Genomic DNA, 71,907 nt, shown 5'->3' with positions numbered 1-71,907 from the left:
CACATGAGCGAAGAATGGCCTCTTGGAAAGGCTTGATAGAGTTTTGGTTAGCGAAGCTTGGCCACAGATCTTTGAGGCGACGCGAGTCACCAACCTTCCATGGATTGCGTCGGATCATGGCTCGGTTCTGGCTAGGGGCTGCGGGACACAACGATATACCGGAGGGAAGGCCTTTAGATTCCAAAATATGTGGATCAGTCATGAGGGCTTCTTGGATCTTGTACGAGAAGCTTGGACGCAAACCACTGAGGTCGTGGGGCTGCTCAACCTCCAGCTTAAGCTTGCGAGAACCAAGAAAATACTCAAGCAGTGGAATAAGGAAGTATTCGGGAACATACATTCCAATCTAAGGGAAATGGAGGACAATGTGGCCGCGGCCCAGTGTGAGTTTGAGGCGAACCCCTCGCCCACGAATAGAGCCTTGGTGAACAAGCATATTGCTCAATATATCCTTCTCCTCCAAATGGAGGAGGACTACTGGCGCCAGAAAGCGACTCTTCGATGGATCGCGGATGGGGACAAGAACACGAGATTCTACCAGAGCAGGGTCAAACAGAAGAGGATACGGTTACGCATACATAAGGTCTCGGTGAATGGGCACGATGTCACGGGGGAAGAAGAGATCAAGAACACGGCGATTGAATTCTTTAAAAACCTTCTTGCCCCCACGCCCCCGATCCTAGGTGAGCCGGATCTTGACTTGATCCACCAACTCCCATCCTCGGATCTACTTCGGGATCTCCCTAAGCCACCCGAAGGGGACGAAATTAAGCGAGTTGTGTTTGATATATCCGAAAACAGTGCGCCAAGGCCTCGGTGCACGGCCACCTTCTACCAATCGTGTTGGGATATCGTGGGACACGATGTGGTGAATGCGGTTAGACAATTCTGTCCACGGAGGACTAACACTGAGAGAAGCTCTCCCTTCTCTCTAGAATTCGCCCACTCTCCCTCCCCTCCCCTTTGAGGGAGGTGAAATGTGATTGTTGCATCCAACACATGGTGAAGTCCGGTGGTGAGCTGCCGGAGGGGGAGGCCGCGGCCTTGATACACACGATGCAGCCCCCTTCCTCACCGGAGTGGAAGTTTCGTTCGATTGCCCGGCCCAAAACCAAAAGGGTTGGCACGCCCCACCCGGAGAAAGCTCGACATCCCCTCAAACGAGCCGGTCTTGAATCTGGTTCGGAGGTGAGTCGGGCTAAGAAGAAGATGGTAGTCGAAATGGCTGATGGACTCGTCGGCAAACTCCATGGTGAAGGGAGGGGGTCGCCGGATGTTAAGCAAGCTCTTATTGGGGAGATGTTGAGCTCCTTAGCTCAAATGGATAAAGGATGAGAAAGCTTCGACTAAATATTTGGAAGGTCTTGATGGCGGCGCCGGCTGGCCGGGATCTTAATGTCTCATGCTTGGAGTATGAGATGGTCAACAAGGAGACCAATACAAGTACACCCCTCCATGTGACGCCTAGGCTAGAGGATGGGTTGGCATGTGACTCACAAAAGAAGGAAAAGACAAAGCTTACTTTGCTTGGGCAAGAGAATGATGGTCCATTTGAGGTAAATGCCATTTTGAATTCAAAATCAGCACCATGTGCTATCCACACCCAAATCGGCATTGATGGAGACAAGAGGGACCATGGCACCGATGGCCGGCCGCCGGAGTACCCACCGGAAAACCTGGTCCCGCCGGAGAATGCATGGAAGGAGGCTAAAAACTTGTTCGCACATGGGGGGACGGGGTGCATTGTGGGAGCCTCAACACCGCTCAAAACCCATAAGGACGAGCCAATCCCACTCGACGCCGGCAAGGTCACACTTTTGGGGACAGCCGGAGACTTTGAAGGTACCCCTTATCTCTCCTTTACCGATGTTGAAACGGAATATCTCTCGGAGAAACTAGGACTAGCCATTGTTGGGAAGTTTTCCCACTCACTCCCTTCTTCTTTCCAAATTCAAAAAAGCTTAGGGGGTATGGGGCTAGTTGGTTCTTTCACTTGGAAATACTTGAATGCCAAGCACATCCTACTTCAATTCCAAGATATGGCTGATTATGCTAAGGTCTTAAGTGGCCCTAATGGGAGTCCGGTTTGGTTTGTTGACATTCACCCAATGAGGGTGTTTAAATGGGCGCCGGACTTTGATACGTGCTTTGAGTCGCCCATCGTTGCCGTGTGGTGCAATATCATGGGACTACCGGCCCATCTTTTTGAGGAATCGGCCCTCATGGCAATCGGCAAGCTACTAGGCAAGCCGTTACAAGCGGACCATGCCACAATCAATCAAACCCGGCTCTCTTTTGCTAGGATATGTGTTGAGATTGATATCTCCAACCCCCTGACGGAGGAGATCATGCTAAACATCCTAGGCAAAAATTCAAGACACAAAGTAGCATGGGACCGTATTCCATTGTTTTGCGATAATTGTAAGCATGTTGGGCATGTCATTGATGAGTGTCATGCGTTGGAAAGGAAGGGTCGTGTTGGTGGCAAGGATTACCGAACACCAACCAAGGCGTTCTACCCTAGCCACGATCACAAGATCATCCGTTGAGAATGGCGTCCAAAGGCGGCGATTAGGGTTGGCACCTCACTGAACATTGATCACACGAACAAGGAAAAAGATAGTGGCAACCAAGAGAAGAACAAGGAGGGTACAATGAACGTCGATCCGTTGGCTCCTCGACCGCCCCTTGGGAGTCAACCAAGCATGGACGAGGATGGATTCCAATTGGTGTCGAGGAAGAGGTCCTTGGCACATAAGGGAGACATGCACTCCAAAGCTCAACACATCGACAATTTGCATTAGAAAGAAAATTTCGCCACGGTGTCATTCGATCGGGATGACTCTAGTGCGAACGAGCCGAGCACGTGCTCAATGAATGTCTCACGTGGGCTCCCTAACCGGGAGAGGGAAGGCTTCATCGAGGAACTTGATCCGGGAGGGATCGTTCATCGCTGTGGTGTCCCTATTGCGGGCCTCATTTAAGTGACGGACCTTGGATTTTGTTATGTGAAGGTTGCACCATGTTAATTGTAATAGAATAGTGAAGAGTACATTGATGACCACTCTAGTTGGTAGGGAGGCCCTCGTTGTACTCTAATTGGTTTTGGCGAGCCGTCACTTTTGGGCGGTTCGGTGTTCCTGGTTGTTCGTTACAAAAAAAACAGTGAGTCCCTTCAACATCTCTTCATCCGGGGTGTATGGAGGGAGTTCGACGGTTGGTTCGAATTCTGCCACATCCCTTAGGGCGAACGACACCATTCCGGACAGATTGCAAGTGTGGTCGTTAAGGACCCAACAACATGATAGGAGACACCTTAGTCGAGTCATGCCATACCTCATTCTATGGTTTCTTTGGGCAGAGAGGAACAGGAGCCGACATGAGCAAACTTAGTTCAAACCGTACAACGTTGTTTGGCGGTCCAAATGTTCATCCACAACAACATGGCCAATGGACACATCAAGCCGAAGCATTGGAAGGGAGTGAAACTCGGAATGAGTCCCCCGAATCACCCCGAGACAAGGGGGCCGAGACCGCTAGTCATGCCGGTTAAGTGGCACCCCCCGGAACGCATGTGGATCAAGCTTAACACGGATGGTGCGTTTTTCGAGGCAACAAACAGGGGAGGCGGAAGGGGTCTAGTTCGTGATCACGCTGGGAAGTTGCTAGCAGCCTTTGCAATCCCCCTCGTCGTCCAATCGGCTCTAGAGGCCGAGCTCATGGCCATACACCATGGGTTGGAGGTAGCGAAGGCGTTCAACCGACCCATATGGATTGAATCGGATGCGGAATAAGCTATGAAATTGCTCAATGGTACTACTTGGGGGCCGGCACAAGTTCGCCGCATCATGGCCCGTTTGCATGGCTTCAAAAGTATACATATATTCCGTGCCACCTTCATACATAGGGAGGGCAACAAAGCGGAGTGGCACAAGATTCTTTCCAACATATGTCTCCACATAATGTTCCAAGAATGATCAGAGCCATCATCCGAATGGATGAATTAGGAGTCCCCAACCTTTGGGTGAGAGATGATGACCGTGAGTAGCTCGAGGCTCAGAATGGGCCCCACCGATCTTGCTTCGTACCGGACGCCGTAGAGTATGTGGGTGTCGGACCACCCTAGGCTTGACCCCTATCTACTCTTGTGGTGTAATTGTCATAGGGTGTGATGTAAATTGTTTTTTGTTCCCCCTAGCTTTAGAAAGATTGGTCTACTTGTAATCATTCGCTTGTAAAAGCCTTTTGTTGATATATAAGGATGAGGGACCCACAAACTCTCCACTGTGAAGGTGTTTGAATAAAAAAAAGAGAAGGGAGTATGGTGAGGTCCGGTCCATTTGGGATCGGACCGCATACTACTCTTGTTTCTTTGCCTAGGCGCCACTTTCGGGTGTGGCCATGTTATGTACCTACCTGTTTCATAAATACAGGGATGAGGGACCCACGAACCCTCCACCGTGAAGGTGTTTGATAAAAAAAAAGGTTTCGTACCCGGCGCAACACATTCTTGGTTCGAGATTTAATCGTGTGTAGAGAGAGAAGCTCTCCATTCTCTCTAGAATTCGCCCTCTCTCCCTCCCTCCCTCCCCTTTGAGGGAGGTGAAATGTGATTGTTGCATCCGACACATGGTGAAGTCTGGTGATAAGTCGTCGGAGGGGGATGCCGCGGCATTGATTGACCCGGTGCAGCCCCTCTCCTAGCTGGAATGGAAATTCCACTCAATAGCACGGGCAAAAACGAAAAGGGTTGGCACGCCGCACCCGGAGAAATCACGACGTGCCCTCAAACGCGCCGGCCTCAAAACTGGTTCGGAGGTTAGTAGGGCTAAGAAGAAGATGGTGTTTGAAATGGCTAATTGCATCTTCGCCAAACACCATGGAGAAGAAAATGAGTCGCCGGAAAATAAGAGAGTCCTTATTGTGGAAATGTTGAGCACTTTAGCTCAAATGGCAAAGGATGGGAATGCTCCAAAACGTGAAATGATTGGGCACAACCACGAGGTGGTGGCCGGAACGTCGCCGGCGCCCGATGGCCGGAATCTTGGTGAAGCACGAAAGGAGTTGGAGTTGGTCTACCATCCACATGATGCAAGTACCACAGCCCACGTGAATCCTATGCTAGTTGTTGGGGTGGCATGTGAGGGTGTAGTTGCATGTGACTCACAAAAGGAGGATAGGCCAAACTCCAGTTTGCATGGGCAAGGATTTGTTGGTCCATTTTTAGAAAATGCCAATTTGAATTCAAATGCAACAACATGTGCGACACATCCTCCCTCACCTCATCTCGTCTTGGATGAATGCAAGGGGAATGAGTTCCTGGTGCTCAGCCGCCGGAATCCTCGCCGAAAAAGCTGGCGTCGCTGGCGAAAACTTGGAAGGCGGCAAAAGAACCCCTCGTCCACGTGGGGATGGGGCCCGTGGAGGGAGAATCAGCCGCGCACGACCCACAAAAGGCCGAGCCAATCGTCTTGGACGCCGACAAGATCAAATCCTTGGGGATAGCAGGATGTTTTGAAGGTACACCATCCCTTTCCTTGTCCGATTTAGAAACAGATTACCTCTCGGAGAAGCTAGGGCTAGCCATTGTTGGAAAGTTCTCCCATTCGCTCCCATCCACTTATCAAATTAAAAAAACCCTAGGAGGTTGGGATTAGTTGGCTCATTTTCTTGGAAATACTTGAATGCAAAGCACATTTTACTCCAATTCCAAGAGGTGGCCCACTATGCTAAGGTTTTAAATAGTCCTAATGGGAGTCCGAATTGGTATGTTGGTATCCACCCGGTGCTCTAAAACAGATTGACCAACAACTGGCTAGGTTCTTCTGGGGAGCCACAACTGAAAGGAAGAAGACACATTGGATCGGGTGGGATCAAATCTGCCTGCCTACCGCCGAGGGAGGCCTTGGCATTCGTAAATCAAAGGAGGTCCTCCGAGCCTTCAATGTCAAATTATGGTGGCGGTTTAGGGAGCAAAACTCCGTTTGGGCGAACTATATGATGGCCAAGTATTGCAGCATGGCCTCACCGCTCATGACTAGGTCGTACAAGATCAAAACAAGATCAGAGAGAGAAGCTCTCCCTTCTCTCTAGAATTTGTCCACTCTCCCTCCCTCCCCTTTGAGGGAGGTGAAACGTGATTGTTGCATCCGACACATGGTGAAGTCCGGTGGTGAGCTACCGGAGGGGGAGGCCGCGGCTTTGGTTCACACGATGCAGCCCCTCTCTTCACCGGAGTGGAAGTTCCCCTCGATTGCACGGCCCAAAACAAAAAGGGCTGGCACGCCCCACCCGGAGAAGGCACGACAAGCCCTTAAACGAGCCGGTCTTGAATCTGGTTCGGAGGTTAGTCGGGCGAAGAAGAAGATGGTTTTTGATATGGTTGATGAACTCGCCGAAATCCATGGTGTAAGGGAGAAACCGGTGGTAAGCGAGCATGTCCCTATTGGGGAGATGTTGCTTTCTCTTGCTCAAATGGCCAAAGAAGGGGGCAGCCCTACGACAATAGGATCGGCCGGAGCGTCGCCGGCGCCGGTGCCGGTTGGCCGGATTCTTGAAGCTCCAAGCTTGGAGTGTGATTTGGTCAACAAGATGGATGTTGCAAGTACACCCTCTGACGTGCAGCCTAGGGGTGAGGATGGGGTGGCATGTGATGGTGTGGGTGCATGTGACTCACCAAAGGAGGAAAAGACAAGGGACACTTTACATGGGGTAGAAATTATTGCTCCATTTGTGGATAATAACGTTTGGAATTCAAATGAAGCACCATGTGCCATCCATATCCATCTCGACAATGATGGAGGCAAATATGAACGCGGCCCCGATGCTCGGCCACCGGAATCTCCACCGGAAAAGGTGGCGTCGCCGGCCTTTTTGTTTTGGGGCGTACCAGCACTTGGAAGGAGGCTAAAGACCTCTTCTCACATGGGGGGACGGGGCCCATGGTGGGAGCTCCAACTCCACACACGACCCATAAGGCCGAGCCATTCCCACTTGACGCCGGCAAGGCCACACCTATGGGGGCGGCCGGAAGCGTCGAAGGTACCCCATATCTTTCCTTTACCGATCTTGAAACGGAACACCTCTCGAAGAAACTAGGGCTAGCCATTGTGGGGAAGAACTCCCACTCGCTCCCATCCTCATTCCAAATTCAAAAAAGTTTAGGGTGCGTGGGGCTAGTTGGAGATTACACTTGGAAATACTTGAATGCTAAGCACATACTACTCCAATTCCAAGAAGTGGCTGATTATGCCAAGGTGATAAACGGTCCGAATGGTAATCCGATTTGGTATTTGAATAATCATCCGATGAGGGTGTTCAAGTGGGTGCCGGATTTTGATACTTTCTTCGAGTCGTCGATCGTCGCCGTGTGGTGTAATATCATGGGAATCCCAGCCCACCTTTTTGAGGAATCGGCCCTCATGGCGATCGGCAAGCTCCTAGGCAAGCCGCTACAAGCGGATCATGCCACAATCAATCAAACCCGACTCTCTTTTGCTAGGTTATGCGTAGAGATTGATATCTCAAAGGCCCCGACGGAAGAGATCATCCTAAACATCCTAGGCAAAGATTCAAGACACAAAGTAGCATGGGATCGTATCCCATTGTTTTGCGAGAATTGTAAGCATGTTGGGCACGCCATCGATGATTGTCATGCGTTGGGAAGGAAGGGACGAGTTGGAGGCAAGGACCACCGAGCATCAACCAAGGTGTTTGATCCTAGCCATGTCCCCAAGACCATCCGCCGAGAGTGGCGCCCGAAGGTGGCGACTACGGATGGCACTCCCCCAAACAATGATCACACTTGCAAGGAGAACGAAAGAGACAACCACGAGGAGATCAAGAAGGGCAAAATGGAGGCCAATCCGTTGGGTTCAAGAGAGTCCTTTCGGAGTCAACCAAGTGTGGATGAAGATGGGTTTCAATTGGTGTCACGGAAACGGAAAGGAAAGGCTCGTAACGGAGGAACGCACTCCAAGGCTCCACACATAGATCATTGGCGTTCAAAGGACAATGTGGCTACGGTTTCATTTGTTTGAGATGAACCTAGAGCGAGCAAGACGAGCACTTGTTCAATGAGTGTCCCATGCGGGCTCCCCGACCGGGAGAAGGAAGGCTTCATCGAGGAACTTGATCCGGAAGGGATTACCCATCAAGGGGGTATACCTATTGCGGGTCTCAATTGAGGGACGGAGGTATTTTTTGTGATGGCAAGGTACCGTCATGTTAATTGTAATAGGATTGCTAAGAGTGCATTGATGACCACTCTAGTAGGTAGGGAGGTCCTCGTTGTACTCTAATTGGTTGTTGTGAATCGTCACTTTCGGGTGATTCAGTGTTTTGATTGTTCGTTGCAATTGACTCGGGTAATGCACAGGTGTGGGTCTGCCTTAACCCTCCACCCTCGTGGTGTTTTTTTAAAAAAAAAAAAAAAAACCGCTCATGACTAGGTTGTCGGGAAGAAGTAGCCCAACTTGGAAACGACTCATGAAAGTCCGGGCACAAGCACAGCCGCATATTCGGTGGGCGGTGGGGCAAGGCAAGATCTACTTCTAGGATGACATTTGGCTCGGCAATTGTACCTTGAGGGAGTTAGCGCTTGATGATAGAAGATGCGCGAAGGACATGGTTGGAGACTACATCCGGAATGGACAATGGGATGAACCCAAACTCCAACTCCTCCATGCCCAAGCCGGTCTCCCGCAACATGTAATCCAACAAATTCTCGGCACTCCAATTGTATCCGGAGAACCGGACATCCCAAGATGGAGCCTCTCTCGGCTCGGGGACTTCTCCCTTGCCACGACATGGGAGACCATCCGTAATCGGAGACCTATCATCCCGGATGGCTTGGATGATATATGGAAGGCTGGCCTCACCATGTCAATCTCCATTTTTATTTGGAGGCTGCTTTCTAATCGTATCCCGGTCGACACAAAACTTCAATGGAGGAAGATTGAGATGGCATCCAAATGCCAATGTTGCCCATTCAGGCCAAACATCGAGTCTCTCCAACACCTTTTCATTCAAGGTTCCAGGGCAGCCAGAGTGTGGAGAGAATTTGATGCCTGGTTTGAAGGACCCTCACCCGCAATCATGATCAATGCCACTATAGCGGAGCGCCTGGAGTCTGGTCGCGAAGAACCCGACAAGAGAGCAAGAGGCACCTTAGCCATGCCATGCCTTACCTTATCATGTGGTTCCTTTGGGCCGAGCGAAATCGGAGCCTGCACCAAATGTCCCAATTCAAGGCGTACAACGTGGTTTGGCAGGTTCAAACCTATATCCGAAACAGCATGGCTAACGGGAGCATAAAGCAAAAACATTGGAAGGGAGTGAAACTCAACTTGAACATACCGGCTGAAGCCGAGACAAGGACGCCAAGGCCAATCGCCATGGCGATCAAGTGGCAACCCCCGGATGGGGTTTGGGTAAAGATCAACACGGATGGTGCGTTTTCACACACCCTTGGTAAAGCCGGAGGGGGAGGAATTGTCCGTGACTTCGCGGGAAAGATGTTAGTCGCCTTCGCTACACCACTCCAAGCACATTCGGCCCTTGAGGCCGAGCCCAAGGCAATATTCACCACGGCCTAATCTTGGCAAAGGAGTTCAACCGTCCAATATGGCTCGAGGTGGATTGCGAACAAGCGCTCAACCTTCTAAATGGTGTAAGTTGGGGGCCGCCTCAAGTAAGACACGATGTAGCTCGACTAATCGTCCTCAAACGCCAAATAACCTTACGCGCATCCTTTATCCATCGGGAAGGTAACAAGGTGGCTGATTCCCTCGCAAAAATGGGCGCCGAAAAAATAGATTACCAACGCATGACCGCTAGCTCAGCCCCTCGGCTAGTGAGGGCCATGGTACGCATGGAGGAGATGGGAATGCCTAATATCCGAATCCGTGGAGAAGACCCGACCTAGCTTGATGTTTTGTTTGTTTTTGCTTTTGGATGGAGTAGGATGAGGTCCGCACCTTGTTGGCACGGACCGCCTAGTACTCTAGTTGTATCTTCTGTTGGAACACCACTTTGGGGTGTGGCCATGAATTGTAATTTTTCTTGATGCAATATAGGGATGAGGGACCCACGAACCCTCCACCGTGACGGTGTTTGAATAAAATAAAAATAAAAATAATAAAAAAAACTCACAAGACATGCTTACAAGCCTATTTATATGCTAGAATGGACTCTTGAAAGTCTCACATCATTAGTACAACTTAAGACACTTAAAATGACTCATAATAAAAGAAAAGTAACTCCTAAACCTTTGGTGTAACTCTAGGACATCTAAAGTCACTTATTTATTTATTTATTTTTTTTATTCAAACACCTTTACGGTGGAGTGGGTCCCTCATCCCTATATTTCAGAATAACTGAATTACAAGCGAGGCCCCACCCAATAGTGGTGTACCTAGACCAAGGCATAGGAGTAGTAGGCGGTCCGATCTAAAGTTGTTCGGACCACATCATACTCCCTTCCGTATTACAAAAGACAAAAAAATACAAGTCATAATCTAGCTCTGTTACACATTTCCATCCTCTAGTCTTCATCCCCATCCCGGTGCCGAATATTAGGAACTCCCATCGAGTCAAGGTGCGCCATAGCTTGGAGGAGCCTTGGGGCCGTGAGAGCATTCATACGTCTATATTCCGATTCCTCCACTCCCATCTTGGCAAGGAGATCCGCGGCTTTGTTCCCCTCCCCGAGAAATGAAAGAAAACCGCATCATTTGTTGTCGTTTATGAATAGCAAGGCGAGCCATGACATGACTTAAATTGGCCGGCCCCCATCTCAAACCATTCAGAAGATGAACCTCTTGTTCAGAATCCGACTCAATCCAAATGGGTCGGCCAAATTCACGAGCAAGAACTAGACCGTGGTGTATGGCAAGTAGTTCCGCCTCGAGGGCCGAGTGCGTGACAACCGGGCATGCAATGGCGGCGAGGATGTGTCCCATCTGGTCTCGGATGATGCCGCCTCCTCCAGCTTTTCCGGTTGATTCAATGTAGGCACCATCAGAATTGAGTTTGATCAAGGGCCAATCTGGGGGGATCCATTTGATTACCATCGCAGGGGTTCTCGGGTGCCGGGCACAGGGCCAGCAATCTAAAGTCACTTATTTAACATAAAAAGTAACTAAAAAAGACCCTTCATTTTGGCTGCTCCAACTTGGACGAAAGTGCATCAGGTATCATCAATTTGGGCCTCCAAAATGTGATATTTAGTGACTCCAAACTTCATGCCTTGGGCTTCCCACTAACTTGAATAATATTCACCACTTGGCCCAATGTAGAATGGTCTTGGAATTGGGCTTTTATTTCAGCAACTAAAAGCAATATGGACTCATTTATCTTCTTAGCTCTAGCTCTTGTAATTGGCCCACTTTGAATGATCAATGGATCTATCTTCTTGTCCTTGTAGATCAGCTTGGGTGTGTCTCCATCATTCCCTTCTTCTTCAAGAGGGTTCGTCCTCGAATCTAATTCACCAACATAAGGAGATAAATCAGAAACATTGAAAGGGAGTATGATGAGGTCCGGATTAGCACCAAGACACCTCGCAGCAATCGTACGGATGGATGCAATCGGAACCCCAAACATCAGGGTTCAAAATGAGGAGGAAGATTGGGGATGACTGGCGGTCGAGAGGATTGTAGTTTGTTTGGTTTGGGCTATTTGTATTTTGCTTTTGGAAGGGAGTATGATGAGGTCCGGACCTGTTGTCATGGACCGCATACTACTCCTGCCTTAGATTTCGGGACACCACTTCTGGGTGTAGCCATGCATTGTACTACTCTCCTTGTGAAATATAGGGATGAGGGACCCACGAACCCTCCACCGTGAAGGTGTTTGAATAAAAAAAAATCAGAAACATTGAAAGTAGCACTTACATTAAACTCACCAGGTAAGTCTAGTTTGTAAGCATTATCATTGACTTTTTCAATCACATGGAATGGTCCATCTCCTCTTGGCTGCAACTTGGACTTTCTTTTCGAAGGAAATCTCTCCTTTCTCATATGCAACCAAACCCAATCTCCCGGCTCAAAGATGACTTGTTTCCGGCCCTTGTTGGCTTGCTTTGCATATTGTCCCCTTATTGTCCCACGCCAATCATCATCTCCGACCCCCTCCTCCACGGCGACCCACCCAACTCCCTCATTAACTCACTCAATCACTCCACCACCACCCCCGCCTGCCACCCTCTCCCCACGCACCACCCCACATCAACGTTCCGATTCCAAGTTCCCCCTCCCGAGCAACCTTATTGCTCTCCCGGCCATGCCGGACGACCCGCCGAGCGAGTCACCACCTCTCGAGGGAGAGCGAACCCTCGCGGACCAGCAAATGAAGGTTAGCTCGAAGGAATCAAAATCTCTGAAGCAACCTTCTAAGAAATTGGCGTTGAAGGTTGCCAAAGCAAAGATCAAGGCCCGAAAGAGCACTCCGACCCCGCCTACTAAAGGGAACGGTCGGAAGAGATTCGTCCCTTCTCCACTTCCTGAAGACAAACAACTAAGGAAGAGAATCGATTTTGGAGAGGAAGATGGCTCCCCGGTTGTGAGCCGTAAATGTAAAAGCTCCATCTTCCCGGCGCTCTTGAGCCTCAACAAGGAGGACGCATCTCATGTTGAGGAAAATGCACATGATGGAAATGGAAAGGAGATTGAAATGGTGAGCCCGCATGTGATCCAAGATGCATCCTCCAACTTGGTGCCTTTCTCCGGTCAAGTTTCCGTCCAAGCTGCCGGCGAGGAGACGGCCGACCCCGACATGGAGTCCTCTCAACCGAGCCATGACAAATCTATCGTACTTGGTGCTGCAAAAGTACAAGGAGCCTTGGATGTAGAGAGAGTCAACTTGCCCAATATGGATATGGGAACAAAAATGCTTTCGGAAAGTAGTTTGATTCCTTGCCACAATGGAGAGTCACATGATGCACTAGCCGTTGGAGACTATTTGCAGCCGGTTTCTACCAATCTTCTCCAAGTTGCCTCCTTGGAATCGGCGGACAGGCTAGACACCCTGGCGGCGCAACCACTCCTCAACGCCGGCACGGCGGAGTCAGGCCGGCTGGCGGCCGAGCCAAATTATGCACCTCAATCAGGTAAGACCCGTTCCTTGCCATCTCCCTCGTCCGCCTTCAAGGCATATCAAATGGAGTTCCCACCCTTGGAGAAAGGCCGGACTCTAAAGATCCGTGATTCCTTCGAGAGCGGCTGGCCGTAAAGTGCGGGGATGGCGCCGAGCTCACGTTCGAGTCAGCACGCACTCCCTAACACCCACTTCAAGCTAGGTGCAGGAGAAGCCACCACGGCCTCGGCCAGCATGCCCGAGGTCCCGAAGAATGGGGTGAGTCCGTCGGCCCCTAAATCCGGGGTAATGGCCGACCTCTTTAAGGCCAATCCATCAGCCCCAACGAATGGGCCACAACGTAGTAGAGAAGAGGGAGCCGGGGCCGGGTCAAACGGCAATTTGTCGGCCAATGGTGCCAAGACGGGCACGGAAACCACAAATGCGTGGCGTTCAATGGCGGTCATGATCAAGGGGGCTCCCGACCCGAATGGACTGCAAGTGTTCGTGCCCGACAAGATCCAATCTATTGGATTTGCATCAGTCTCAAATGGAATACCATCAGGGCACGCCATCGTAGGTAAATTCTCACAATCTATCCCGACAGCCGGACAAATTCAAAAGGCTCTCAATAACATGAAATTTCAATGTGGTTTTACTTGGAAACACATTAACGCCAAACACATTCTCATTCAATGCGAGGAATTGACGGATTATGCTAGGCTCCTTACTGGCCCGAAGGGCACGCCGGTGTGGCTCATTGATCGGCATCCAATGAGGGTTTTGAAATGGTCTCCGGAGTTTGATGCTTGTTGTGAGTCCCCGATTGTAGCGATATGGTGTAACTTAGTTGGCCTCCCAATCCATTTATTTGATCACTCAGCCCTCTTCGCCATCGGCAAGCTCCTAGGGACGCCAATTCAAGTTGACCGAGCCACCGCGAACAAAACAAGGCTTTCCTTTGCGCGCATTTGTGTCGAGATTGACATCACGAAACCACCCCCCGTAGAAATCATACTCGATATTTGTGGAAGAGAAACGGTTCAACAAGTGCGGTGGGACAAAATTCCAGCCTATTGTCGGGAGTGTAAGCATGTCGGACACTCAAGTAATGTTTGCTATGCTGTGCGGAAGACCGAAAGGCCACCGAAGAGAAATTGCAACAATGTAACCCCTCAAAAAGCAAATCAAGACAGAAATGGCCCAACCGAAAAGCAAGTCAATTTTGAGGCCAGGCCAAACGACTACAATGAGTGGAGACGGCAAGGAAAAAACAAAGGAAAGGGAACTCCCCTGAAAGCTAGGCCGAATGAGGAAAAAAGGGGGGAACCGGTTTGGGAGGGCCCGGACATCGTGGGGGACCTCCATGAAGATTACGGGCTAGGAAAAGGCCAACTTAGCACTAGTTCGGTTCGAGGTGAGGAAGCCGCCACTAATTTTTCAATGGGGCCGAGCCGATCCAGATCGAAAGATGAGGTATCAATGGACGTGCCGTGGGAACATGGAGACACGACTCGTCGGCTGGCTTCGAGCTCCCGAGGAGGGTCACGAGGGGGATCGAGAGGGAGATGGCGATATCCCACATCAAACCATGGAAGGAGTGGAGACGAGTGGATGGGCAATGTTATGAGCACAAACAAGTATTACTCGCTCATGGCCAATGGGGAATTTGATGTCGAAGGATGTGGCGAGATGGAGGCGGTGGAAATGGATATTCAAACCGTTGGTGCACAACCCAAGGACACCCTGTTACAAATTGATGCCGGCACGCACACGAGGGAGGATGACCATCAGACCGTCATATTCCAAGGAGGGCCTTCAAACCTTCCGGGTACGACCCTTCCTTGTTAATCATGTCTTACAACCTCATGTTTTGGAACGCTAGGGGAGTCAATAATGCGCCGACCCAAAACGTCCTAAAAAGACTAATTGAGTGTTATGTCATGTTTCTTGCAATAATGGAGCCATTTACTAATCCTAACCCGGATCGGTACTCTAAGGCGCTGGGACTACAATTCAAAGGATCAAATATGTCCGGCAAGATATGGGTATTTGCCGAGGAGGGAGCCAACTTCATCATTGAGGAGGATTTGGACCAAGTCCTACATGGAAGGCTAACTTTTTTTTTTTAAATCAAAAGCACCACGAGGGTGGAGGGTTCAGGCGGACCCACACCTGTGCATTACTATGGACAATTGCAACGGAAAACTAGGAACACCGAGCCGCCCAAAAGTGACGGCTCGCCAAAACCAATTAGAGTACAACGAGGGCCTCCCTACCAACTAGAGTGGTCATCAATGTACTCTTCACTATTCTATTACAATTAACATGGTGTAACCTTCACATCACAAAATCCAAGATCCGTCACTTAATTGAGGCCCACAATAGGGATACCCCCGCGATGAACGATCCCTCCCGGATCAAGTTCCTCGATGAAGCCTTCCTTCTCCCGGTTGGGGAGCCCACATGACACATTCATTGAGCAGGTGCTCGGCTCGTTCGCTCTAGAGTCATCCCGATCGAATGACACCGTGGCGACATTGTTTTTCAAACGCAAATTGTCGATGTGTTGAGCTTGGAGTGCATGTCTCCCTTATGTGCCTTGCCTTTCCTCTTCCTCGACACCAATTGGAATCCATCCTCGTCCATGCTTGGTTGACTCCCAAGGGGCGCTCGAGGAGCCAACGGATCGACGTTCATTGTACCCTCCTTGTTCTTCTCTTGGTTGCCACTATCTTTTTTCTTGTTCGTGTGATCAATGTTCGGTGAGGTGCCAACCCTAATCGCAGCCTTTGGACGCCATTCTCGACGGATGATCTTGTGATCGTGGCTAGGGTAGAACGGAATCCATTGAGTCCACTAGATTTGATTCCAATACCTATTGAAGAACGTGCAAGTCTTGATGGAAAAGCTAAGGCTGGGTCTCCTATCATAACTTCTCTAGAGAGAGATGCTCTCCCTTCTCTCTAGCAATTCTCCCTTTTGAACGATAATCCACCTTTCGACCACCCCCCCACGCCGACCTTCCGTTCATCTCCGACCACCACCCTCGTTCGTCCAAGGCCACAACCACAACCCCAGCTCGCTGCACCAGTCTCGAGCCACACCTCACCAACCTCCGCTCAACTCCCCGGTGCGGCTGGTGTCTTGACTCTCCTTCAGCCATGCCGGAACACCCGCCGGATCCTCCACCGGGGTCCGAGGAACCCCGCACCGTCTCGGATCAGCAAATGGTCCTCCGGGCGGCCGAGGACCCTCCCTTGGTCCAACAAATGACGTTCACGTCGGAAGAGGCTTCCTCCACAAGCCTTCCCTCCAAGAAAATGGCGAGGAAATCCTTGAAAACAAACGTGAAAGAGAGGAAAAGTACCCCGGCCCCTTCCACCAAAGGCGATGGTCGGAAAAGGTTTGTACTCTCACCTATGCCGGAAGACAAGCAACTCCGGAAGAAGATTGATTTCGGGGCCGAAGGTGGCTCACCGGGTGGAAGTCCCAAATGCAAAACAACCATCTTTCCGGCGCCTCCCGGCCGCGATATGAAGGTGGCTCCACCCGGGAATGAGGCTGAAATCGTCACCTATGATGAAGGGGATGAGAAAATCGCCATTGTTCTTGACTCTTACGACTATGCCGGCGAGATTCCGTCCTCCGGCCAAGACTCCGGCGACGGCCGGTCGACCGTCGAAGCAAGTGTCGAGCCAGCCGCGCACGCTCCCCCACCACCTCATGTTGGACCACGTGATGCACAACTCTCCAAGATGGTTGGTGAAGTCATCTTGCCAAATATGGATAAAGGAACAAAACCACCTTTGAAAAGCTCCTTTGTCCCTTACCCTCCCAATAAAGGTGTCACATGTGCTGCAAAGAATACCTTGAAAGAAGGAGTAGTCAACTTGCCCAAAATGGAGTTAGGAACAAAATCACCTTTTGAAAGTGCCTTGGTGCCTTACCACAATGGGGGCTCACGTGAGTTGCTAGCCGTTGAGGCTCCAATACAGCCACAAACCCATGAACTCATCCACCTCGCCACCTTAGACTCGGCGGAGACCCTCGACACAATGGCCGCCCAACCCCTCATCATTGCCGGACCACCGGAGACCGGAAGTAAGCCCTACGTGGCGCGCGCCAGCCGGGTGCCGAGACTTGAACCTCCGGGGTCCTCACCCTCGACAGACCTTATCGTCTCACTTGAGGAGTTTCCACCACTTGAGAAAGGTAGAACACTCAAAATTCGGGACACTTTTGAGAAGGGATCACCGAGTCGGAAGGAGGAGATGGCCGCGACAAATCCAAAACTAAGATGGGGCAGCTCCGTGCCACAAGGAACGCAACCGAATGCGCCTCTTCGATTAGGATATGGAGTCCCAAGCACTGAAACGTCCATCCCGATGGTAATTGGAGATAGTGACCCGGAGACGAGCAACAACTATACACCTCCGGATTTGCATGGGCCGAACCAATAAACTTCCGGAACAGGGATGGGGCCGAGCACCGGATTGAACCATGCGAACCTGCCCAAGACACACGAGCCACACTCGGCGACCGCCGGGAAGCCGATAACATTGGCTGAAGTGCTAAAAGGCTCCTCCGACCCAACCGGCCTGCAAGTGTTCGAACCGGAGAAGATTCAAAACATTGGCTTTGCCTCAGCATCAAACGGCATCCCGACCATTTACTTTTCCGGGGCGGAGACACGAAAGTTGGCTGAAGGCATTGGGCACGCAATCGTGGGTAAGTTTTCTCATTCTATCCCCACGGGGCATCAAATTCAAAAGGCCCTTGACAACATCAAATTGAGTCGTGGCTTTAATTGGAAATATATTAATGCTAAACACATTCTTATTCAATGCGAGGACATTGGGGATTATGCTCGCCTTCTTGGTGGCCCGAGGGGCTCCCCCGTATGGTTCATTGACCGACACCCGATGAGGGTATTCAAATGGTCCCCGGAATTTGATGCGTATTGTGAGTCCCCGATCGCGGCAATTTGGTGCAACTTAATAGGCCTCCCAATTCACCTCTATGATCAATCGGCCCTATTCGCCATCGGCAAGCTCCTCGGTACCCCAATTCAAATCGACCGTGCCACGGCCAACAAGTCTCGGCTATCCTTCGCACGCATTTGCATCGAGATTGATATTACAAAGCCACCTCCCGAGGAGATCATTCTTGATCTTTGTGGGCGGGAGACGGTGCCACAAGTCCGATGGGATAAAATTCCTTCCTATTGTCAAGATTGCAAACATGTTGGACACACGAGGGAGGTTTGTTATGCAACGGGCAAGAAGGAACGACCGGCCAAGAGAAACTATAATGTCGGCCCACTCAAACAGCCACATTCGGACGACCGAGGTGTTAAACACATGCAAGACACCGGGGGGAATGATGCTAATCCTAATGATGCTAATCCTAATGAATGGAAACGCCAAGGGAAGAAAAAGAATAGTGGTGCTGATCGAGCAAACTACACGGAACCAAAGGTGCGGACACACATTGGCAAGGCCCGGACATCTTAGGAGATTTCAATGACAACAAGGAAGCTTCGTCGGAATCACATCGTGCGAGTGGAACTCGGAATGGTCGAGAGGCCTCAAGCCATCTTAAAGGCTTCAAGCCTTTTGCCTATCCACTCGAGGAAGCGACACCGGGTGTCGTTAACCGGGGCTCGGCCGTCCGGGGTGGGAATCCCGTCTCGGCACCCATCGGCCCAAGCGGCTCAACAACAAAGACCACCGTGGCCAAGAGTAGAGAACAAGAGAAGGCAAACTGTTTGAGCACTAATCAATACTTCTCCCTCATGGAAGATGAAGAATATGAGGATGGTGATCATGATGCCAATGAGAGCTTCGAGAGGGGTGCGCACAATAGTGATGATGCTGGTGGTGCGAGCAACCCAATCTTGGAGGCCGAGAAATATCACGAATGGCACGACCAACAAATGACCGATTACCGAGGGGGGCCTTCACACCCGCCGGGTACGGAACCTCACTGTTAATTATGTCCTTAAACTATATGTTTTGGAACGTTAGGGGTATTGCGAATGCTCCAACCCAAAACGTTTTAAAAAGATTGATCAAGTCTCATAATGTTCAATTTCTTGCAATAATGGAGCCGTTTACAGACCCCAACCCGGAGAAATTCTCTAGGGCATTGGGGCTAGTGTTTAAAGGCTCAAATACTAATGGGAAAATTTGGATTTTTGTTGAGGAGGGCGCCAACTTTGTTGTGGAAGAGGACTCGGATCAAATGCTCCACGGCCGTTTCCTTTCTCCTCGCCTTGAAAGACACATTTCAGTCTCGGCTATCTACGCGAAGTGCTCACGGACGGGAAGATACCACCTTTGGGATAAGTTGAGGGAGATTGCGGTCATCACCGACGGAACACCTTGGATCGTCGGCGGGGACTTCAACACTATTCTATCCCCACATGAGAGAGTTGGGAGCGACACCAACCGGCAAGCTGAGATGATTGACTTCGCCGAGACAATTGAGGATTGCAGGCTTCTTGACCCGGGGTTCGACGGATCGGACTACACGTGGGCAAAGAACGGACTTATGGAGAGGCTCGATAGAATCTTGGTGAATGATGCTTGGCCACAGGTTTTCGAGGCAACGAGGGTTACTAACCTCCCACGCGTCTCATCGGATCATGGGCCGGTCTTGGTAAGATGTAGATGTCCTAATCGGCAGCCCGGAGGAAAGGCCTTCCGATTCCAAAACATGTGGATCCGCCATGAGGGCTTCTTGGATACTGTACGCAATACTTGGAACCAGCCTACGGAGGCCGAGGGATTGCTTAATCTTCAAATCAAGCTTGCGCGAACAAAAAAAATGCTCAAACTTTGGAATAAGGAAGTCTTTGGAAATATACATGCCAATCTAAAGGAAATGGAAGATAAGGTGGCTGAGGCCCAAAGTGAGTTTGAAATAAACCCGTCGGGCGAAAACAGGGCCTTGGTAAACAAGCTCATTGCCAATTACATCCTTCTCCTCAAAATGGAGGAAGACTATTGGAGACAAAAAGCGGCCCTCCGATGGCTAGCGGATGGAGACAAGAACACAAGGTTCTATCAAAGCTATCCAAGCCCCTTGGCCTAGCGGTAAAGGGTGCTGGATACCGCGTCCATCCTGGAGGTCTCGAGTTCGAACCCTGGGTGGCGTAATTTGTCTTTCCTCCTTGTTATAGGAGTTGATTTGTAATTTCCTCCTTCATATATATGATATAAATATATGAAGTTAATTTTAAAAAAAAAAAAAAAAAAAAAAAAAAGGTTCTATCAAAGCTGGGTTAAACAGAAGAGGATTCTATTGCGGATTCATAGAATATCCGTGAATGGAGTGGAAATCACTGGGGAGGAAGAGATCAAGAACTCGGCGGTTGATTTCTACAAGAACCTCCTAGCACCCCCACCCTTGGCCCTCGGCATGCCGGACTTTAGTTTGATCCGCCAGCTCCCACCTTCGGAACAACTCCGGGATCTTCCTACACCACCTGAGGGGGATGAAATTAAGCGAGCTGTGTTTGATATATCTGGGGATAGTGCACCAGGACCGGATGGTTTTACGGCTACCTTCTATCAAACGTGCTGGGGTATCGTGGGACAAGATGTGGTTCATGCGGTTAGACAATTCTTCCTTGGGGCGTTCCTCCCGCGGAGTGTCACAGCAACAAGTATAGTCCTGATCCCCAAGAAGCTCACTCCTGAATCGTGGGGGGACTATCGCCCCATCAGCTTGTGCAACGTGATCAACAAGATCATTACAAAGGTCCTTACGAAAAGGCTTACTCCTTTCCTTCCCCACGTCATTGCCCCAAACCAAAGAGGGTTCGTGAAAGGTCGACTTTTGAACGATAACGTGCTCCTGGCCCAGGAAATGTTCCACGAGCTTCCAAGGTGCTCCCCTGCCCCGAATGTTGCTCTTAAAATTGACATGACAAAGGCCTATGACCGCGTCCAATGGCCGTTTCTCATCAAGGTCATACGACAAATGGGATTTCCGGAAGCTTGGATCTCCCTCATTGAAAGATGTGTTGGCACTTGTTGGTTCTCGGTGCTAATTAATGGCGCCCCCTCGGGCTTCTTCAAGTCTACCCGAGGGCTCCGACAGGGCGATCCTATCTCACCGGCCCTGTTTGTGATTGCGGCGGAATACCTCTCTAGGGCGCTTGATAAACTTATTTTGGGACACAAAGAGATGGCTTTCAAGGCGGCCCGGCACTGCATGGAGATTAGCCACTTAGCCTATGCCGACGATATCATCATCTTCACCCAAGCGGCGGCGCCCTCTATTAGGCGCCTAAGAGCATGCCTTGAAGATTATGCGGAGGTCTCGGGCCAACAAGTCAACCTTGCTAAGAGTAATTTCTACATTGCCGAGATTCATGATGGTTGGGCAGGATCAATCCATTCGGAAGGAGGATTCTCTCAAGGTACATTCCCTTTTCTTTACTTGGGAGTACCCATATTTCGAGGAGTTAAACGAACGGACATGTTTATGTTCCTCCGGGAGAAAGTGGCATCGCGGATCTCGGGATGGGCTCATAGGCATCTCTCGTTCGGGGGGAGGCTAACACTAATCAAGAGTACCCTGGAAGCGGTTCCCCTTCACATTTTTCAAGCCATCGAGCCAACAGCCGGCGCTCTCAAACAGATTGATCAACAGCTGGCTAGGTTCTTCTGGGGATCCTCAAATGAAAGGAAGAAGACACATTGGATCGGATGGGATCAAATCTGCCTACCCACCGCTGAGGGCGGCCTTGGCATCCGCAAGTCAAAGGAGGTTCTCCGAGCCTTCAATGTCAAATTGTGGTGGCGATTTAGGGAGCAAAACTCTCTTTGGGCTATTTATATGATGACCAAGTACTGTACCATGGCTTCCCCTCTTGTGGCTAGGCCCTCGGGACGAAGTAGCCCAAATTGGAAACGGCTCATGAAAGTTCGGGTGCAAGCACAGCCACACATCAGATGGGTGGTGGGGCTAGGCAAGATCTTTTTCTGGGACGAAATATGGCTCGGCAATTGCACCTTAAGGGAGCTAGCGCTTGATGATCGAAGATGCGCAAGGGATAGGATCGAGGACAATACCCGGGATGGAGTATGGGACGAAACCAAACTCCAACTCCTCCAAACCCAAGCCGGCCTCCCGCACCATGTAATCCAGCAAATTATCGGCACCCCAATTGTTCATGGAGAACCGGACATCCCAAGATGGAACATCTCTCGGCTCGGGGACTTCTCCCTTGCCACGACATGGGAGACCATCCGTAACCGGAGGCCTATCATCCGGGGCTTGGATGACTTATGGAAGGCCGGCCTTACACATTCAATTTCCATCTTCATTTGGAGGTTGCTCTCTAACCGTATCCCGGTCGACACAAAGCTCCAGTGGAGAAAGATTGAGATGGCCTCTAAATGCCAATGTTGCCAATTTAGGCCAAACATTGAGTCCCTACAACACCTCTTCATCCAAGGAACAGGGGCTACCAGGGTGTGGAGGGAGTTTGATGCTTGGTTTGAAGGATCAGCACCACGAATCCAGGTCAATGACACCATTCCGGAACGACTGGAGGTCTGGTCGAGAAGAACCAGGCAAGATAACAAGAAACACCTGAGCCACGCTATGCCTTATCTTATCATGTGGTTCCTATGGGCCGAGAGGAATCGTAGTCGTCACCAAATGACCCAATTCAAGGCGTACAACGTGGTGTGGCAGGTACAAACTTATATCTGAAACAGCATGATTAATGGGAACATAAAGAAAAAACATTGGAAGGGAGTGAGATTCAATTTTCACCTACCGGCCGAAGCGGAGAATAGGGTGCCGAGGCCTCTTGTTGTATCAATTAAATGGCACCCTCCGGATGGGGCATGGATCAAGATCAATACGGACGGTGCCTTCCTGGAATCCTTGGATAAGGCCGGAGGGGGAGGAATTATCTGTGACTGTGCAGGGCGAATGTTAGTCGCCTTCACCACACCACTCCGAGCCCACTCGGCCCTTGAGGCTGAACTCAAGGCCATCCATCACGGACTAACCTTGGCGAAGGAGTTTAACCGACCTATTTGGCTCGAGGTGGACTCTGAACAGGCCCTTAACCTCCTTAATGGTGCCAGCTGGGGGCCGGCCCAAGTTAGACATGAAGTAGCTCGTCTAATCGTCCTCAAACGACATATAACACTCCGCACATCCTTTATTCATCGGGAGGGAAACAAAGTGGCTGATTTTCTAGCAAAAATGGGTGCGGAGAAATTAGAGTATCACCGCATGAATGATAGCACAGCCCCTCGGCTATTAAGGGCAATGATCCGCTTGGAGGAGATGGGCATTCCGAATATCCGAGTCCGACATGAAGACTCTACCTAGTCTAGGTCGTTTTTATCGTTCTGAGTTTTGAATGGAGTAGGGCGAGGTCCGCACCATGTTGGCGCGGACCGCTCACTACTCTAATGGCTCTTTCTTTGTCGGGACACCACTATCGGGTGTGGCCATGAATTGTAACCTACCCCCTTTTTTGAAATATAGGGATGAGGGACCCACGAACCCTCCACCGTGACGGTGTTTACTAAAAAAAAAAAAAAGGGTAGAACGCCTTGGTTGGTGTTCGGTAATCCTTGCCTCGCCCCTTCCTTCCCAACGCATGACACTCATCAATGACATGCCCAACATGCTTACAATTCTCGCAAAACATTGGGATACGGTCCCATGCTACTTTGTGTCTTGAATTTTTGCCTAGGATGTTTAGCATGATCTCCTCCGTTGGGGGGTTGGAGATATCAATCTCAACACATATCATAGCAAAAGAGAGCCGGGTTTGATTGATTGGGGCATGGTCCGCTTGTAACGGCTTGCCTAATAGCTTGCCGATCGCCATGAGGGCCGATTCCTCAAAAAGATGGGCCGGTAGTCCCATGATATTGCACCACACGGCAACGATGGGCGACTCAAAGAACGTATCAAAGTCCGGCGCCCATTTGAACACCCTCATTGGGTGAATGTCATCAAACCAAACCGGACTCCCATTAGGGCCACTTAAGACCTTAGCATAATCAGCCATATCTTGGAATTGAAGTAGGATGTGCTTGGCATTCAAGTATTTCCAAGTGAAAGAACCAACTAGCCCCATACCCCTTAAGTTTTTTGAATTTGGAAAGAAGAAGGGAGTGAGTGGGAAAACTTCCCTACAATGGCTAGTCCTAGTTTCTCCGAGAGATATTCCGTTTCAACATCGGTAAAGGAGAGATAAGGTGTACCTTCAAAGTCTCCGGCTGTCCCCAAAGGTGTGACCTTGCCGGCGTCGAGTGGGATTGGCTCGTCCTTATGGGTTTTATGTGGTGTTGAGGCTCCCACCTTGCACCCCGTCCCCCAATGTGCGAACAAGTTTTTAGCCTCCTTCCATGCATTCGCCGGCGGGACCAGGTTTTCCGGCGGGTACTCCGGCGGCCGGCCGTCGGTGCCATGGTCCCTCTTGTCTCCATCAATGCCGAATTGGGTGTGGATAGCACATGGTGCTGAATTTGAATTCAAAATGGCATTTACCTCAAATAGACCATCATTCTCTTGTTCAAGCAAAGTAACCTTTGTCTTTTCCTTCTTTTGTGAGTCACATGCCAACCCATCCTCTAGCCTAGGCGTCACATGGAGGGGTGTACTTGCATTGGTCTCCTTGTTGACCATCTCATACTCCAAGCATGAGACATCAAGGTCCCGGCCAGCCGGCGCAATTCCGGCCATCCCCTCACCATGAAGACCTTCCAAATCTTTTGTCGAAGCTTTCTCATTCTTTGCCATTTGAGCTAAGGAGCTCAACATCTCCCCAATAAGAGCTTGCTTAACATCCGGCGACCCCCTCCCTTCACCATGGAGTTTGCCATTTGAGCTAAGGTAAGAGGCGCTGAATCAAGCCCAAATCCGGCTCCAGGAGAGAGAGGGGTCCCAGGGCAAGGAGGTTTTGGAAGAAATCCACGGCAGAGTTCCTGATCTCCAATTCCTCCGTGAGTTCTCTCCCCCCCACATTGATCTTGTGGATGCGCATCCTTAATCTCTTTTGTTTGACCCAGCTTTGATAAAAATTGGTGTTCTTGTCGCCCTCCGCAAGCCATCTAAGGGCCGCCTTTTGTCTCCAGAAGTCCTCCTCCATCTTGAGAAGACGGATATACATGGCAATGCTACGGTTAACTTCTGCCCTGTTATCCGGGGAAGGCCTCTCCTCAAATTCTGCTTGGGCCATCGCGATTTTTTCCTCCATTTCCCTAAGGTTGTCATGAATGTTCCCGAAGACAGCCTTATTCCACTCCTTAAGGGTTTTCTTAACTCGGCCAAGCTTAATCTGAAGATTGAGAAGTCCTCCAGCCCCGGTCGGTTGGCTCCAGTCACCCCGAACCAAATCAGCAAAACCATCGTGCCTAACCCACATATTTTGAAAACGGAACGGCCTGCCCTCAGTGTGGGTACGTGGGGTTCTGCACCGGACCAACACGGGGCCATGGTCCGATGAAACCCGAGGTAAGTTTGTTACTCTAGTCGCTTCAAAGCATTGTGCCCAAGGTTCATTCACTAACACTCTATCGAGCCTCTCGAAAAGGCCATTCTTGGCCCATAGAAATTCCGAGCCATCGAACCCCGGATCAAGAACTCTGCAATCTTCAATAGCCTCCGCAAAGTCCACCATTTCAGCTTGTCGGTTAGTGTCACTACCAACTCTATCGCCCGTCGAAAGAATGGTGTTGAAGTCTCCCCCAATGATCCAAGGCGAGCCTTCAGTAGCCAAAGCAATTTCCCTCATTTTGTCCCACAAATGGATCCTTTCGCCCCTTGTGCATTTAGCATAAACCGCTGAAATGCCAATGTGTCCCACAAGGCGAGGGGACTCGACCCGGCCATGAAGAACTTGATCCGTGTCGCATTCAGCACAGAATCTTGTGCCTTCTTCAGCAAACACCCATATCTTTCCATTCAGATTTGATCCTTGGAAGACGAGCCCCAAGGTCTTGGAGAACTTCTCCGGGTCGGGAGCCGTTAGTGGTTCCATTAATGCAAGATAATTAATATTATGAGACTTAATTAATCTTTTTAGAACGTTTTGGGTGGGCACATTCGCAATCCCCCTAACGTTTCAAAACATGAGATTGAAAGACATAGTTAACAGTGGAGGTTCGTACCCGGCGGGTGTGAAGGCCCTCCTTGGAATTTGGTAAGTTGATGGTCTTGCGGAGGGTAGCATGTATCACCCTCCATGATTGACATGGTGGTATCCTCGGCATTTTTGCTCGGCATCCGCTCCACCTCAATGGTATCGCAATCCTCGAACTCATCCCCATCAACCTCCGACAAATTTGGGGGTCTAGGGGCGTTTCCAACATCGACTCCGTTGGGGGGATTGTATGCTTCCCACACACCCATGTCCTCAAGCTCATTTTCCACAAAGTTTTCCCGAGCCATGAGGGAGTAGTACCGATTGGTGCTCATGTGGTTTTACACCGTTTGTGACTCAGCCCGATCGAGATTAAAAGGGAGGAAAGAGCCTTTCGATTTCTCTCGAGTACCCGATGCCGAAGGCGCACGGTACCTTCCCTTATTCGCTCCCTTCGGTGAGCCTCCTCGGCCGCCTCCGGAAGAGGAGGGAATAGCAATCGGATCTCTAGTGTGTTTAGCGCAATGATGAGCGCTATGATCCTCCTCAATGGGGTGGATAACTAGCTCCATGCCCCCTTCATTTGGCATTTCCCCCATGATGTCCGGCCCCGACCAATTCGGGCCATTGTGCGCATTTGCCTTCGAGTTAAGCCGTTGTTGGTGTTCCTTTGTCTTGTTCTTCCCTTGTTGTATCCATTCCGAGTTCCCATCATGCCTTGCACCCTCACTTACTTTCCCGGCTTGACGGTCCCCTTGTTGTGGCTGTTTCGGAGGGGCTACTTTGTAGTTACGTTTGGGGGGCCGTTCCCCAAACGTAAAGGTGAGAATATTTCTCTTCAACTAGGCAGATCCATTCAGTTGAAAGAAGAATATAAGGATAAATATATTCATTGGTCTGATTGGACTTGATGGCAATTGCATAAGCATCATCTCTTAGTCTCTTTTCTTTAGGAGTTTTCTCAAAGGTTTCAGCTTTAAGCTGTTCTTGAGTTTTTGCAAATGCGGCCTTATAAGGCTGCATTGGGATTTCTTTTGCAAAAAAAAAAAAAAAAAAAAAAGTCCCTCCGGGGACATCCGATAAAATTGGAACGATACACAGAAGATTAGCATGGCCCCTGCGCAAGGATGACACGCATAAATCGAGAAATGGTCCAAATTATTTTTTTTTTAACCTTCTTTTTGCCTTTTACTAACTGTCGATTCATGACTTTCCGGCAAGAATTCACGAGTTAGGAAATCGGGAAGAGAATTATTGCTTCCTTTAATAAACTCAATATCAAAATAAAAAATTGAAAGAATTCCTTGCAATCTGGCAAAAATTTATTTAGATGCTAAGTTTTTAACATCCTTTTCAATAATATCTTTAGCAGATTTACAATCAATTCTTATAAGGAATTTTTAATTTAATAAATCACTTTCAAATTTTTGAATACAAAGAACAAGAGAAAGAATTTCTTTCTTAATAGTAGAGTAGTTCTTTCTGGCCCCTTGCCAGAAGCCTGAGGTATACCTAACAAGAGTTTCTCTATCATTAACTCTTTGTTTAAGTATTCCTCCGTATCCTAGTTCAGAAGCATCAGTTTCAATGATCTTAAAAGCTTCTGGATTAGGGATCGCTAAACAGGGAATCTCTTTGATTTTAGATTTTATTTTCATAACCGCATTTGTATGGACCGAAGACCATACTCGAGGGTTCTTTTTTAACCTTTCGTATTAAGGCTTGGCATCAAAAGCAAGATCTTTGTAGAAGTCAGCAACATAGTTTAGACTTCCCAAGAATCTTTAAAGTTGCGTCTTATCTCTAATCTCATTTGGGAATTTTTATCCAAAACAGTTAGATCTTTCAACGGGAAAAATAGTCCCTTATTTAATAATGTGTCCTAGAAATTTTATTTCTGTTTGAAATATTTTAACCTTCTTGGTCGATATTACTAGGCCATTTAGGATAACAGCATTTATAAATGCTTTAAGATGCTTAAAATGTTGATCAATAGAATCTGTAAAGACTAATACATCGTCAATGTAGCATATACAGAATTTTGCATATGGCTTTATAATATCATTTATGATATGTTGGAATTCCGAGGGAGAATTTTTTAGCCCGAAAGGCATAACATTCCATTCATAGTGGCCAAAGGGGACAGTGAATGCTGTTTTATACCTATCTTCTCCAGCAATATGTATTTGCCAAAATCCTGACTTCATGTCAAATTTTGACATAATTTTGGTATCGGATATCTAATCCACCTTAAGGCTTTGTTAAGAGATTTATAGTTAATAACAAGCCTTGGAACTCCTCTTTCAAGTTCAGCAGCATTTTCAACATAAAATGCTGGACAACTCTAAGTGAATGAGGGTCTAATCAACCCTTTGGAAAGTAATTCATCAATTTCCTTTTTGCAAATTTCTAAATGCTTTGGACCCATAGCAATAGGTCTGGCCTTAGTAGGAATTGATCCTTCCTTGAAATCGGTTTCATAGGGAAGGTGAACAACATGCCTTTTTCTAGCCCAAAATGCATTTGGAATTTCTGAGCAGCATGTTTTCTCAATATGATTCTTAATCTCTTCTATCCTTTTTAGCATGTTCTTATTTTTTAAAGTTTGATTAAGTTTTTTGAAACTTAATTCTTGACAAAGAGAACTTAAAAAGTTTTCTTTTCTTTCAATCTTTTGCTGAATGATATCAATCTCGTGATGACGAGGTTGAGTGAGGAAATGGAAGGTAATTTCTTGAGAATTAACCGTACTAGTAATCCCATTTTCATCAATGCTTTTGATTGGGTAAAGCATGTGGAGAAAAGGATTTCCTAGAATGACCTCGTGTGAAAGATTTTTTACCATTATAAATGGCATCTCAAGACAAATTCCTTTATTGCAAACCGCAGCATTATCGAGTTTGTAATTTACCCAACGCTTTTTGCCATTAGCAGTATTTAATATTTCCGAAGTTTTGGAAAAATATCGGGATGGAATTAATCCTTCATTTATGCAGTTCAAGTCTGCTCCAGAGTCAACCATAGCTCTGGCCTTGATATAATATTCCTTTCTCACAATAATGGTAACCTAGATATACCATTTGTGAGTTATGACTTTGTTTATCATATTAATGAAGGTCAAGGGTTTTTCTTTGAATCTTGATGTCTTAGGTTCTTCCTTTTCTGAATCAGAATTGTCCTTTTGATTTAATTCTAGCAAAGATATTCTCTGCTTGAGATCGATAATCTCTTTTTTAATAGAGCTGATTTCTCTAGTTAAATCAACTGGGCTGACTTCATTTTCTTTTCATGAATTCTTGACTCTGTTAAGAATTTCTTTTAAGCTATAAGCTTCTGGTTCAGGTTCTTTATATTTTTGCTTTGTATTTTCTGAACCATATTTTTCCATATATTTTTGGAGAGCTTCCCTTTTCTTGTCTTGGTCAGTTATCTGATCAATCAAATCAAGAATAAATAATTCTTCTTTGGATAGCACACATAATCCATTGGCTTTACAAAGTGTTTTGTAATAGTCACAATTACCATTACAGTCAGACTCTTCTTCTTCTTCTGTTTTTTCAGAAAAATTATAGTCACTAGCTGAAATAGCTGCAATCTTGAGATCTTCTTCAGAATCGGATTCTGAGATAAGAATTTTCTCCAGGGATTTCTTTAATCCTTGATCTGAAGATACACTATTAATTTTTTTTTTAGATTACACTTGTAAGCGTAATGTCCTGGTCTGTGACATTTGTAAAAGACTGGAGTTATACTCCTTCTGGGTTTTTCTTCATCCTTGAAGGATGGCCTATAGAAAATTTTCTTCTCTTTCTTTTAAATGGAGTTCTGGAAGGAGGTTTATAAACCTTTCTTTTCTTTCCTTCTCTTTCAGAAATTTTATGAGGAAAAAGTCTGTAATTCTAATTGTTCACAGAAATCTCCAACAATCTTCTTCCCCATAACCTTTTCTTTTCGAACTTGCTTGTGTAATTTTATTTCGTTACACAAGTTAATTCCTTCAGAAATAATTTCTGAGGAAAGATCTCCATATGTATACATATGGTATGGAATCTCTCCGTTGTGTTTTTGCTTTATCCTATTTCAGACTCTTTCAGCAAAGAAATGTGGTTCATTCCGGCGTAGAGAGGGTGCGCGACGCATGGATAACGCCCTTGGCCACCTCCTCCGGTACCTCGCCACCGGCCTTCACCATTGAGGCGGGTGCGAGCATATATCACCACCGACCGAGCAAAGTGAGCCTTGACCGAGAGACCACGCACGTTCCCTCGGCTGACACGTCGGCGGGGAGGCCGGCTAGATTAGCGTCGGCGTTGGAAAATCTAGAGAGAGAAGTTAGAGAGAAGGGAGAGCGTTTTTTCAGTGATGAAGAAGAATTAATTTGGCCACCTAATTAAGGAGAAAATTGTCACTACATCCTCGTTGAGATTGACATCTCCGTAGGGGGAATAGAGATGTCAATCTCAACGCGGATGTTGACAATTTTCCCGTTAATTAGGTGGCCAAATTACTTATGTTCTTCTTCATCACTGAAAAAACGCTCTCCCTTCTCTCTAACTTCTCTCTCTAGATCTTCAACATACTACGGAAGAGATTATTCTCAACATCCTAGGTAAAGAATCAAGGCACAAAGTGGCTTGGGATCGTATACCTTTGTTTTATGCCAATTGTAAGCGTATTGGGCACACCATTGATAAGTGTCATGCCTTGGGAAGAAAGGAACGTGATGGAAGTAAGAACCACCGAACGCTAGCAAAGACGTTCTATTCGAGCTATGTATCCAAGATCATCCACCGAGATTGGCGCCCAAAGGGGGATACTTGGGCCGGCACTTCAATGAGCTTTGATCATAGAAACAAGGATAAAGAATGTGCCAACCAAGAGAAGCGCAAGGAAGGTACAATGGATGTTGTTTCGTCGGTTCCAAGAGCGGCAAACCGAAGCCAACCAAGTGTGGACAAGGATGGTTTCCAAGTGGTGTCGAGAAAGAGGAAAGGTAAGGTACACTAGGGAGGTACGACTACCAAAGGCCAACACAATGATAATTTTTTTTAAACACCTTTACGGTGGAGGGTTCGAGGGTCCCTCATCCCTATATATCATTGAACGGCAATTTACAAAGACATTCTAAAAGTGACATGCCGAGGACTTAAGGAGTAGAACAGTGTCCCATCCCAAAATGAGACGGACACCAATATATTGCTTGTACAAAAAGGCTACAATCCAAAACCAAACAACTATGAAGACTACATCACGTCCGGCCCATTGTCTTCCTCTTCCAGGCGGATGTTCGGCACTCCCATTCTTTCTAACCGAACCATGGCAGTTAGGAGTCTAGGAGCTGATTCTGCATTCATTTCTTGGAGGTGAGAAGTCTTTCCTCCCAACTGTGCCAAGTACCCTGCCACCTTGTTACCTTCTCGGTGAAGATAGCTTAATTTGAACATGCCTTCCTTCACAAGGCATTGAATTTTGACCATCGTGTATCGGCTAGCTACCGGACCCCAATCCCTTGAGTCAATGACTGCCTTTGCTTGCTGTGAGCTTGTTTCAACCCAAGTCAATGAACCTCGCCTCTTGGCAAGAGCCATTCCTCAGTGTATGATTTCAAGTTCGGCCTCTAGCTCGGTATGAGCGTCGAGAGGAGTGTGGAACGCCACGACCAGATTGCCGAGGTGGTCTCGGATGATATCTCCTCCACTCGCTCGGTTCGTACTCATGTCATATCTACCCATGGTATTCAGTTTGACCCACGGGGCGTCCGCAGGGTGCCATTTGACTGCCATGGCCCTTCGCTTCGGTGCATTCGGTCGTGGAGGGGGAAGGGTCAACCCATCGTATCGAACATCCTTAAGATGCTTTGCACTTACCCGCCCACTTTCAACCAACTTCTGGATGTAAAGCCAGACTTGCCATACCACGTTAAATGACCTGAAGCGTACCCCCATTGTGTCGGCAATTATTCCTCTCCGCCCAAAGAAACCAAAATATGATGCAAGGGAGAGTCCGAGCCATATGGTCCTTTGCGGTTCGGTTGATTCTTTTAGACCAAGCTTCGATTCTGGTTGGAATGGAGTCACCCGACAAGAGGGGGTGGCTCGTGCCATCAAACCATTCGTCAAAGAGTCTCCAAACCATGGTCGCCCCTTGCCCATTCACGAAGAGGTGTTGTAGGGATTCAATTCCTGGGTGCCCGGGACAACATTGGCATTTTGAGGCCAAAGAAATATTCCTCCATTGGAGCTTTGTATCCACCGGAATTATGTTTGAAAGAAGCCTCCACATGAAGACCGAAACAGCCGTTGAGAGGCTACCATGCCAAATATCGCCAAGTGCAGGGATACAAGGCTGACGAGCCCGGTTAGAGTCCCAGGCCGAGGCAAGAGAGAAGTTTCCGCATCGTGTCAAGGTCCATCTCGGAACATCGGGGCTGTCAGGAAGGATAGAGTTATTCATGATTTCCTCGGCCACAGATGGTGGCATGCCCGTTTGATTACGAGTGGTGCAAACCATAGCCCCATCCCATTGACCGTTCCTTCAGAAGTCCGCAACCCTTGCAGTGGGGTCACCCATTGTATCAGTACATAGATCTCTAGTTGGTTTATCCCCGAGCCAAGTGTCGTCCCAAAACAGGACCCTTCCATCTCCAATGATCCAACGGATGTTAGGCTGGGTGAGGGGCCAAGCAGCTACGAGCCTACGCTAAGTCGGGCTGCTCCTACCCGAAGGCAACCGGGCCAAAGGTGATTTCGAGGTACAATATTTGATGTACATGTGTGAGGCCCATAGGGAGGATTGCTCTCTAAACCGCCACCACAATTTGACACTAAAGGCTTTTAACACATCCTCGAACCTTCTTAGTCCGAGACCTCCTTCCATGGTGGGTAGGAAAACCTGGTCCCAAGAGATCCAGTGGGTTCGTCTTTTACCCTCCACGGAGCCCCAGAAGAATCTTGCAATTTGTTGTTCCAAGAGCTTTAGGACCCCTTTTGTCGGTTCGATCACTTGGAACACGTGTATTGGAATGGCCTCAAGGGTACTTTTAATCAACGTCAGCCTACCCCCGAAGGACAAATGTCTATGTGCCCACCCTGAGATTCTTCTTGAAATTTTCTCTCGGGGGAGGAGGAACATGTCGGTCCGTTTGGCACCCTTGTAAATAGGGACTCTGAGGTAAAGGAAGGAGAATGTACCTCTAGTGAAGCCACCCTCCGTTTCCACCGTGCCAGCCCAATCACCATTATTCTCCGTAATGTAAAAATTACTCTTCAAGAGGTTAACCTTCTGCCCTGAGACCGTCGTATACTCATCCAAGCAAGATCTGACTCGTCGGATAGGTTCTATCGCCGCTTGCGTAAATATAACAATATCATCAGCATAGGCCAAGTGACTAACCTCAGAACACGCGCGTGTAGACTTGAAGGTCATCTCTTTCTTTCCCAATATCAGCTCGTCCAAAGCTCGTGAGAGGTACTCTCACCAGCAAAGCTAGTGAGAGAAGCTCTCCCTTCTCTCTAGAATTCGACCTCTCTCCCTCCCTCCCCTTTGAGGGAGGTGAAATGTGATTGTTTCATCCGACACATGGTGAAGTCCGGTGGTAAGCTGCCGAAGGGGGAGGCCACGGCCTTGATACACATGATGCAGCCCCCTTCCACGCTGGAGTGGAAGTTTCGTTCGATTGCACGGCCCAAAACCAAAAGGGATGGCACGCCCCACCCGGAGAAAGCTCGACAAGCTCTCAAACGAGCCGGTCTTGAATCTGCTTCGGAGGTGAGTCGGGCTAAGAAGAAGATGGTGTTCGAAATGGCTGATGGACTTGTCGGCAAACTCCATGGTGAAGATAGGGGGTCGCCGGATGTTAAGCAAGCTCTTATTGGGGAGATGTTGAGCTCCTTAGCTCAAATGGCAAAGAATGAGAAAGCTTCGACAAAAGATTTGGAAGGTCTTCATGGTGAGGGGATGGCCGGAATTGCGCCGGTACCGGCGCCGGCTGGCCGGGACCTTGATGTCTCATGCTTGGAGTATGAGATGGTCAACAAGGAGACCAATGCAAGTACACCCCTCCATGTGATGCCTAGGCTAGAGGATGGGTTGGCATGTGACTCACAAAAGAAGGAAAAGACAAAGGTTACTTTGCTTGAGCAAGAGAATGATATGTGCTATCCACACCCAATTCGGCATTGATGGAGACAAGAGGGACCATGGCACCGACGGCCGGCCTCCGGAGTACCCGCCGGAAAACGTGGTCCCGCCGGTGAATGCATGGAAGGAGGCTAAAAACTTGTTCGCACATGGGGGGACGGGGTGCAAGGTGGGAGCCTCAACACCACATAAAACCCATAAGGACGAGCCAATCCAACTCGACGCCGGCAAGGTTACACCTTTGGGGACAGCCGGAGACTTTGAAGGTACACCTTATCTCTCCTTTACCGATGTTGAAATGGAATATCTCTCGGAGAAACTAGGACTAGCCATTGTAGGGAAGTTTTCCCACTCACTCCCTTCTTCTTTCCAAATTCAAAAAAGCTTAAGGGGTATGGGGCTAGTTGGTTCTTTCACTTGGAAATACTTGAATGCCAAGCACATCCTACTTCAATTCCAAGATATGGCTGATTATGCTAAGGTCTTAAGTGGCCCTAATGGGAGTCCGGTTTGGTTTGTTGACATTCACCCAATGAGGGTGTTCAAATGGGCGCCAGACTTTGATACGTTCTTTGAGTCGCCCATCGTTGCCGTGTGGTGCAATATCATGGGACTACCGGCCCATCTTTTTGAGGAATCGGCCCTCATGGCGATCGGCAAGCTATTAGGCAAGCCGTTACAAGCGGACCATGCCACAATCAATCAAACCCGGCTCTCTTTTGCTAGGATATGTGTTGAGATTGATATCTCCAACCCCCCAACGGAGGAGATCATGCTAAACATCCTAGACAAAAATTCAAGACACAAAGTAGCATGGGACCGTATCCCATTGTTTTGCGAGAATTGTAAGCATGTTGGGCATGTCATTGATGAGTGTCATGCGTTGGGATGGAAGGGGCGAGGCAAGGATTACCGAACACCAACCAAGGCGTTCTACCCTAGCCACCATCACAAGATCATCCGTCGAGAATGGCGTCCAAAGGCTGCGATTAGGGTTGGCACCTCACCGAACATTGATCACACGAACAAGGAAAAAGATAGTGGCAACCAAGAGAAGAACAAGGAGGGTACAATGAACGTCGATCCGTTGGCTCCTTGAGCGCCCCTTGGGAGTCAACCAAGCATGGACGAGGATGGATTCCAATTGGTGTCGAGGAAGAGGAAAGGCAAGGCACATAAGGGAGACATGCACTCCAAAGCTCAACACATCGACAATTTGCGTTTGAAAGACAATGTCGCCACGGTGTCATTCGATCGGGATGACTCTAGTGCGAACGAGCCGAGCACTTGCTCAATGAATGTCTCATGTGGGCTCCCCAACCGGGAGAAGGAAGGCTTCATCGAGGAACTTGATCCGGGAGGGATCGTTCATCGCGGGGGTATCCCTATTGTGGGCCTCAATTAAGTGACGAATCTTGGATTTTGTGATGTAAAGGTTACACCATGTTAATTGTAATAGAATAGTGAAGAGTACATTGATGACCACTCTAGTTGGTAGGGAGGCCCTCGTTGTACTCTAATTGGTTTTGGCGAGCCGTCACTTTTGGGCGGCTCGGTGTTCCTAGTTTTTCATTGCAATTGTCCTTAGTAATGCACCGGTGTGGGTCCGCCTGAACCCTCCACCCTCGTGGTGCTTTTGATTTAAAAAAAAAAAACTACTTTGATTATATCAAAGCTTGGAAAGGAGCCTTCTGTTATGAAAACAGAAAATCCAAACATAGTTGGTTCCTTCAATTTAGGGACTGTGAAACCACTAAATTCCCTCAATGGTTTATTTACTGGTTCTCAGAATGGGGATTAAATCCCATCGTCCTTCAGAAATACTGGGAATTTGGCAGAAATACTGGGAGAACTAGTCAAGAGTTACCCTAAAAAGGATCTAAAAGATCTTAATAAACTCCTCCAGCAGAAGCTTTCAGAAGAAGGAAGCGAAGATGAAGACGAAACAGAAAAATTTTCTGAAAATGAGTCAGCCTCTGCAAGTCATCAAGATGATGATGACATTATGCTGGACTCTCAGCTTCCATGATAATGATCATGATCTAAATTCTGTTTTATGAATCTTCCCTTTGCAAAAAAAAAATTGGGGAGAGAAATTTATCTCCTCCAGAATATTATTAAAAGATGCAATCATGAACTCATTACCCTTGAAGAAGAACGATTCTCTTATAGAAAGAGACAATTATCTCTTGCACCACTCTATTATGAGATTGAAAGTCTCACTCTATTATTATTTTTTTTTATTCAAACACCTTTACGGTGGAGGGTTCGTGGGTCCCTCATCCCTATATTTCAGAATAACCGAATTACAAGCGAGGCCCCACCCAATAGTGGTGTACCTACCAAGGCATAGGAGTAGTAGGCGGTCCGATCCAAAGTTGTTCGGACCTCATCATACTCCCTTCTATATTACAAAAGACAAAAAAATACAAGTCATAATCTAGCTATGTTACACATTTCCATCCTCTAGTCTTCATCCCCATCCCGATGCTGAATATTAGGAACTCCCATCGAGTCAAGGTGCGCCATAGCTTGGAGGAGCCTTGGGGCCGTGAGAGCATTCATACGTCTATATTCCGATTCCTCCACTCCCATCTTGGGAAGGAGATCCGCGGCTTTGTTCCCCTCCCGAGGAATGAAAGAAAACCGCATCATTTGTTGTCGTTTATGAATAGCAAGGCGAGCCATGACACGACTTAAATTGGCCGGCCCCCATCTCGAACCATTCAGAAGATGAACCGCTTGTTCAGAATCCGACTCAATCCAAATGGGTCGGCCAAATTCACGAGCAAGAACTAGACCGTGGTGTATGGCAAGTAGTTCCGCCTCGAGGGCCGAGTGCGCGACAACCGGGCATGCAAAGGCCGCGAGGATGTGTCCCATCTGGTCTCGGATGATGCCGCCTCCTCCAGCTTTTCCGGTTGATTCAATGTAGGCACCATCAGAATTGAGTTTGATCCAGGGCCAATCTGGGGGGATCCATTTGATTACCATCGCAGGGGTTCTCGGGTGCCGGGGCACAGGGCCAGCGGGAACGCCAAAGTTGAGCCTCACTCCCTTCCAATGCTTCATTCGAAAATTTCCGGTGACCATGCTATTCCGGACGAACATGTGGACTTGCCAAACTATGTTATAAGCCTTAAACACCACCGATTGGTGACGACTTCTATTCCGCTCCGCCCAGAGAAACCAAAGAATAAGAAAAGGGATAGCACGGCAAAGGTGTTTCTTACCTGGGCACCCGAGCCTATTAGACAAGACCTCAAGTCTTTCCGGAATGGTGTCATTGATCCGGATCCTTGGGAGGCGCCTTCAAACCATGTGTCGAATTCTCTCCAAACGCTTCTATGCCTGGCCCCTTGAATAAAAAGGTGCTGGAGAGATTCAATTGCCGGCTTATGTGGGCAACATTGGCATTTAGAAGCCATTTCCATCCTCCTCCATTGTAGCTTCGTATCTACCGGAATTCGGTTTGATAGCAATGTCCAGGCGAAGATAGCGATAGATCTTGTAAGCCCCGTCTTCCAAATATCCTCAAGGCCCTGAATAATAGGGCCATGTGCTCGGGTAGCTTCCCATGTAGATGCCATTGTAAACTCTCCCGTATGGGATAGCTTCCAACGAGGGACATCCGGTTCGCCCCTGAGAATAGGTGTATCCAGAATCATCAAAATGGTCCATTGGGGAAGGCCCGCCTGTTCATGAAGGAGTTGGAGCTTAGGCACATTCCATGCTCCCTCCACAATGAAGTCCGACACGAGAACTTGGGGGATCGCCTCTGTCGTCCAAGCTAAGATCCCTAAGGGGTGTATCACCAATCCATCGGTCATCCCAAAAAAAGATGTTCCCTCGTCCTACAACCCATTGGTGGTGCGGGTGTGCTTGTGCTCGGACCTTCAGGATCCTCTTCCTAGTCGAGCTATTTCCACCCGACGCTCTAATTGTGAGGGGGGAGCGTTTGCGGCAATATTTGGCCATCATGTGTGTAGCCCATAAAGAATTCTGTTCCCGGAACCTCCACCACAATTTGAGACTAAAGGCTCGAAGCACCTCCTTAAACTTACGAATGCCAAGGCCTCCTTCGGCCGTGGGGAGGCACGCTTGATCCCATCTGATCCAGTGGGTTCTATTCTTCTCACTAGTCGATCCCCAAAAGAACCGCGCCAACTGTTGATCTAGTTGCTTGAGGGCACCACAAGTGGGCTCGATATCTTGGAATATGTGAATTGGGACCGCCTCCAATGTGCTCTTGATGAGCGTGAGTCTTCCCCCAAAGGAGAGGTGTCGGTGTGCCAATCCCGATATTCTAGCCGCAATTTTCTCTCGCAAGAACATGAACATATCAGTTCGCTTCGCCCCACGGTAAATAGGAACACCAAGGTATAGAAAGGGGAATGTACCTTGGGAAAAGCCACCCTCGTTTTGAATTGAGCTTGCCCATTCTTCATGGACATCGGCAATGTAAAAATTACTCTTGGACAAATTGATTTGTTGGCCCGACACCTCCGCATAATGGTCCAAGCATCCTTTCAGTCTTCGGAGGGAGGTTGGGGCTGCTTGAGTGAAAATGACTATGTCGTCCGCATAGGCAAGATGGCTGATTTCCATGCATCCCCGGGTGGCTATGAACGTCATCTCTTTCTTCCCCAGGATCAGCTTATCGAGAGCACGCGAAAGGTAGTCGGCGGCAAGCACAAAGAGCGCCGGGGAGATGGGGTCCCCTTGCCGTAGCCCTCTTGTTGATTTGAAAAAGCCCGCCGGGGCTCCATTAATGAGGACCGAAAACCAGCATGTTCCAATGCATCTCTCAATAAGACGCGTCCATGACTCCGGGAATCCCATTCGTCTGAGGACCTTGATAAGGAAGGCCCATTGAACCCGATCGTAGGCCTTAGCCATATCAATTTTTATTGCAACATTCGGGGTTGGGTTGCATCTCGGGTGCTCGTGGAACAACTCCTGGGCGAGGAGGGCATTATCATTGAGCAACCTCCCCTTCACGAAGCCACTTTGGTTTGGTGATATAACTTCTGGGAGGAATGGTGCTAGTCTCTTTGATAGGATCTTCGTGATTACCTTGTTAATGACATTACATAGGCTAATTGGCCGGTAGTCTCCCCACGTATTCGGTGCCGGCTTCTTGGGAATGAGCGCAATACTAGTGGCCGTGATGCTTCGGGGAAGGAAGGCCCCTTCAAAAAATAGTCTAATCGCATCCACCACATCTGCCCCTACTATGCCACAGCATGATTGGTAGAACGTGGCCGTGTAGCCATCCCGGCCAGGAGTACTATTACCCGCAATATCAAAGACAGCTCGCTTAACTTCATCCTTATCCGGGGGGTGGACATCCCCTCGAGTTGCTCCGACTGTGGCAATTGTCTAATTATGTCAAGGTCCGGTTCCATGAGCTCCGGATGATCCGGTTCCAAGAGATGTTGGAAGAAGTTAACGGCCGAGTCTCGGACTTCTTTCTCATCCGTAATTTCCTCCCCGTTGTCCTCAATCTTGTGGATTCGCAGTCGAATCCTCTTTTGCTTCACCCAGCTTTGGTAGAATTTGGTATTCTTGTCCCCATCCTGGAGCCACCTAAGGGCTGCTTTTTGTCTCCAAAATCCTCTTCCATTTTAAGTAAGAGGATGTAATTCGCGACTTCTTTGTTAAGATCCGCTCGATTCCGGGGGGGCGGGGTTTGCCTCAAATTCTGCCTGGGCCACGGCAATTCTTCCTTCACTCTCCCGGAGGTTGGCATGAATGTTCCCAAAAACCTCTTTATTCCACCTCTTGAGGGTCTTCTTGGTCCTAGCGAGTTTGATCTTCAGGTTGAGTAGCCCCTCTGCCTCCGTGGGAATTCCCCAGTCTTCATGGACCAGGTTGATAAAGCCCTCATGTCGGGTCCACATATTTTGGAACTGGAAGGCTCTACCCCCCTCAATGTTGTTCATCAATTTACATCGGACAAGGACCGGTCCATGACCCGAAGCAATCCGAGGGAGGTTGGATACCCTTGTTGCTTCAAAAAGTCGAGTCCAAGGTTCGCTCACCATCACCCTATCAAGCCTTTCGAAGAGGTTGTTCTTTGCCCATGTATACTCCAATCCATCAAAGCCTGGGTCCACCACTCTACAATCCTCAATGGCCTCAGCAAAATCAATCATCTCCGCCTGTCGGTTAGTATCTCGCTCCCAACCCTATCTTGCAAGGATAGAATGGTGTTGAAGTCTCCGCCAATAATCCAAGGAAGCCCTTCAGTGGCTAGTGTGATATCTCTCATTTTATCCCAAAGGGTGTTCCACTCCCCTCTAGTACACTTTGCGTACACGGCCGAGACAAAGGTGTCGCAAGGTAGCCGAGAGCATGTGAATTTTCCATGTAGGATTTGCTCCGAGTCGTCCTCGACCTCAAAATTCGCCCCTTCTTCCACAAAGATCCAAATCTTTCCATTTGAGTTCGAGGCCTTGAAGTCCAACCCCAAGGCTTTTGAAAATTTCCCCGGGTTTGGTGCCGTGAGTGGCTCCATTATTGCAAGACAATGAATATTGTGAGATTTAATTAGCCTCTTAAGGACGTTTTGGGTTGTCGCGTTCGCGATTCCCCTTATGTTCCAAAATAAGAAATTAACTGACATGATTAACAAGGGAGAATCGTACCCGGTGGGTGTGAAGGCCCTCCTTGGAATTCCACCATATGACTATTATTTTCCCCTTGGCATGTCTCGGTGTCCATGATCTTTGGGTGCTCCCCGGAGTCATCCATTTTATGGGGCATTTCCGCATCCCATTCTTCATGATCTCCTTCCCCATTCTCGGCATATGTATCACAAGCCATGAGGGAGTAATATTGGTTGGTGCTCATGTGGTTTCCCACCTCTCTTGCTTCGGCCTTCTCCATGTCAAAGTGACGAAATGAGCCTCATGCCCCCCTTTGCGCACCCGCATCCGTTGACACCTCCTGTTGTTCGAGATTCTCCCCATACCTAGCATTCTCCCGCCCCCCTTTAGGAGAAGTGGACCTAGTAATCGGACCCCTAGGGTGTTGAGCGGTTTGCGCGCCTCGACCTACTTTGTTGGGGTGAGGGCCCTTATCCGAGCCACGTTCCACTTGGAAGTCTCCTACTATATCTGGTCCCACCCAGCTTGTTCCATCTGTCGCTTTTGATTTCGAGCTTATTCTTGAAAGGCCTTCCTTTTGCTTATTCTTCCCGACTTGTTTCCATTCCAAGTTGTTATCAACTTACCTCGGCTCGACATTGGTGGAAGTGGATCTTCGCTCTCCATATTGTGGCTGCTTTTGAGGTGCTTGCTCTCCTTGGTTTTCTCCAGCCCCTCGGTGAGATTGTTTTGATGGGATGACACTATAGTTTCTCTTGGGAGGACGGTCCGTCTTGCCCGCCGCGTAGCACACGTCGCTCTTGTGTCCAACATGCTTGCAATCCCGGCAATACGATGGGATCTTATCCCACCTAACTTGTTGCACCGTCTCGCGTCCACATATATCCAAGATGATTTCTTCCGGGGGAGGCTTTGATATGTCAATTTCCACACAAATTCGGGCGAAAGAAAGTCTTGTTTTGTTGGCCGTGGCCCGGTCGACTTGAATTGGCGTACCCAAGAGCTTGCCGATAGCGAAGAGCGCTGATTGATCAAATAGGTGGATGGGAAGGCCGATCAAGTTACACCAAATTGCCGCAATCGGGGACTCACAATATGCATCGAAATCCGGGGACCACTTGAAAACCCTCATGGGATGACGATCAATGTACCAGATTGGGGTTCCTTTTGGTCCACTAAGGAATCGAGCGTAGTCCGTAATATCCTCAAATTGAACAAAAATATGCTTAGCATTAATATATCTCCACGAGAAACCACGGCAAAATTTGATGTTATCTAGAGCTTTTTGTATTTGGTGTGAAGCCGGAATAGAGTGCGAAAACTTACCGACGATGGCGTGTCCGAGGCTCGTCGCCAATTTTTGAATTTCCGCTCCCGAGAAGTAGATAGCCGGAATTTTATTAGATGTTGTCGCATATCCCATACTTTGGATGTTTTCCGGGACGAATGCTTGCGGTCCCTCCGGGTTCGGTGTCTCACGGACCATATCCGCCATGGATTTTGTTTGATTAGATTGTCTACCGGCAAGTGGGATGTTCGCCGAGGGTAAGGGCCCCCCTTCTCCAACCTTAGGTGGAACTCCATTGTCGGCCTTCGTGCCACCATCATTCCTCGGCCTAGAACCATTTCGCAGAGTACCTTCCATGTCGTCGGTCCTATTGGGCCCAGCCGAGAGCAAATCCAAGGTTTTTAGATTGCTCGGGCCTTGATGTGCGGATGTGTCGGCATTTGCTTTCGGCCTGGACCAAGTTTGGTGTGCATGTGGAGCACAACTTTAAAAAGTATCCCTAATCTTCCGGGTACGCCCTTTTTCAAGCGGTGGGAAGTCCTCAACGTAAGGGACATAGGGAACCATAGGAAAGGTCGGTGAGGCAGCGTTCGCTAGCAATAAGGAGGGGGGCGAGTCCACTGCCATGTGTCCTTCCTCCGGCTGGTCGACGACAAGAAGTGGCTGCGCCACCATGGAGTCTAGTCTCTCCGCCGAGTCCAAATTAGCAAGGTGGATGAGTTCATGTGTTTGTGGCTTCATTGGAACCTCAACGACTAGCAACTCACGTGAGCCCTCATTGTGGTAAGGCATCAAGACACTTTCAAAAGGTGATTTTGTTCTTACCTCCAAATCAGGCAAGTTGACTACACCTTCTCCCAAGGTGACCTTTGCAGCACGTGACACCTCTATTAGGATGGTAAGGGACAAAGGAGCTTTTCAAAGGTGGTTTTGTTCCTTTATCCATATTTGGCAAGTTGACTACACCAACCATCATGGAGGGCTTTGCGTCACGTGGTCCATCAAGGTGCGGTGGGGGTACATGCGCGGCTGGCTCATCACTTGCTCCGGCGATCGACCGGCCGTCGCTGGGGGCTTGGCCGGAGGGCGGGATCTCGCCGGCATCGCCACAAGAATCTAGAACAATGGCGCTTTTCTCATCCCCTTCATCATATGCGACGATAGCGACCTCATTTCCGGGACTCGCTGAAAGGATGTTTGTTTTGCATTTTGGACTTCCGGCCGGGGAGCTACCTTCGGTCCCGAAGTCGATCTTCTTCCGGAGTTGCTTGTCTTCTGGCATAGGTGAGAGTACAAACCTTTTCCGACCATCCCCTTTGGTAGGAGGGGCTGGGGTACTTTTCCTCTCTTTCACCTTTGTTTTCAAAGTTTTCCTTGCCATTTTCATGGAGAAGGCTTGTGGAGGAAGCCTCTTCCGACGTGAACGTCATTTGCTGGACCAATGGAGGGTCCTCGGCCGCTCGGAGAACCATTTGCTGGTCCGAGATGGTGCGGGGTTCCTCGGACCCTTGTGGAGGGTCCGGTGGGTGTTCCGGCATGGACGGGAGACGGATTGATGTGAGTTGGTGGCAACGGAATGGTGTGGTGGGAGGCCGATGGGTTCAACCGGAGTGAAGAGTGGTGAGGGAGGAGGTTCGGGATCAGCTTCAACGTCGGCTGGTGGTACGGAGTGAGGTGTTGGGTGGAACAGTTCCGGCGAGACAAATGGGGGTCGGCGGTGTTGATTACTTGAGACAAAGGAGGAATTCAAGAGAGAAGCCCCCTCAGATTTGAGTGCAGAAGAAAAATTTGAGTTTTTACACTTATAAGTGCATGCTAAAGTTCTTATGATTTTAAGAGACAATTTTCTTGATAAAAAAAAAATTTTTAATCTTGAAATTAGAATCCTTAACATGGATATTTCAAGATGGGAGGAAGAGATTGAGGTCCTTACTGAAAATCTTAAAGATCTTAAAACATCCTTTAGAGATAAAATTGAAATCTCATCCCTTATTAAATACTACAAACATTAAACATGATATAAATAAAATACACAAACACAATATAGGTAGTACTAGGGAGTTGTGGCCATGACAATATGTAGAGTAGCGTTTGCAATGTATGTAAGTATTTTTGTCGTACATGTGTTTTGTGTATGTTTGTATATTTTATGTATAGTATGTGCCGCGTACTGAAAGAAGTGTTTTTGTAATGTTTGTATTTTGTATATGTATTTTGTGTACAATGTGTAGTTTTTGTTTAATATGTATGTGTGTAAAGTATGCGTATATGTGTGATGTGTAGAGGGTGTGCAATGTGTATTGTGGGCTATGATGTATAGTACATAGTATGTATGCAGTGTTATTCAATTTTGTATAGTGTGTCGTTTGGTTGTGTGTGTGTGTGTGTGTTTAATTTCGCAACTAAAATTTCCTCATTAATCATATCTTATCGCAAAAGGAGTAATTAACTCGAGGGAATAGTCTCGAAGACAAAATGGGTATAATAGCAAGTCATAATCAGAGTATTAAAAGAGAAGCTCCTCCTTCTCTCTAAAAACTCTACCTTATTGACTCAAGATGCGGAGAAGCACCCCGGCTCCGCCTACTAAAGGGAATGGACGGAAGAGATTTGTTCCATTCCCACTCCCCGAAGATAAGCAGCTAAGGAAGAGAATTGATTTCGAGGAGGAAGATGGCACCTCGACCGAGAACCCCAAATGCAAAAGCTCCATTTTTTCGGCGACATCAATCCACGAGATGGTGGTCACCACTCAATCGGAGGAGCATGAGCAAGGTGGAAAAAACAAGGAGCAAGAAATGGCTAGCCCGTGCGCGGAACAAGAAGCCTTCCCCGTTAATTTGCCAACTTCCGGCCAGGATTCCGACCATGCTACCGGAGAGGAGTCCACCGGTACCGTGGTGAAGGACAATCACCCAAGCCATGACAAAACCAAGGTACTTGTTGCAGCAAAAGCAAAAGCAAAAGCAAAAGGAATCTTGGGTGAAGAGATAGTCAAACTACCCGAAAATGGATATGGGAACAAAATCTCTTTTGGAAAGCAATTTTGTGCCTTGCCAACATGAGGGCTCACGTGGGGCACTAGCCGTTGAAGGCCCAATGCAGCCAAACTCAACCAATTCAACCAACCTCCTCCAACTTGCATCCTTGGAATCGGCGGACATGCTCGATGTCATGGTGCTCCTCTTCGCCGGCCAGGTAGAGACCGTCTGGTCGACGGCCGAACCACACCACGCACTCCAGCCAGGAATCGAAACAACAATACTATCACCCTCGTCCGCTTTCGAGGCCTACCATGAGGAATTCCCACCCTTGGAGAAGGGCCGAACCCTAAAGATCCGAGACTCATTCGAGAGCGGATTGCCGAAGAAGCTAGCGAGAGTGGCCGGACCGAGGATGGTGCCGAGAGCCCAAGTGAACCAAGGCTCGCCGACTAACGCGTATGCAAATTCGGGAGTGGGCTAAGCCAACACGGACACGGGCAACAGCCTCGCGGCCGGGGAAAATGTAGCAAACCCGACTTAATTCTCTCCACACTCTGGCTGCCCCGGAACCTTGAATGAAAAGGTGTTGGAGAGACTCGATGTTTGGCCTGAATGGGCAACATTGGCATTTGGATGCCATCTCAATCTTCCTCCATTGAAGCTTTGTGTCGACCGGGATACGGTTAGAAAGCAGCCTCCAAACAAAAATGGAGATTGACTTGGTGAGGCCAGCCTTCCATATATCATCCAAGCCCCGGATGATAGGTCTCCGATTACGGATGGTCTCCCATGTCGTGGCAAAGGAGAAGTCCCCGAGCCGAGAGAGGTTCCATCTTGGGATGTTCGGTTCTCCGGATACAATTGTAGTGCCGAGAATTTGTTGGATTACATGTTGCGGGAGACCGGCTTGGGCATGGAGGAGTTGGAGTTTGGGTTCATCCCATTGTCCATTCCGGATGTAGTCTCCAACTATGTCCTTCGCGCATCTTCTATCATCAAGCGCTAACTCCCTCAAGGTACAATTGCCGAGCCATATGTCATCCCAGAAGTAGATCTTGCCTTGCCCCACCGCCCACCGAATATGCGGCTGTGCTTGTGCCCGGACTTTCATGAGCCATTTCCAAGTTGGGCTACTTCTTCCCGACGATCTAGTCATGAGCGGTGAGGCCGTGCTGCAATACTTGGCCATCATATAGTTCGCCCAAAGGGAGTTTTGCTCCCTAAACCGCCACCATAATTTGACATTGAAGGCTCGGAGGACCTCCTTTGATTTACGAATGCCAAGGCCTCCCTCGGCGGTAAGCAGGCAGATTTGATCCCATCCGATCCAATGTGTCCTTCCTTTCATTTGTGGCTCCCTAGAAGAACCTAGCCAGTTGTTGGTCAATCTTTTTCAGAGCACCGCCTCCAAGGTACTCTTAATGTGCGTAAGCCTTCCCCCAAACGAGAGGTGCCTATGAGCCCATCCAATGATCCGTGATGCAACTTTCTCCCGGAGGAACATGAACATGTCGGTGCGTTTAACACCTCGATATATGGGCACGCCCAAGTAAAGGAAAGGGAAGGTACCTTGAGTGAAGCCTCCTTCCAAATGAATTGATCTTGCCCAATCTTCATGTATCTCGGCAATATAGAAATTGGTCTTGGCGAGGTTGATTTGCTGGCCCGAAACCACCGCATAATCTTCGAGGCATGATCTAAGGCGCCTGATAGAGGGCGCAGCCGCTTGGGTGAATATGATGATGTCGTCGGCATAGGCTACGTGACTTATCTCCATGCAGTGCCGAGCCGACTTGAAAGACATCTCTTTGTGCCCCAAAATGAGTTTATCAAGCGTCCTTGAGAGGTATTCCGCCGCGATCACGAACAGGGCTGGGGATATGGGGTCACACTGTCGGAGGCCACGGGTAGATTTGAAAAATCCCGAGGGGGGGCCATTGATTAGCACCGAGAACCAGCATGTGCCGATACATCTTTCAATGAGGGAAATCCAGTCCTCCGGGAAACCCATCCGACGTAGGACCTTGATGAGAAACGGCCACTGAACACGGTCATATGCTTTAGCCATGTCGATTTTAAGGGCTACATTCGGGGCCGGCGCGCACCTTGGTAACTCGTGGAACATCTCCTGGGCGAGGAGGAATTGTCGTTCAAGAGGCGTCCTTTCACGAACCCACTTTGGTTTGGAGCAATGACACGGGGGAGAAAAGGGGTTAACCTTTTTGTGAGGACCTTTGTGATTATCTTGTTGATTACATTACACAGGCTGATGGGGCGGTAGTCCCCCTATGATTCGGGTGTGAGCTTCTTGGGGGATAAGGACTATGCTCGTTGCCGTGACACTCCGCGGAAGGAACGCCCCAAGGAAGAATTGTCTAACCGCATTCACCACATCGTGTCCCATGATATCCCAACACGATTGGTAGAAGGTGGTCGTGAAGCCATCCGGCCCTGGCGCACTATTTCCGGATATATCAAACACAGCTCGCTTAATTTCGTCCCCTTCGGGTGGCTTAGGGAGATCTCGAAGAAGATCCGAGGATGGGAGTTGGTGGATCTAGTCAAGATCTGGCTTACCTAGGATCGGGGGCTTGGGGGCAAGAAGGTTTTTAAAGAATTCAATTGTCGTGTTCTTGATCTCTTCTTCCCCCGTGACTTCGTGCCCATTCACCGAGACTTATGTATGCGTAACCGTATCCTCTTCTGTTTGACCCAGCTTTGGTAGAATATCTTCTGTTTGAGCAATATGCTTGTTCACCAAGGCTCTATTCGCGGGCGAGGGGTTCACCTCAAACTCACACTGGGCCGCGGCCACATTGTCCTCCATTTCCTTTAGATTGGAATGTATGTTCCCGAATACTTCCTTATTCTACTGCTTGAGTATTTTCTTGGTTCTCGCAAGCTTAAGCTGGAGTTTGAGCAGCCCTACGGCCTCAGTGGTTTGCGTCCAAGCTTCTCGTACAAGATCCAAGAAGCGCTCATGACGGATCCACATATTTTGGAATCTAAAGGCCTCCCCTCCGGTATATCGTTGTGTCCCGCAGCCCCTAGCCAGAACCGGGCCATGATCCGACGCAATCCGTGGAAGGTTGGTGACTCGCGTCACCTCAAAGATCTGTGTCCAAGCTTCGCTAACCAAAACTCTATCAAGCCTTTCCAAGAGGCCATTCTTCTCCCATGTGTAGGCCAACCCGTCGAACCCGGGGTCGAGGAGTCTACAGTCCTCAATTGCCTCGGCAAAATCGATCATCTCGGCTTGTCGATTGGTGTTGCTACCGACCCTTTCTTGTGGGGATAAGATAGTGTTAAAGTCCCCTCCGACGATCCAAGGGGTGCCCTCGGAGATGGCCGAGATTACTCTTAGCTTATCCCAGAGGTGTTGTCTCCGTCCTTGTGCACTTGGCGTAGACGGCCGAGACCAAGATGTGGCTTGCGAGGCGTGGGGACGAAAAGCGGCCATGCAGCACCTGGTCCGAGTCATCCTCCACGACGAAGTTTGCACCCTCCTCAACAAAAATCCAAATTTTCCCGTTAGAATTTGAGCCTTTGAAATCCAACCCCAAAGCCCCAGAGAACCGCTCCGGGTTAGGGCTTGTGAGTGGCTCCGTTATTGCAAGAACATGAACATTATGGTACTTAATTAATCTCTTTAGAACGTTTTGGGTAGGCGCATTTGCAATACCCCTAACGTTCCAAAACATGAAATTACATGACATAATTAACATTGAGGAGTCGTACCCGGCGGGTGTGAAGACCCCCCTTGGAATTCAATGATTTGATGATCACACCCTCCTTGGTTCGTCACGGTCTCCAAGGGAAGGTTGGTGGCGCCACCCGTATCCATGTCTGCCCGTGCACCCATCTCGGCGCATTCAAAATCATCATGTCCACCGTCCTCATACTCTTCTTCTCCCATAAGGGAGTAAAATTGGTTAGTGCTCATGTGATTCCCCATTACTTGGTCTACACCTTTTGTCCTGGAAGGCTTGGACGCAAAGTCTTTTGTGCCTTGGGTTGGCAGTGCAAGCTTCCCGTCCCGGTTGGTAGACCCAAGCCTTGCTTCATCCGACGTCGCATCTTCTCGGGGGTAGATGAGTGGCTTGAATCCTTTATGGTGTCGTGCGGCCTCTCGACCGTGCTGGTCTCCTCTCGCGAGGTGGAGCCCCGAAGGGGGCTCGTTGTGTCCATGCAATTCTCCCAAGATGTCCGGACCTTGCCATGATGTTTCTTCGGACTTATGTCCACTTGCTTTGAGGTTTGATCGATCACCTTCGTAATTCTTTTTCTTTCCTTGGCGCTTCCATTCATTAGGGTTGGGATCATTCTTCGCCGTGTCTTGCTTGCCATTCGAGCCTGTCCCTGGGGATGTGCCTGTTTTGGGGGAGCGTTGTTATAGTTTCTCTTTGCCGGCCGTTCCCTCTTACCCGTCGCATAACAGACGTCACTCTTGTGGCCAACATGTTTGCACTCTTGGAAATAGGATGGGATCTTGTCCCAACGTACTTGTTGCACCGTCTCCCGTCCACAGATGTCTTTTATGATTTCCTCGGGGGGCGGCCTTGTAATATCTATCTCGATGCAAATGCGCGCGAACGATAGCCTTGATTTGTTGGCCGTTGCACGATCAATTTGGATTGGGTTGCCAAGAAGCTTGCTGATGGCGAATAAGGCCGATTGGTCGAAGCGGTGGATTGGGAGACCGATTAAGTTGCACCAAATTGCTGCGATCGGAGATTCGCAAAAAGCATCAAATTCCGGGGACCATTTGAAAACCCTCATAGGATGTCGATCCACGAACCACACGGGAGTGCCCTTCGGACCACCGTGAAGACGCGCGTAATCCGCAAGGTCCTCTCATTGAATGCAGATATGTTTATCATTAATATACTTCCAAGTAAAGCTACAATTAAATTTGATGTTATCAAGGGCCTTTTGGATTTGGTGCCCCGTTGGGATGGAGTGAGAATACTTACCCACAATTGCATGTCCGATGCTCTCGGGCAACTTTTGTGTCTCCGCGCCGGAGAAGTATATGGTCGGAATGCCATTTGAAGCCGAAGCAAAACCAATGTTGGCTATCTTCTCCGGCTCGAATGCTTGGGGTCCGTTGGGGTCGGGGTTGCCTTTAAGCATGTCGGCCATCGTTATCGGTTTCCCGGCATGGCCCGAGGGAATCTCGGTATTCTTGGGCTGGCTAGCGAAGGAAGGTTCCAAGCTAGTTCCATCCCCTGAGCCGGAGTGGGGATGGTTCGGCCCCATCGTGTCCGGCGGCTTGCCATTGATGCTCGGCTCTGACTCCTTTTCTTCTATTACCATCGAGATGATCGCATCCATGCTCGGCTCCAACTCCCCCATTCCTAGGGGGTGGGGCGACTTTGCTTGCGCCTCTTGGTACACACGACTACACCACTTTGGTCTCGTCGTGGCCAAGTCCCCCTTCCAATTCGGCGCTCCACTCTCAAAAGTGTCCCGAATTTTGAGTATTCTTCCTTTCTCAAGGGGGGGAAACTCCTCAAGTGAGGTGGTAATGTCCGTCGAGGGTGAGGGCCCCGGTGGCTCTAGTCTCGGCACCCAGCTGGCGCGCGCCTCGTAGCGCTTACTTTCGGTCTCCGGTGGTCCGGCAATGAGGAGGGGTTGGGCAGCCATTGTGTCGAGAGTCTCCACCGAGTCCAAAGTGGCGAGGTGGATGAGTTCATGGGTTTGTGGCCGCATTGGAGCCTCAACGGCTAGCAAATCACGTGAGCCCCCATTGTGGTAAGGCACCAAGACACTTTCAAAAGGTGATTTTGTTCCTAACTCCATATCGGGCAAGTTGACTACACCTTCTCCCAAGGTGTTCTTTGCAGCACATGTGACACCTTTATTAGGATGGTAAGGGACAAAGGAGCTTTTCAAAGGTGATAATTGGCTCGACACCCGCCTACTCTACAGTGTCCTCCTATGGTTCTTCCTCGGCACGGACACGGACATTAGGAATCCCCATTTGTTCCATTCGAATGACATCGTGGACGGCTCTCGGAATGTCTTGGGCCTCCAAAACTCGACAGTGGCTCATATCCACGCCGATCTTCACAAGTAAGTCAGCCGCCTTATTGCCTTCCCGGTGGATGAAGGTTGTTCGAAGGGTGAGTAGATGCTTGTGTAAGGCCATGTGCGCCATGACTTGGCGAGTGTGAGCAGGCCCCCAGCTTGACCCTTTGATGAGATTAAGTGCTTGCTCGGCGTCCGATTGAAGCCAAATTGGCTTCCCGAGCTCCGAGGCCAGCTTCAAACCGTGGTGCATGGTGAGCAGCTCGGCTTTGAGTGGTGATTGTGCTTCGAGGGGGAGCGCATAGGCGACGAGCACCTTACCCAGGTGATCTCGAATGAGACCTCCTCCCCCGGCTTTTCCAGTTGCTTCAATAAAGGACCCGTCCGTGTTGAGTTTAATCCAAGGCTGATCCGGTTGTTCCCACTTAACCATCATAGCAAGACGCGGTGGCCGTTGGGGTTCGGCATGGCTTGGAATACTAACTCCGAGCTTCACCCCTCTCCAATGCTTCGGCTTGAGCCTGCCATTGGCCATGCTGTTTCGGACGAATGTGAGGACCTGCCAAATCACATTGCTCGGTTTGAATTGAACATCGTGGTGGCGGGTTCTATTTCTCTCTGCCCAGAGGAACCAAAAGAGAAGGTAAGGCATGGCTCGGCTGAGGTGCTTCCTTCCTGGCTGCTGCGATCTTCTCGCCCCGAGAGTGGGGGTCGAGCCTTCGAACCACCCGTCGAATTCCCTCCATACTCTAATCGCACCTGCGCCTTGTATGAAGAGGTGTTTGAGGGACTCGGTACTTGGCCTTTGTGGGCAGCATTGACATTTGGATGCAATTTCAATCTTGCGCCATTGTAACTTTGCGTCAACAGGGATGCGGTTAGAAATAAGCCTCCAATTGAAGATAGCAATGGAGGTTGTGAGGCCAGCCGTCCAAATCTCCTCAAGACCTTGGATGATAGACCGAGGCGACCGGATCGTCTCCCACGTCGAGGCTAGCGAGAAATCTCCTCGCCGTGATAGCGTCCATCGCGGGATATCCGGCTCCCCGGGGAGGATCGGGGTTTTGCATATTTGATCAATAATCTGTTGGGGGACTCCAGCCTGGTCATGAAGTACTTGGAGTTTGGGGATGTCCCATGCACCATCCGTGATGAATTCCGAGACGGTCGTTGTAGGGCTACCTCTCTCGTCGAAACAGAGCCCCTTAAGAGGGGCATTGCCGAGCCATATATCATCCCAAAAGTATATCTTCCCATGTCCAACAATCCATCAGATGTGCGGGTGAGCATGTGCCCAAGCTTTGGCCAGCCTCTTCCACGTCGGACTATTCCTTCCCATGATCCTTGACGAAAGTGGTGAGGATATGGCGCAATATTTTCTCATCATGTAACGGGCCCATAATGAGTTCTGTGTCTGAACCGCCACCAGAGTTTGATGTTAAAGGCTCGTAGGACTTCAGTGAACTTTCGGATCCCGAGCCCTCCCTCCTTGGTGGGAAGACACATTTGGTCCCAGCTGATCCAATGGGTCCGTTTTCTTTCTGTTGTCCAGCCCCAAAAGAAGCAAGCCAGTTGCTGGTCAAGAAGCTTAAGGGTACCAACTGTGGGCTCAATGGCTTGAAAGATGTGGATAGGAACCGCCTCAAGAGTGCTCTTAATGAGAGTTAGCCTCCCTCCAAAAGATAGATGACGATATGCCCATCCGGAGATCCTTCTAGCAATCTTCTGTCGGATGAACATGAACATTTCCGTCCGCTTGTCTCCACGGTATATGGGGACCCCCAAATATAGGAAGGGGAACGACCCACGAGCAAAACCTCCATCGCTTTGGATTGCATGCGCCCATTGCTCGTGTGCTTCGGCAATATAGAAATTACTTTTAGCGAGGTTGATTTGCTGCCCCGAGACTCCCTCATACCTGTCAAGGCACTCTCTAAGCCGATGAAATGGGTTTGCAGCTGCTTGAGTGAAAATAATGATATCATCGGCGTATGCTAAATGGCTGATTTCCATGCACCTCCTGGACGCTTTGAAGGTCATCTCTTTCTTGCCAAGAATAAACTTGTCGAGGGCCCTGGAAAGGTAATCTGCGGCGATCACAAAGTGTGCGGAGGAGATGGGATCTCCCTGTCTAAGCCCCCGAGTAGATTTGAAAAAGCCAGCTGGGGCGCCATTAATAAGGACCGAGAACTAACAAAAACTAATGCATCTTTCAATGAGGTCAATCCAAGCAGCCGGAAAGCCCATGCGCCGAAGCACCTTGATTAGAAAACTCCATTGCACCCTATCATAGGCCTTGGCCGTGTCGATCTTGATGGCCACATTCGGTGCTGGGGAACGCCTTTCTAATTCATGAAACATCTCTTGGGCAAGGAGGACGTTGTCGTGTAGGAGCCGACCCTTCACGAATCCACTCTGGTCAGGGGAGATAACCTGAGGCAAAAAAGGCGCAAGGCGTGCGGTTAGTACTTTGGTGATAACCTTGTTAAGGACATTGCATAAGCTTATGGGCCGAAAGTCGGCCAATGTCTCGGGCGAGGACTTCTTCGGGATAAGGACAATGTTTGTGGCCGTGACACTTCAAGGAAGGTATGCCTCAAGAATAACTTTTTTGATGGCTTCCACCACATCCGTTCCAATGATCCCCCAACATGTTTGATAAAAGACGGCCGAGAAGCCGTCCGGACCTGGTGCACTATCACCGGAGATGTCAAAAACCGCTTTCTTCACCTCCTCAGGGTCCGGTGGGTAGTGTAACTCCCCTAGCTCTGTAGGGGGGGGGAGTTGGTGAATTAGGTCAAGGTCCGGATCCTCAAGCGCCGGGGTGTCCGGGGCAAGAAGGCTCCGAAAGAACTCAACCGCCGAGTGCCGTATCTCTGTTTCTTCCGCAATCTCCCTGCCATGCACATTGATAGAGTGAATTCGGAGTCTCACTATTTTCTGTTTCACCTAGCTTTGGTAGAATCTAGTAATCTTATCTCCATCTGCAAGCCACCTTAGTGCCGCCTTTTGCCTCAAGAAGTCCTCCTCCATCCGGAGTAGGAGAATGTACACGGCAATGTTTTTATTGATCTCGGTCCTGTTCCGCGGCGTTGGGTCAGCCTCAAAATTGGCTTGAGCTTGCGCGATCCCTTTCTCCATTGCTTGGAGGTTGGCGTGGATGTTGCCAAAAACCTCCTTGTTCCAAGCCTTAAGGGCCTTTTTGCTCCTAGCAAGCTTAGTTTGGAGATTTAAGAGCCCACTCGCCTCTGTCGGTTGAGCCCAAATATCTTGAACTAGCTGCAAAAAGCCGTCGTGCCGGACCCACATATTTTGGAACCGGAATCCACTACCCCTCGAGGACGGCCTCGGCATCGTACACCTCGCAAGTATCGGACCATGATCTGAGGATACCCTTGGGAGATTAGTCACCCTCGTTGCCTCAAACACATTTTTCCATGCCTCATTGACAAGCAACCTGTCCAACCTTCAAACAGGCCATTTTTAGCCCAAGTGATTCCGCACCATCAAACCCCGGGTCCAGAAGCCTACAGTCTTCAATGGCTTCGGCAAAATCAATCATCTCGGCTTGCCGATTGGTTTCACTTCCCATCCTTTGCCATTTGAGCTAAAGTGCTCAACATTTCCCCAATAAGGACTCTCTTATTTTCCGGCGACTCATTTTCTTCTCCATGGTGTTTGGCGAAGTTGCAATTAGCCATTTCAAACACCAATCTTCTTCTTAGCCCTACTAACCTCCAAACCAGTTTCGAGACCGGCGCGTTTGAGGGCACGTCGTGATTTCTCTGGGTGCGGCGTGCCAACCCTTTTCGTTTTTGCCCGTGCTATTGAGTGGAATTTCCATTCCGGCGAGGAGATGGGCTGCACCGGGTGAATCAAGGCCACAGCATCCCCCTTCGACGAATTATCACCGTACTTCACCATGTGTCGGATGCAATAATCACATTTCACCTCCCTCAAAGGGGAGGGAGGGAGAGAGGGCGAATTCTAGAGAGAAGGGAGAGCTTCTCTCTACACACGACTAAATCTCAAACCAAGAATGTGTTGCGCCAGGTACGAAACCTTTTTTTTTATCAAACACCTTCACGGTGGAGGGTTTGTGGGTCCCTCATCCCTATATATCAACAAATGGCTTTTACAAGCGAATGGTTACAAGTAGACCAATCTTTCCAAAGCTAGGGGGAACAAAAAACAATTTACATGACACCCTATGACAATTACACCACAAGAGTAGATAGGGGTCAAGCCTAGGATGGTCCGACACTCACATACTCTACGGCGTCCGGTACGAAGCTAGATCGGTGGGCCCCATTCCGAGCCTTGAGCTACTCACGGTCATCTCTCACCCAAAGGTTGGGGACTCCCAATTCATCCATTCAGATGATGGCTCTGATCATTCTTGGAACATTATGTGGAGACATATGTTGGAAAGAATCTTGTGCCACTCCCATTTTGGCGAGCATATCTGCCGCTTTGTTGCCCTCTTTATGTATGAAGGTGGCACGGAATATATGTCTACTTTTGAAGCCATGCAAACGGGCCATGACCCGGGGAACTTGTGCCGGCCCCCAAGTAGTACCATTGAGCAATTTAATAGCTTGTTCCGCATCCGATTCAATCCATATTGGTTGGTTGAACGCCTTCGCTACCTCCAACCCATGGTGTATGGCCATGAGCTTGGCCTCTAGAGCCGATTGGGCGACGAGGGGGTTGCAAAGGCTACTAGCAACTTCCCAGCGTGATCACAAACTAGACCCCCCCCCCCGCCTCCCTTGTTTGTTGCCTCAAAAAATGCACCGTCCGTGTTAAGCTTAATCCACGTGCGTTCCGAGGGGTGCCACTTAACCGGAATGACTAGCGGTCTCGGCCCCCTTGTCTCGGGGTGATTCGGGGGACTCATTCCGAGTTTCACTCCCTTCCTATGCTTCGGCTTTATGTGTCCACTGGCCATGTTGTTGTGGATGAACATTTGAACCTGCCAAACAACGTTGTACGGTTTGAACTGAGTTTGCTCATGTCGGCTCCTGTTTCTCTCCGCCTAAAGAAACCACAGAATGAGGTATGGCATGACTCGACTAAGGTGTCTCCTATCATGCTGTTGGGTCCTTAACGACCACACTTGCAACCTGTCCGGAATGGTGTCGTTCGCCCTAAGGGATGTGGCCGAACCTTCGAACCAACCGTCGAACTCCCTCCAAACACATGCTGCTCCCCACCCTCGGATGAAGAGATGTTGAAGGGACTCAGTGTTAGGCCTCCGTGGACAGCATTGGCATTTCGACGCAAGCTCTATCTTCTTCCATTTGAGATTGGAATCGACCGGGATCCTTTTTTTTTTAATTTAAAACACCCTAAGGGGCGGAGGGTTGAGGCTGACCCACACCTGTGCATTACCCAGAACCAATTGCTACAGCCAAACATACACCGAGTCGCCCAAAAGTGACGACTCGCCAAGACATAACAATTAGAGTACAACGAGGGCCTCCCTAACAACAAGGATGGTCATCTATATACTCTCAAAATCCAATTACCATTTGATGCAGCCTTTGCATCCCCAAAAATCTAGTCCATCACCTAGCTAAGGCCCGCAATCGGGATACCTCTGCTAGGGACATGCCCTCCTGGATCAAGGTCCTCGATGAGGCCCTCTATCTCCTGGTTGGGGGGCCCACATGCGACACTCATGGAGCTAAATCTCGAGTCATTCGCACCCGATGGAACACTCCCGAATGTCACCGTAGCAACATTCCCCTTCAAATGCCAATCCTCAATGTGTGGAGCCTTGGTGTGCATATCGCCCTCATGCACCTTTCCCTTCCTCTTCCTCGACACCAATTGGAAGCCATCCTCATCCACACTTGGGTGACTCCTACTAGTTCTCCGGGTGGTTGTTACTATCTTCCACGTGGTTGTTACTATCTTTGGCCTTCTCCAAGTGTCCAATGGACGATGGAGTGCTAATCCAAGCATCGGCCTTTGGGCGCTACTCACGGCAGATGATCTTGGCGGCATGGCTCGAGTGGTTCTCCTTGGATGATGCTCGGCGATCCTTGTCTCTGCCCCGAGCCTTTCTTCCCGCTGCATGGCAATCCTCGTTCTCATGCCCAACATGTTTACAATTAGCACAAAACAATGGGATACGGTCCCATGCCACTTTGTACTTTGAATCTTTGCCGCGGATATTAAGGATGATCTCTTCCGTCGGGGGAGTAGAGATGTCAATCTCTACGCAAATCCTTGCGAAGGACAGCCGGCTTTGATGGATTGTGGCATGATCGGCTTGTAATGGCTTGCCTAATAGTTTACCGATTGCTATGAGAGCCGATTCCTCAAAGAGATGCGCTGGGATTCCCATGATGTTGCACCAAACGACGACAACCGGTGACTCAAAAAATGTATCAAAGTCCGGCGCCCACTTGAACACCCTCATCGGGTGGATATCAACATACCAATTGGGGTTCCCATTGGGGCCATTTAAGACCTTAGTGTAGTCGGCCATCGCTTGGAATTGAATTAAGATGAGCTTCGCATTCAAGTATTTCCAAGTGAAAGAACCCACTAATCCCAAACCACCAAGGCTTTTTCGGATTTGGGAGGGAGATGGGAGCGAGTGTGAGAACTTTCCAATGATGGTTAGCCCTAGCTTCTCCGAGAGGTCGTCCGTTTCAGAATCGGAGAAGGTAAGGGATGGTGTGCCTTTAAAGCATCCGGCCTTCCCCACGGCTTTAATATTGGTGTCATCCAAAGGTATTGGCTCGGCCTTAAAGGGCTTGTGCGTGGCTGATTCTCCTCCCACGCTCTCCGACCCCTTTTGGGGGTGGAGTACTTTCGCCACTTTCCAAGCTCCCGCCGGCGGCACCAGGTTTTCCGGCGAGTTTTCCAGCAGCCGGGCGTCGGGAGGCCGTTCCCCTTGTGTTCACCATGACCGATTGGTAGGGGAGGAGGGTGTGTGGCACATGGAGTAGAATTTGAATTCAAATTGCCACTTACCAAAAAAGAGCCAACACTTCCTTCTGCATGCAAAGTAAGCTTTGTCCTTTCCCTCATTGGTGAGTCACATGCATCCAACTTCTCACATGTCACCCCTACATGGATTCACATGGTCCCTTGTACCTTCCACTTGTTGATGGTTGACCAGCACCATCTCCTTGGATGGTACATCATCGTTCCGGCTGGCCGGCGCCGGCGAAGTTCCGGCCACCTCCTCACAATCGAGTTCCTCCAAATCACATGTTGGCGTGCTCCCCTCCTTAGCTATTTGAGCTAATGCGTTCAACAACTCCCCAACACAAGCTTGTTCAACCTCCGGCGACCTCCTCCCTTCACCATAGCGTTCGGCGACAAGGTTGTCCGCCATTTCAAACATCATAATCTTCTTAGCCCTACTCACCTCCGAACCCGTTTCAAAGCCGGCGCGCTTGAGGGCTCTCCGTGTTTTAACCGGGTATGGGGTTCCTATCCTCTTCGTTTTTGGCCGATCCATCGTTTAGAAGGTTCATTCCGGCGTAGAGAGGGATTGCGACTCATGGCAAACGGCCGTGGCCCCCTCCCCCGGCAAATCACCACCGGCCTTCACCATGTAGGCGGATGCGAGCGCATATCACCACCGTACGTTCCCTCGGCTGACCCGTCGGTGGTGAAGCCTCCTAGGTTACCGTCGGCGTTGGAGAATCTAGAGAGAGAAGTTAGAGAGAAGGGAGAGCGTTTTTCAACCTTTGGAATCGACCGAGATCCTTTTTTTTTTTTTGAACACCTTCACAGTGGAGGGTTCGTGGGTTCCTCATCCCTATATTTCATATCAAAAGAGGTTACAATCATGGATTACAAAAGGACGATCAATCTATGCCTAGGTGAACAAAACCAAAATGCAAAGTACAAAATCCCTAAGGCAATTGCACCACAAGAGTAGGGAGAGGTCAAGCCATCAACAGATTCGACACCTACGTACTCTTCGGCATCTGCTAAGCTCACGATCGGCGGGCCATACACTACTAACGGTCTTCATCTCTAAATCGAATGTTGGGGGTACCCTTCTCCTCCAGTTGGACGACGGCTTGGAGTAAGCGGGGAGCGTTGTGGGCGGATATCCGGCGGAAGGAGTGTTGTTCAAGTCCCATCTTGGCAAGCAAGTCAGCCGCTTTGTTACCCTCCCGGTGAATGAAGGTGGCGCGGACGGTGTGTCTTTGCTTAAGGGAATGAAGGCGAGCCATGACTCGACGAATGTGCGCCGGGCCCCATGCCGTCCCATTGAAGAGTTTGATTGCCTGTTCGGCATCCGACTCAATCCACGTTGGCTGGTTAAGATCCATGGCCAGAATTAGCCCGTGGTAGAAGGCCATGAGCTCGGCCTCAAGGGCCGATTGCGCATCAATAGGTGTTGCAAAGGCCACAATCATTTTTCCGGAGTGGTCTCGGACAATGCCTCCCCCTCCTCCTTTGTGTGTCGTGGTTAGATATGCTCCATCCGTATTGAGCTTTATCCACGGGCAGTCCGTTGGGTGCCATTTGACCAGCATGGCGATCCCTCTCGGCCTCCTTGGGACGGCTTGACTTGGTATTTCCATTTTTAGTCTCACGCCTTTCCAATGTTTCGGTTTGATTCCCCCACTTATCATATTGTTCCGGATGAACATTTGGACTTGCCAAATAACATTGAAAGGTTTGAATTGTACCTGCTCATGACGGCTCCTATTGCGCTCCGCCCAAATGAACCAGAGGATGAGATAAGGTATGGACCTGCAGAGGTGTTTTGTGTCTTGAAGATGGGTCCTCCGTGACCAGACTTCTAGCCTCTCCGGAATGGTGTCATTAATTCGTATGGAAGGAGCCGAACCCTCGAACCATTCATCAAACTCGCCCCAGACTCTAGAGGCTCCCCACCCTTGAATAAAAAGGTGTTGGAGCGACTCCGTGTGTGGACTGTGGGGGCAGCATTGACACTTTGACGCCATTTCGATGTTCCTCCATTATAGCTTAGAGTCCACCGGGATTCGGTTTGACAACAGCCTCCAATTGAAAATTGCTATTGAGTTGGTAAGGCCAGCCTTCCAAATGTCCTCCAGCCCCTGGATTTTCGGTCTCCTTGCACGGGTCGTTTCCCAAGTTGAAGCCACCGAAAAGTCACCGAGCCGGGATAACGACCAACGCGGAACATCCGGTTCCCCCGATACGATTGGCGTGTCTAGGATGTGTGTGATCACCTGCTGCGAGATCCCAGCCTGGTATTGGAGCAGCTGGAGCTTAGCCTCGTCCCATGCTCCTTTTCTTATGAAATCCGCGACCAAGGTAGTCGGGGCTCCTCGGTCATCGATGGAAAGGTCCCTAAGCGTCGTGTCTCCGAGCCATATGTCATCCCAGAAATAGATGTCTCCTTGGCCAACCACCCATCTGATGTAGGCATTGGCTTGGGCACGCGCCCTTAGGAGTCTCTTCCACGTCGGGCTGTTTTTCCCGGTTGGACGGGACACCAGGGGAGAGGTCTTGAAACAATATTTGGCCTTCATATACTTGGCCCATAGAGAGTTTTGTTCACGAAAGCGCCACCATAGCTTGATGTTGAAGGCTCGGAGGACCTCTTTGAATTTGCAGATTCCTAGCCCCCCCTCGGCAGTCGGCCTACAAATTTGATCCCAACCAATCCAATGTGTCTTTTTTCTCTCATTGGTCGAGCCCCAAAAGAAGCGTGCCAATTGTTGATCAAAAAGTTTGAGCGCCCCGGCCGTGGGCTCAATGGCCTGGAAAGTGTGAAGAGGTACCGCCTCTAGTGTGCTCTTGATAAGTGTAAGCCTTCCTCCAAAGGATAGGTGACGGTGATCCCATCCGGAGATTCGTGCTGCTATCTTTTCCCAAAGGAACATAAACATATCTGTTCGTTTGATGCCACGATAAATAGGAACCCCTAGGTAGAGGAAAGGAAAGGTACCTTGTGAGAAACCTCCCTCGGATTGTATGAGATTAGCACTCTCTTCATGACAATCGGCAATGTAGAAGTTGCTCTTTGAGAGATTGATTTGTTGCCCTGACACCTTCTCATAATCTTCTAGGCATGACCGGAGCCGCCTAAGGGGAGTGGTCGCCGCTTGGGTAAAGATGATGATATCGTCGGCGTAGGCAAGATGGCTGATCTCCAAGCACTTTCGGGTGGCTTTAAATGTCATTTCCTTCTGTCCCAAAATTAGCTTGTCGAGTGCCTTTGAGAGATATTCCGCCGCAATAACAAATAAGGCCGGGGAAATAGGGTCGCCTTGTCTAAGGCCGCGGGTTGACTTGAAGAACCCCGAAGGGATGCCATTGATTATCACCGAAAACCAACATGAGCCGACACATCTTTCTATCATGGAGATCCACGGGTTTGGGAATCCCATTTGGCGAAGTATGCTAAATAAGAATGGCCACTGGACACGGTCATAGGCCTTCGCCATGTCAATCTTGACCGCTACGTTCGTGGCTGGGTTGCACTTCGAGATCTCATGGAACATTTCTTGGGCCAGCAAGACGTTATCGTTGAGGAGGCGGCCTTTCACAAAGCCACTTTGGTTCGGAGAAATAAGGCGTGGGAGAAGGGGAGCTAACCTTGCCGTGTGAATTTTTGTGATGACCTTGTTGATGACGTTGCATAGACTAATGGGGCGGTAGTCACCCCACGAGTCCGGCGATACTTTTTTGGGGATGAGGACTATACTTGTTGCCGTGATAGTTCGGGGGAGGAAGGCCCCTCAAAAGAATTGGCAAATTGCTGCAACCACATCCGATCCGATAATACCCCAACAAGCTTGGAAGAAGGAGGCCGTGAAACCATCCGGGCCTGGGGCACTGTCTCCCGAGATGCCAAATACGGCTCTTTTGATCTCCTCCTCACCCGGCTCTTCGGCCAATGCGCCCATGTCATCCGAGGGAGGGAGTGGGTCTATAAGGCTAAGATCCGGCTCCATTAGCGCCAAGGGGTCGGGTGCTAGGAGTTTTTGGAAGAAAAGAACCGCCGACTCTCTAATCTCCACTTCATCAGAGAATTCCCATCCGTCAGCGTTAATCTTGTGAATACGCATCCGGATTCTCTTTTGCTTAACCCAACTTTGATAGAATCTCGTATTTTTATCTCCCTCCGTGAGCCATCGGAGAGTAGCTTTTTGACGCCAGAAATCTTCCTCCATTCTCAAGAGACAAATGTACTCGGCAATGAGTTTGTTAATTCCCATCCTATTCTCTGGCGAAGGCCTCTCCTCAAAGTCGGCTTGGGCCTTCATAATTTTCTCTTCAAAGTCCCTGAGATTAGTGTGGATATTCCCAAAGACCTCCTTGTTCCATTTCTTCAAGGTTTTCTTGATTCTAGCAAGTTTGATTTGGAGGTTGAGAAGACCTTGTGCTTCCATCGGCTTGCCCCAATCTTCTCGAACTAGATCACTGAAGCCATCATGGCGGATCCACATATTTTGAAAGCGGAAGAGGCTACCCCCGGAGTGAGTACTTGGCAGCTTGCACCGCACCAGCACCGGGCCATGATCCGAGGCCACCCGCGGAAGGTTTGTTGCCCTCACCGCTTCAAAGATTCGAGCCCACGGTTCATTTACCAACACCCGATCTAGTCTTTCGAAGAGGCCATTCTTGGCCCACATAAAGTCTGACCCGTCATAGCCTGGGTCAAGTAGTCTGCAGTCCTCGATTGCTTCGGCGAAGTCGATCATCTCCATTTGTCGATTAGTGTCACTTCCGGCCCTATCTCGTGTAGAGAGGATGGTGTTAAAATCCCCGCCAATGATCCAAGGCATCCCTTCGGTATTTATTGAAATTTCTCTCATTTTGTCCCAAAGCGCAACTCGTTCTCCCCTAGTACACTTTGCGTACACGGGCGACACCATAATGGAACAAGGTAGCCGCGGGCAAAGGTATTTCCCGTGGAGTATTTGGTCCGAGTCATCCACCACCTCAAAATCCGCCCCTTCCTCCACAAAAAACCATATCTTCCCGTTCGAGTTTGCTGCCTTAAAATTCATCCCCAAAGCTTTAGAAAACTTCACCGGATTTGGGGCCGTGAGTGGTTCCATGATTGCAAGACAATTAATTTTGTGAGATACAATTAGTCTTTTAAGGACGTTTGACGCATTCGCGATCCCCCTAACGTTCCAAAACATGAAGTTAATTGACATGATTAACAAAAGGGGGACGTACCCAGTGGGTGTGAAGTCCCGCCTTGGAATGCAATGATTTGTAGATCATTTCCCTTTTGGCATGGTTCGGCTTCCATGAGATTGGGGTTCGCCTCGTCCACCTCCTCAAAATGGGCCGTGTTCATTTCCCAAATTTCATGTTCGCCATCATCGTGGTCAACGAAAGTTTCATCGGCCATGAGGGAGTAGTACCGGTTGAAACTCATGAGGCTTTCCCTCTCTTTTGCTTCGGCCTTCTCAAAATCAAAGTGTCGATACGACCCGCTCAATCTCCCTCGTTCCCCGGCCAAGGAGGTCCCTTCGTGGCCATCCTTGAGTTTCCCTAGCATGGCACCTTCCCGCCCTCGTTCTAGTGAGGATGCTCTACCGAGCGAGCCTCTCGGTTGATTGTGGATTTGGGGCCCGTACCGGTCCTTTTTGTTGTGATAGGGAACCATCTCCGAGCCATGTTCACCCGGCATGTCCCCCATGATGTCCGGGCCTAGCCCTCCCGGACCATTGCCTCCTCAAGCCTTCGAACTCGTACTTGGCTGACTTTCCTTGGCTTTGTTCTTCCCTTGTTGTTGCCATTTCGTATTGGATTCATTTTGTCTCGGTTCCACTGTGGTGCTCTTGGTTCCTCGTTCCCCTTGTTGTGGTTGTTTCGGTGGGGCTACATTATAGTTCCATTTTGGTGGACGCTCCGACGGCTTTGCCGCATAACATACCTCACTCCTATGCCCCACGTATTTACATTCTCCGCAATACGGTGGAATTTTATCCCATTTTACTTGCTGCACCACTTACCGTTCACATATGTCCAAGATGATCTCCTCGAGGGGTGGCCGTGTAATGTCGATTTCGATGCATATTCGAGTGAAGGAGAGGCGAGATTTGTTGGCCGTTGCTCGATCAATCTGAATTAGCGTGCCAAGCAGCTTTCCTATGGCGAAAAGGGCTGATTGATCAAAGAGATGTATGGGGAGACCGATAAGGTTGCACCAAATTGCCGCAATGGGTGATTCACAATATGCATCAAATTCGGGCGACCATTTGAAAACTCTCATCGGGTGACGATCAATAAGCCAAACCGGCGTGCCTTTTGGGCCACTTAAGAGCCGAGCATAATCCGCAATGTCCTCGAATTGCACAAGAATGTGTTTAGCATTAATGTATTTCCAAGTAAAGCCACAACGAAATTTAATTTTTTCGAGAGCCTTTTGAATTTGGTGCGAAGCCGGAATAGAGTGTGAAAATTTACCTATGATGGCGTGCCCAAGGTTTGTCGCTAGCCTTTGAATTTCAGCCCCGAAGAAGTAGATTGAAGGGACTCCATTGGATATCGATGCAAATCCGATGTTTTGGATGTTCTCCGGGTCGAAGGCTTGCGGGCCATCGGGGTTAGGTGCGCCTCGGACCATGTTGGCCATGGAGATCGGCTTGCTCCCGTGTTTTGCGACCCCCTCCTTCCCTTGGACCTTGTTGTTGTTCATCGGGTTCATGTGAGGCTTCTCCGTCGCCATGGCTTGGGGGCCTTCCGTGACCTCGCAATGCATTTCACCACTCTTGTCACCTTCAGCCATTTGTTCGTTGGTGTAACAAGGCGCCTCCAACGCACCCTTCGGGGGTTGATTACTAGAAGATGTCGCGGATGATCCCCCGGGGGCCGACGTGTCTCGGATGCTATGTCCCTTCGGCTGGGCTCTCGGCCAGGCCGGGGTCGAGCCCGCCTGTGGCGCGCCGGCCTCGAAATTCGCTCGGAGCTTCCTAGTACGTCCCGGAACTAGGGGCGGGAAATCCTCCAACGAGAGCCCGCTAGAGGCGACCGGGAGGGCCGAGGGGGTCTCGAGTGCCGCTACTAACATTGTGGATGGATTCATTATTGAGGTGGCATCTTCCGGTGGGTTTCCAACAAGGAGAGGCTGCGCCGTCCATGTGTCCAACCGTTCCGCCGAGTCCAAGGAGGCCACTTGCAATATTGAACTCTTTTTTTGCTGCATTATTAGGGAAGCGTGTAGTGCATCATGTGACAGCCCGGAAGAGTAGGGGACAAAGGCATTTTCACAAAGCATGTTTGGTCCTTTAGCCATTTCGGGTAAGTTGACTCTAGCACACTCCAAAGCACTTTTGGCTTCACTTGATTCATCAAGATCCGAGGGGACTGCGACGGATTCTTTGGTCGTACCTTCTCCAACGGTCATCAAGTCGCCACCGGTGTGAGGGCCAGCCGGCGAAGCCCTGGAGGCTACGGCGTTGTCCTCTAGGGCCAGATTTTCCGTTTTACGTTCTCCTTTGCAGTCGAGGATATTTTCATCATTCTCACGGCCATCCTTCTCCGTGTCATGGCCGGGGCTCTCCGAGAATATGGCCGCTTTGCACCGTGGTGACTCAGAGCCGGGACAGGAGTCATTGCCGAACGAGAGCTTTTTCCGAAGCTGTTTGTCTTCCGGGAGAGGGGAAGGGACAAAGCGCTTCCGGCCATTCCCTTTTGACGGCGGGCCTGGCGTGTTCATCCTTGTTTTGCATCTACTCTTCGCCGCCTTCAACTTTGTGGCTTTGGTCGTCGGTTTGGGAGGTGGTTCATCGGGCGACCGGAAGACCATTAGGTGGTCCGCAATGGTTCGAGCTTCCTCGTCCCCAATATCGGGGTCCGGTGGAGGAGGGTCCGGCATATCTAGGCCAAGGAGCGGGGGTAGGGGGTGGAAAGAGGGAGGGTTGGCTGACGCTAGCGTTCACCGTGGGGCCTTGGGGTGAAGGGCGTCCGACGGGATTGTGGATGGTGGAGTGAGGGAGGCGGGGTTAAGTGGTGGGGGTGAGATTCCGGCGGGACAATGCGGTAGGGTGGGGGATTGTTAGAGAGAAGGAGGAGCTTCTCACTCTATGCCCGGTTACTAAATGGCCCGAGAGATATTCCCTCGACCGAGATCCTATTTGACAAGAGTCGCCAATTAAAGATTGCAATAGATTTTGTGAGGGCAGCCCTTCAAATGTAGTCGAGACCCTGAATTCTCGGCCTCTGCGTGCGTATAGTCTCCCAAGTAGTAGCAAGCGAGAACTCCCCGAGCCGAGAGAGCTTCCATCGAGGGACGTTCGGTACCCCCGCGACGATTGGAGTATCAAGGATTTGTGTGATAACCTCTTGCGGCATTCCGGCCTGATTGTGAAGTTGGAGTAACTTAGCCTCGGCCCAAGTTCCATCCCGAATGTAGTCCGAGACCTTGGCCACTGGGGCGCCCCTATCGTCAAGACAGATGTTCTCGGGGACGAAGACTTGTGGCCCATCAGTGTGTGGAGTTCCCCGGAGCAAATTCGCCATGGTTTTCGGAGTACGATTGTGTCCCGAAATAGTCGCGCCACAGCCGGCCTGGTTCGGGTCATGCAAATAATTATTCGATGCCCAACCTGATTTGGCCGAGGAGTCTCAGCTCGGTTGCCCAGGGCTGACTCATGGAGTCTCCAGCAACGGCCCCATCATGTGAGGACCCGACGGCCCCGCGCAAGGAACATGGGAGGTGTCGGTCGAGCCGTCGTGCGTGTGCCTTTCGTCGCTGCCGAAATGCTCGGCATATTCAAGTCACCTGCGACACCCAACGCGCCCGCCATGCTCGTAGCTACCGCGACGCCCGGCGCACCCGGCATATCCGAGAAGCCCGCGACACCCGACGCACCCGCCATACCCGATACGTCCGAGACGCCTGAGACGCCCGTCATACCCGATACATCCGAGATGCCCGCCATCCCCGATACGCCCGAGGCTTTGTCGGTCTTACCATTAGTCGGCCCCGTGTTCGCCAGTCTAGATCCCCTCTCGAAGTTCTCTCGGAGCTTTGATGTTCTACCCTTTTCCAACGGCGGGAAGTCTTCCACGGGCGGGACATAGCCTCTCGGGTGCTTTATCATTATCGGTTCAACCTCCATTGGCAGCGCAATGCAAGGGGTCCCGTTAGGTGACCCCACCTCCGGTTGGCCGCCGGCGAGGAGCGGTTGGGCAGATAAGGTGTCAAGCATGTCCGCCGAGTTCAAAGCGGCCAGCTGGAGTAACTCGTCTCTTTGCTGGTGCGTTGGGTAGTCAACGGACTATACATCACGTGATGTACCAAGAGGGTGATATAGATTGTGACACGACGAAGGACCCGTTGGATATATTGATCCAAGAACCCCCACGTATAAGGATGGGCAGCGGACTCCCTTGATTGAGAAACTGGTTTGATCCACTCCAAGAGCTTAGGAAACCTCGACCCGTTGGCTATATGATCAGCCAAGAACCTCGGTGTGGTTGAACGCCACAAGATCTTGCTCAAAGTATCTTGATAAGTTCCAAACAAGTGAAACACTCTATAAACAGAATTCAACTCACAAAGACAAAGTTTATTTTCGTATTTGATCAAATGTGTCTTCAAATGACATGCTTACAAGCCTATTTATAGGCTAGAATGGACTCTTGAAAGTCTCACATCATTAGTACAACTTAAGACACTTAAAAATGACTCATAATAAAAGAAAAGTAACTCCTAAACCTTTGGTGTAACTCTAGGATATCTAAAGTCACTTATTTAACATAAAATGTAACTAAAATAGACCCTTCATTTTGGCTGCTCCAACTTGGATGAAAATACATCATGTATCATCAATTTGGGCCTCCAAAATGTGATATGTAGTGACTCCAAGCTTCAAGCCTTGGGCTGCCCAAAAACTTGAATAATATTCACCACTTGGCCCAATGTAGAATGGTCTTATAATTGGACTTTTATTTCAACAACTAAAAGCAACATGGACTCCTTTATCATCTTAGCTCTAGCTCTTGTAATTGGCCCACTTAGAACGATCAATGGATCCATCTTCTTGTCCTTGTAGATCAGCTTGGGTGTGTCTCTATCAGAGGGGAAGGTGCCAACCCACTTTCCAAAGGGAGATTTGTCTTCATTTCCATTTTCGGCGAGGAGACATTACCAATTTCCAAAAGGGAGTTTGTTCCTTTTTCCACTTCGGTTATGTTGACTACCGCACCCTCTAAGGCGTCCTTTGCAGCACATGGGTCTTGTATCCTCTGTTGGTAAGGACAAAGGAGCTTTCCAAAGGTAGTTTTTTTCCTTTATCCATTTCTGGTAACTTAGCTCTCCCAACCCCCAATGGGCCTTGGGAGTCACGTGTGCCAACGGTAAGCAATTGGGGATCATGCAAGGACATGTCTCCACTCGCACCAACGGTCGACAAGCTGCCACCGGAGCCTTGGCCGAAAAATGGGGCCTCGGCAGCTGCATCGCTCGAACCATGAGCAAGAATGTGCGTTATCTCCCCCTCGTCGTGGCTGAAGAAAGAGCTGCCAGTCTCGGGGAGAGCCAACTCCTTGTCGCGACATGGGCTCGGAGGAAAGATGGCTGTCCTGCAACGTGGGGTCTCCGGACCGGGGCTATTTTCAACGCCGAAGGATAGTTTTTTCCGCAGCTGTTTATCTTCCGGGAGAGGGGATGGTACGAATCGTTTCCGGCCATTCCCTTTGGTAAGAGGGGCCGGCGTATGTTTCCTTAGCTTGCATCGGGACTTAGCTGCCTTCACTCTTATGGCTTTAGTCGAGTGGGTGAGAGGAGTGTCTTCAGAGGACGGGAACACCATTTGTTGGTCCGAGAGATCTTTCGCTTTCTCGGTCTCAAGGTCGGGATCCGGAGGGGGGTCCGGCATGGCCGGAGGCACGGAGGCAGTTTTGAAACAGGGGCGCGAGCGTCAGAGCCGGCAAAGGGCCGGGAACCAACGAAGGAGATGGCCGGGAGGTGGTGGGAAACGGCTGCACACGGGGTGTATGGAACGATGGGGCAAAAGTGGGGTGGTTCGGTTGGTGGACGGACGTGAGACGGTTCGGTGGGTGGTGGTCGGACGTGAGATGTTTAGGGGAGGGTGAAATCTAGAGAGAAGGAGGAGCTTCTCTCTCTAAACTTAATTTTTAGGATTGAAATACGCCGGGTACGAAACCTCACTGTTAATTATGTCCATGAAGCTCTTAGCCCTCAGCTCTATTTTTTTTAATTTAAAACACCCTAAGGGGCGGGGGGTTGAGGCAGACCCACACTTGTGCATTACCCGGAACCATTTGCTACAGCCAAACATACACCGAGTCTCCCAAAAGTGACGACTCGCCAAGACATAACAATTAGAGTACAACGAGGGCCTCCCTAACAACTAGGATGGTCATCTAAATACTCTCAAAATCCAATTACCATTTGATGCAGCCTTTGCATCCCCAAAAATCTTGTCCATCACCTAGCTAAGGCCCGCAATCGGGATACCTCCGCTAGGGACATGCCCTCCTGGATCAAGGTCCTCGATGAGGCCATCTATCTCCCGGTTGGGGGCCCACATGCGACACTCATGGAGCTAAATCTCGAGTCATTCGCACCCGATGGAACACTCCCGAATGTCACCGTAGCAACATTCCCCTTCAAATGCCAATCCTCAACGTGTGGAGCCTTGGTGTGCATATCGCCCTCATGCACCTTTCCCTTCCTCTCCCTCGACACCAATTGGAAGCCATCCTCATCCACACTTGGGTGACTCCTACTAGCCACTCTTGACTTCGATGATCCCGCACCCGATGTACCCTCAAAGTTCTCCGCGTGGTTGTTACTATCTTTGGCCTTCTCCAAGTGTCCAATGGACGATGGAGTGCCGACCCAAGCATCGGCCTTTGGGCGCCACTCACGGCGGATGATCTTGGCGGCAAGGCTCGAGTGGTTCTCCTTGGATGATGCTCGGCGATCCTTGTCTCTGCCCAGAGCCTTTCTTCCCGCTGCATGGCAATCCTCTTTCTCATGCCCAACATGTTTACAATTAGCACAAAACAATGGGATACGGTGCCATGCCACTTTGTACCTTGAATCTTTGCCGCGGATATTAAGGATGATCTCTTCCGTCGGGGGAGTAGAGATGTCAATCTCTACGCAAATCCTTGCGAAGGAGAGCCGGCTTTGATGGATTGTGGCATGATCGGCTTGTAGTGGCTTGCCTAGTAGTTTACCGATTGCCATGAGAGCCGATTCCTCAAAGAGATGCGTCAGGATTCCCATGATGTTGCACCAAACGGCAACAACCGGCGACTCAAAAAATGTATCAAAGTCCGGCGCCCACTTAAACACCCTCATCGGGTGGATATCAACATACCAATTGGGGTTCCCATTGAGGCCATTTAAGACCTTAGCGTAGTCGGCCATCGCTTGGAATTGAATTAAGATGTGCTTAGTATTCAAGTATTTCCAAGTGAAAGAACCCACTAATCCCAAACCTCCAAGGCTTTTTTGGATTTGGGAGGGAGATGGGAGCGAGTGTGAGAACTTTCCAGTGATGGTTAGCTCTAGCTTCTCCGAGAGGTCGTCTGTTTCTGAATTGGAGAAGGTAAGGGATAGTGTGCCTTCAAAGCATCCGGCCTTCCCCACGGCTTTAATCTTGGTGTCATCCAAAGGTATTGGCTCGGCCTTAAAGGGCTTGTGCGTGGCTGATTCTCCTCCCACGCTCCCCGACCCCTTTTGGGGGTGGAGTACTTTCACCACGTTCCAAGCTCCCGCCGGCGGCACCAGGTTTTCCGGCGAGTTGTCCGGCAGTCGGGCGTCGGGAGGCCGGTCCCCCTTGTGTTCACCATGACCTATTGGTAGGGGAGGAGGGTGTGTGGCACATGGAGTAGAATTTGAATTCAAATTGCCACTTACCAAAAAAGAGCCAACACTTCCTTCCCCATGCAAAGTAAGCTTTGTCCTTTCCCTCATTGGTGAGTCACATGCATCCTACTTCTCACATGTCACCCCCACATCAAGACAAGGATTCACATGGTCCCTTGTACATTCCACTTGTTGATGGTTGACCAGCACCATCTCCTTGGATGGTACATCATCGTTCCGGCTGGCCGGCGCTGGTGAAGTTCCGGCCACCTCCTCACAATCGAGTTCCTCCAAATCACATGTTGGCGTGCTCCCCTCCTTAGCTATTTGAGCTAATGCGTTCAACAACTCCCCAACACAAGCTTGTTCAACCTCCGGCAACCTCCTCCCTTCACCATGGCGTTCGGCGACAAGGTTGTCCGCCATTTCAAACATCATCATCTTCTTAGCCCTACTCACCTCCGAACCCGTTTCAAAGCCGGCGCGCTTGAGGGCTCGCCGTGTTTTAACCGGGTATGGGGTTCCTATCCTCTTCCTTTTTGGCCGATCCATCGTTGAGAAGGTCCATTCCGGCGTAGAGAGGGATTGCGACTCATGGCTAACGGCCGTGGCACCCTCCCCCGGCAACTCACCACCGACCTTCACCATGTAGGCGGGTGCGAGCGCATATCACCACCGACCAAGCAAAGTAAGCCTTGGCCGAGAGACCTCACGTTCCCTCGGCTGACCCGTCGGTGGGGAAGCCTCCTAGGTTACCGTCGGCGTTGGAGAATCTAGAGAGAGAAGTTAGAGAGAAGGGAGGGGCAACATTGGCCCTCAGCTCTGTTACTCCTTACTCAGTTACGTTGCTGGGAGGAACTCTA

At 49.7% G+C, this 71,907-nt stretch overlaps 2 protein-coding genes and 1 non-coding gene across 3 annotated transcripts; 1 reads left to right on the top strand and 2 right to left on the bottom strand.

The window, feature by feature from the left end:
* Window positions 1–24,952: 24,952 nt before the first annotated feature.
* Window positions 24,953–26,104, bottom strand: LOC121784257. Its single transcript, XM_042182421.1, has one exon. The coding sequence runs from the start codon at window positions 26,102–26,104 to the stop codon at window positions 24,953–24,955; it is 1,152 nt and encodes a 383-aa protein (XP_042038355.1).
* Window positions 26,105–27,266: 1,162 nt separating this feature from the next.
* On the top strand, window positions 27,267–27,369 carry LOC121785613. The gene has a single exon (XR_006046998.1). It is a non-coding gene; the product is annotated as a U6 spliceosomal RNA (small nuclear RNA).
* A 14,209-nt stretch (window positions 27,370–41,578) lies between these two features.
* LOC121784256 lies at window positions 41,579–42,601 on the bottom strand. Its single transcript, XM_042182418.1, has one exon. It carries the CDS (start codon window positions 42,599–42,601, stop codon window positions 41,579–41,581), a length of 1,023 nt encoding a protein of 340 aa, XP_042038352.1.
* Window positions 42,602–71,907: the final 29,306 nt, after the last annotated feature.

The sequence above is a fragment of the Salvia splendens genome, chromosome 21 (genome assembly GCF_004379255.2).
Source record: "Salvia splendens isolate huo1 chromosome 21, SspV2, whole genome shotgun sequence".
NCBI classification, from domain to species: Eukaryota; Viridiplantae; Streptophyta; class Magnoliopsida; order Lamiales; family Lamiaceae; genus Salvia; species Salvia splendens.
This window is presented reverse-complemented; position numbering and strand designations above follow the sequence as displayed.

Bases quoted from the DNA above. Each gene is read 5' to 3' on its own strand.
- LOC121784256 (XM_042182418.1), bottom strand. From the start codon at position 42,601: ATGGAAGGTACTCTGCGAAATGGTTCTAGGCCGAGGAATGATGGTGGC.
- LOC121784257 (XM_042182421.1), bottom strand. From the start codon at position 26,104: ATGGAACCACTAACGGCTCCCGACCCGGAGAAGTTCTCCAAGACCTTG.